Source organism: Sinohyriopsis cumingii, chromosome 2 (assembly GCF_028554795.1).
Source record: "Sinohyriopsis cumingii isolate HCF-2022 chromosome 2, ASM2855479v2, whole genome shotgun sequence".
Classification (NCBI taxonomy): domain Eukaryota; kingdom Metazoa; phylum Mollusca; class Bivalvia; order Unionida; family Unionidae; genus Sinohyriopsis; species Sinohyriopsis cumingii.
The window spans coordinates 43,539,543-43,611,631 of record NC_142962.1 but is presented as its reverse complement, the minus strand read 5'-3'; the positions used below and the strand labels follow the sequence as shown (position 1 = coordinate 43,611,631).

The following is a 72,089-nucleotide window of genomic DNA, read 5'->3' as shown; positions in this document are numbered from 1 at the left end:
ACAAAACCCAAACTATACTCTCCACATACGCTAAGAAACAATAAACAAACCCAAATCTACTATCCACACAAATTTACGTGAGTGCTTACAAACAAACACACACACACACACACACACACATACACACACACACACAAGAAAAAAAGAGTCAGTGTTTATATTCACACTACTCTACCTACACACACTGGCAAATCGATTGTTATATCTTTTCTAGAGATTGGGGTAGCCCTGAAATGGGCTGCTTTTTTAACTCCAGATGCACCTATCTAATGCTGGCACCTTCCTGGTCTGGCACCGCACACACATCTTCGACTCCAGTCTCCTTGCCAATTCACCCTTGTTGCTGTAAGCGCAGAGGCGGGTTGAGTGGCTTCACTATTCCAATCTTCTGTCTCTGGAATAGTGAATACTTCCCTTTCTCTTCTTCTATTTCTTATTCGAGGATGAATTGGCATCCTTACCTCCTGTTGTAAATGTGATGTAGCTACAGGTTGGGGAGAGGTTCTTGCCTTAGGTGTCACCTTGCACACAGGGTTCATCATAGGGTGACACCTGATCTCTCTCTTTCCTTCCTCCTCTTCTTTCATTTTTCTCTCTTCCTCCTCCTGTTCTATCCTGGCTTCTTCCACAAGGGCCTCCGCAGCCAGCTCGTTCAGGAGGCATCTGGCATATTCCAGGTGCATCTGGAGTTCAAAAAGTTTTTCAAGTCTGCTACTCATTTTTATTGTTGATCAATCAACAAGGGTAGCTAGACTGTACAGCGAGTTTCAATTTATAGTGAAAGCGTGGACGTGAAGGAAAACATCCCCCTAAAAACATAAAATTGATCTTACCTAGATCATGACCAAACAACGCGCGGACCTAAAAGAAACACTCACTCACTTTTTTATACTACCCATTCCTATTCTAAAAAATTTTTTCATTAATCACTTCAATATACTATTCACATACGCAAAGCAATCCAATCAAACCCCCCAAATCTACTCTCCCCACACCTCAAACAGCCAAAAAAATGATCTTAATCTACTATCCACACCAACGTACGTGAGATGTTACAAACACAAACACACAAACACATTCACTCGCACTATTAAAAAAAGAGTTAGTGTTTATATTCACACTACTCTACCTAAACACATTGGCAAATTGATGGTTATTTCTTTTCTAGAGTATTGGGTAGCCCTGAAAAGGGCTGGGTTTATTTTGTCTTTTTTTGTTTGCTATGGCAATCTTTTAGTTTCTAAGAATGCGATGTCCTCTGAGGATAGACTTTCTGGCAATAGGTCTGCTTCTTCGGAAAGAGAAGAAGAACTCTTTGGTGTCGATATGATATTGGACAAAGCCTCTGTCAGGTTCAGGTTGCTGCTGCTGCTGCTGCTGTTGCTGTTGTTGTTGCTGTTGCTGCTGCTGTCTCTGAAGTCTGTACTTCTCTGTCCATTCTTCTTTCTCCCTGTTCACTTCTTCTCTGAAGAGCTCTTCGATCAGGTCTTCAGTAACTTTTAACATTCTCACATTCTCTATCTCTTCTGGCTTCGGTATCAGACTGTGTCTGACCCTGTGCAAATTCACGTAGGCTTCGTTTAGCTTAGCTGGTTTGGAGCACATCTTCGTAGGAGGATGAGTCGACAATGGATGGTTAGACTGGAAACAACCCGGTTCTTAAAGTCAAAGCGCGGACGTGAAGGAAAAGATCCCTCTACGGTTTTCGAGCCGCAACGTTCAATGAGTGCCATGAGAGGGATAGTAAGAAGTCAAAGAGCATAAATCAACATTCTTATAGCCAAACAAACCACAAAGGCATTTTGTTCAAAACACAACATTTTTTATTCAAAATCACTTAACATGAACCAACAACTCTAACATTTTTTAACAATAATCCAACAATATAACATCAAACATTTCTTTCAAATGACAAACATTTTTTTTAATTTACACTCTACTTTAAACAGGGTTGGCAAAGTTGTGAATGAAATTGTGATTTCCACTGTTGCAAGTCACTGAGTCATGGATGGACACTACGTTTCCTAGCTGAAGACAACAAAATAAGCATACTAGTCACAAAATCAACGATTTACTTTCTCATCGTTTCTAGAAAAATCACGATCAAAATAAGTCACTTAATGTTCTTTTGCTGATAATAAGTGATCAATTTCGATCTCGACTTTCTTTTTGAATTTGTCAAAGAGGGCTTTGATGTAATGGATGTCTCGAGTCGTTAATGGAGGACAGAAATGTTCACGCAAGTCTTTATACCACCAACGTAACACGTCTTTTTTAAACAGACTCCAAGCTTCGTCCAGATATTCGTTGAATTTTTCTTCTTGACTGATGTTTTGACATCCATAGTAATCATGCTTCATCCATATCGTAATTGTGTCTGCCAGGTATGTAGCACAGTAGGAGACCAATTGCTGTTCTTGTTCTGGACATCTCGACTTGATCACGATGTCCTTTTCGTCTTTGTGTTGGGATTCTCCTTCCACGGTCTCCTCACATTCCATCTTCAAAGCTTCTCCACTAGGTAAAGAGGGAGAACAGTCTTCCATGGCTTCTAATAATCTAGAATGACTTCTCTCAAACTGTTGATTTCTATCGTATTATCGAATTCTGCATACAGGATGACGTTCACTGTCTTGTCCAGTGGTTCTGCAAACTGAAGTTCCACACGAATCTGGCCGGATTTTATAGGGTGGAAATGTCCCTCGTCGCTGCCCTGATCTGGAGTGAAATCGAAAGCCCACAAAGCATAGCCTCCTGCGTAATCTTCGTACGTAATGCCGTGACTGGTGTTGGTTCCTAACTGTCCGGTGGCTTCGTACAAGGACAAGTACGATCTCAAGTAATTCATTTTACTGGGAGAAAAGTTAGGTTCGAAAGGTCGGGTACAGAAGGTCTTGCCATCGCGACTGACTTCGATTTTCTTCACGTTGAAGTGTTGAAAGTTGAAAGGATTTTGATGGAAGGTTCCTTTGAAGGCTGAATTCAGGACCATACCAAGGATTAAACGCTTCGGTAACTGTCCTTGAAACAGATGATCTTCGATCATGGAATGATGGCTAGCGGGAATGGTGAACGTTTTCACTTCCACGCGTCGTATGGGATACTTGGCGGTCGTTCTGCTCAACGTTTGACTGATGTCATTGCCCACTTTGGGTAACACTTCCACGCGTCGTACGTAGAGTTTTACGTCCTCGATTTGGCTTTTAGGATTGCCAGCAGCAGTATCAGCCAACAAATGGAAAGCGGTACTGCTGCGATTCAGTCTCAAGCGAACATTTACCCCGTTCAGCAAATATTTCTCTTGCAACCACATGTCCAAATTCAAACGAGCCATCAGTTCTAAACTCTTCTTATTTAAGATTTTGCTTCGTCTTTCCTCAAAGCCGTCATTGTCTTTATCTATTTCGTCAAACTTGCCCGCTTCGTCAGGTTCCCATAGCACACAAGCATTGAGATGAGTATTCTTGGCATCTATTCCGTACGTCAAGAGATTTTCCAGGTAGGCACGGTAAGGGTAAGTATCCATGCTGCTGCTGACCAGTTTGTTATTCAAGTACAAGTCCACTGAGCTGAACAAGGAATGCATGAAATTGTTGGCGGGAGCTATATTCTCAGTGTCTTCTACTGCACCATCATCCTTATCTAGAACTTTGATTTTCAAGTACAAGTAACTGCTATTCAGATCGATGTAATCTTCGGGCTGTCCCTTGATTTCAAACTTGATGGGCGCGGAATCGGTCAGTGAGGAGACGGGATGAAATTCCACCCATTGGGATTCTTGCATGGTCATCATGGTGGGCGGCATGGCAAACAGATCCAGTTCCGACTTGGAACAGGCGCATGACTCTCGGTGCATCATTTTTTTTGTTGCTGTGTCTCAATAATCGAAAACGTCTAAGTCTCGAACGGTTCTTCTTTTCTTGGTCTTTCTCGCTTTAGACGTGTGAAGTCTGGTGAAAGGGTGTTTTCTTCGTCGTCTATTTCTGCCTTGTCCTTGCTGAATGCCTGACTCGGTAGCGTGCAGGGCATTTATAGGTGTGTCTCGTTGGCCCAAAAGGTCTTTACCCGTTTGCAGCAAGACATTTTTGCCTGCCCTCATGAAAGCTTCTTTAGGGTTTTGTTTGTCGATGATGACATTTTGGAGAAATTCTTTGCCTTGCGTCAGTGCCGCATCTTTCAAGGCGTGCAATCAACGTGTCACCATCGGTTTCAACACCGGAGCCACCGAACGAAAGGCCGATTTTAACATATCTCCTAAACCGTGTCCTCGCTGTCGAGCAACCCCTCGGTACACTGGATACATGACTTACGAGTCGTGAGAGAACCGTTTTCGAAAATGGAGTTTAACCGTGACTTTTCCTTTGGTGAATGGAATATTTTGTCCCAAATCTCCTTTTATAGCAATGTTGACCGTGTCCAAATACGACTTGCTGACAGGCAAATAGTGAGGATGAACAAATTCGCGGTGGACGTGATAAGTGTTTCCACCTTCCTCGTCAGTGGCCGTGGCAGAATTTACTTTGAAAGGAATGACACGCAGTAACGGCACGGAGGTGTGTCCCACCACGTTGTACTCCACCACATCGGAGTACACGAAGATCAAATTCAGTCCCTGGTTCAGTTCTACCGGGAAACGAAAATACCTCGCAAAATGCCCGTTGTTGTCAATGTCTGCTATGTGAATCTTTTTGGTCTGCTTATCCGTGACCATATTGAAGTCTCCACCCAAAATGTCATACAATTCAGGGCAAAATTTAATACGTATACTTTTTTCCTCACTATCAAATCTGATGAGTAGACGGTGAGACAGTTTGTGGTACTCCATGGTGACACGTTTATTTAGTTTGGTCAGAACTTTGTCAAATGCTGCATAGAATTTGTCAGCGATGGCCTCCACCAGATGTTGACCACTAAAATAATGGCCTGAGTTAATTTTAAAGTGATAAACGTAAAAAGGAGGAGAAGTGTCACTGTTGAGTATTGGGGTCTTGGGAAGTGATTTATGTTGAGAAGTGGTCGTCATGGTTTGCTGCACTGTTGGGTCCAGAATTTCGACGTCAAAAGTGTTTTGAGTTTCAGTGATGTTTTTGATTTGTGTTGGGTGAATCATTTCTACCAAAGCCACTTCCCAATGAGCTTCGTGATCTAAGGGGATGGCTTGAGGTAATTTGGCCGTGTAACAGCACAACGTGTTGTGGGGAAACACCTCCATGGAACTGTCACTGGGTAAGGTTAAGTAAAATTGGTTTTCGTGACTCATAATTCCAGAGTTCTGTGGTTGTCCGAGGGGTTACTGGACGTCAGAGGCGTGTCTCCGCTCAAAATGGGGTTCTGGTTGTGGTTGGAGTGGTGACTGCCACTGGTACTGGACACAAGGTTCCCGTGGTTCCCGTTCGAGGAGAATTTCAGGGAGGGATTGGGAAGCAGGTAACCGATGCAACTGCTCAATAAAATGGTCCACAATTGTTTGTCTCCTTGTTGCAAACTCAAATTGGCAATGACTGCCCCGATGACACAATACACCACGAAGATTTGGCAGAAAAAGACGATTTGCGTTTTAGGCACACGTTCTCCGCACCACACCCACAAGGGTTGTTTTTGTAAATCTTGCACAGAAGAACTAGGTGAAGGAGTGGTCGACGTAGCTGCGTCTGTGTGAAAGGGCATGATGGTCACTTCTTTTTATAGTCGATGACTTGCGAAGCGTCGATCCAAGAATCAAAACTGGGTGGATATCCTTTCCAACGTACTTTGACTTCTTTGACACGTCGTTTGCCCACTTTACGGGTTCTGCGTTCGAGAATGCTTTCGATGTCGTACACGTCGTCTTCTTTTTTGGTCACACGTTGTAACTCGGGCAAATAAAACGTTCCTTTGAGCACTTCTCCGTTCATGTCTTCCAATTTATAGACGGCAGGATGACGGCCATGCACTCGTCCAGTGACGCGAAACAATTCGGTTGTCCAGTTAGGTAAGTAACCTTTGTCGAAAGTGCGTTTGGTTTTGCCAATGCGCACCCAATCTCCTACGGTCAACTCTCCACTTTTCTTGGGGACAGCCCTCGTCGGCGACGTACCAAACAGGCGCTCAAACACCAGCACTTCGTTGTCGGGAGTTACTTCTTGCGGGGCACGTCCGATGCTTCGATGGTAAGATTGGTTGTACGCTTGCACCAGGTGCGGTAAGATGTCGATGTACTTCAGAGTGTGGTAATGCGTAAAATAATTCCACATGCGTTCTTTCAAAGTGCGTTGAAAACGTTCCACGATGCTGGCTTTGGTTTCGGGATTCTCGGTGGTAAAAAAATGAATGTCACGTTTCTTTAATTCTTTTTGGAAGTCTTGGTTCAGAAATTCGGTGCCTTTGTCCGTTTGCCATCGAAGAGGGTGACGGCTACTTTGTTTCAACACCCGTTGCAGGGCTCGCACTAACTCGCTGCTCAATATGGAAGTCAAGGGCACGACCCAGGCAAATTTGGAAAAGACGTCGATGACACAAAACAAATATTTGTAGCCACGATTTAGCTGGCCAAATGAGAGACATCGGCTAAATCGGCTTGCCATTGATGATCGATGCCTTCCACTCGGGTGCGACTTCTGGCAAACTTGCGTCGAATGGGTTTGTGTAAAGTGTAGGTAGCTTGTTCTTGTAACCATCGTTGCACTTATGGTAAACGGAGACTTTTCAGTCGAGTTTTGGCAGCACGATACAATTTTTGAACTCCTGCGTAACCTGCAGGATGGGAGGGATCGTAGTAAATGCTGGCTAAGACTTTTTCCATTTTTTGTGTTGGTTGGTGTGTTAATAAGACACCCACTCTTGGAGGATGCTACTCTTTTTCTCTTGGGGTATTTTCTTGGATTGCAATACTTTGCGTGTGCGACCGGCAATAGGTGTTGAAGAGGAGGATGTCTGAGCGGGGGATATCGGTTCTTATTTCACTTCTGTCTTCACTTCTGTCTTCACTTTCTTTTTCTCTTGTGATGAAGAAGGGGTGGCCATCATCTTTTTAATCCATCCAATTCTGGAGGTAGGTGGTGTTGTTAACTTGCGTACTTTTTCTGGTGGAGTTTGAAACCCTTCTTCTTCTTCTTCTTCTCCTTTTTCTGTCTTGGTCACTGGTAGTGGTGGTACTGGTACTGGTACTGGTGATGGTGCTGGACTTTTCATCAAGGTCTTAAAATCTTTCAGAGCGGGTAGCTGTTTCGTCTAAAGCTTTCTGGTGAAAGAGTTGCAGTTGTTGCAAGAGTTGAGCGTACTTTTGCGATATTTCTGTTTCGGACAAATCTTGGCGATCCATCAAGGACTGCAATTCGTGTTGTAACTGGGACATCTCGCTCAAATGGGGATTGGGAGGTAAATGCGGGGTGCGTTGTTCTTGCCAACGATGGTATTCCATCCATCGTTTGTAAGGCACTAATAAAGCTAGTTTTCGTCCTTCCATGGGGTTGTCAGCGGTCGATTCTTAAATCTTGGGACTTCCGAGGGCCTTTTTATCTTGCTCCCACCAGTCCTCCCAACATGGTTCCCAAGACTCCTTTCAGTAAGGGGCCTAACAAGAGAGGTAAAATGCCTCCACGGTGGACCAACATCTTTTTTTGACGAATCGGAATTTTCTTTTGAACCATTTGGCGAAGAACGTGACTATATTTGCCTAAGCATTGTTTCTGGTGTTTGGACAAAGGGATCGTGCCTTTCAAGACATTCAAACAACATTCGCAGACGGTATCGATGACCTCTTTGGAGGCCGATTGAATGATTTTTTTTCGTAGAGGTGGAGAAGCTTTGGACAGGACAGATAACATGTCCCCATGTTTGACTAAACGTGGTGGTAGTCCTTTCCTTTTCTTTCCTTGGGATTTTCTGGAGGGTGACATCTTTGAGTCTTCAGGAGCACAAAAAAAAACACTGATACCCTACTTGGTCACACACCTTTTTTATACTGGAACGCGACGCCACTGATTGTCTTTACGTCGTATCAATTTGAGAACAGGCATGACACGTCGTGCAGGGGTACGTAACGGACTAAATCGAGCCAGTTCTTGCTTGGACAAATCCAGTAAACTTTGTAACATGCCCGATCTTTCTTGAACTTTGATTTTGGGAGAAGGTACTTTGTGAGCAGCAGCCACTGCCACTAAATTGGAGGGTCCTGCCACTGGGGAAGTAATTTTTGGGGTCATCAACGGAGAAGTTCTTGGTGTGATCAACGTCTCCAAGTACTCTTCAGTTCTTGGTGTCATCAACGGAGAAGTGGATGAACGTGAGGCTGCCGGAGATGCGGTCACTGCCGTGGCAGGTCGTGGTTTGCGAGTGTAAAGTTGCGTCCTGGCCGAAGTGCCTCTCTTGCGACTAGGTTTCTTCTGTGGACTTTTCTTTTTCTGGGGACTTTTTCTCTGTTTCTTTTTCTGGGGGCTTCTTTTCTTTTTCTGGGGTGGTGTCTGGTAAGAGGAGGGTCCTGCCACTGGAGAAGTTCTTCTTGGGGACCTGGTCTTTTTCTTCTTCTTGCGGCTTCGTTGGACTTGGGGAGAAGTTTGGGGGCATTAGGATCCCATCTTAAGAGAGAGCGAATGATGACCCCTCCTAGAGTACCGCTCCCTCCACGTTTCAAAATGATTTGTTTTTTGGTTTGAGTGTCGATGCGGGGATCGGCCAGTTGGACCAAAGCGACTTTGTTTCGATCGAAAAAGCGTTTGGTTTGATGAGGAATCTGAATGATTCCTTGGAGTATTTGACGTGCCGTCACCGTGAACCATCGTAAGACTTCTTTGAGACTAGCTTCTAAGACACGAGCTCGTATTTGTGGATTTTTTTCTCGACTGATGCCATACAAGGCACGAATTAATTTGACGGGAAGATGCGACTGAAGGGACGTCATGTTAACGCTGTGTGAGACAGATGAAAAGGGTCTGAGGTTTTTATAGTTTTTTTTTGTGGAGTGAAATTAAGTCGAGGACGGAGACGTGTACAGGACAGGCCCTCCGTCTTGGCACCAGTGGTGAAACAAGTGGGTACGAAATCGCAAATCCTCGGGGGTCGTAGGTTTCAAATCGACGAGTAAATAGGCGTGTGGAGTTTGAGTGGCATCGTCGTACGCCTGAGTCAGCCAAGGCGTTCCTAACTGTTTGGCTAAGACTTGCACTTGCGATTTATCTCGAGGGCTTTTAAACAAGACCACGTAATGCGCATTGAGACTGATGGTGCGATGGGCTTCACTTTGTTGAAACAAATTTTGGGTGATGTAAACGACACTGGCATTACGGTGATGCCCTTTGCGCGTGAACCACAGTTTAATTTCTTCTTCGTCTTCTCCTAACCTGTCGTCAAAAATGACCAAATGGGTTAGACGGGAGTCAGAGACGATGCCGTCGTCTTCTTTAGGAATGCCTTCCACAAACACGATGGAATCGCCTTGACTTTTCTCGCAAAAGGCTGTACGCCGATTGCCACTCTTTGTAACACCACACGATCCGTTGAGGTGGCCGATCGATCAAATGATGTTTATGTTCGATCAAACGTTTGACGAATTCGGTTTTGCCTGAACCGCTAGGTCCAGCAATGAGCATGTTAAAGGGATGGCGAAGATACAAAGCCTCCCAACTGGCACGATCTAAGTGTTCGTCGATGACTTTGACAGTAGAGGAAGAGGGAGCAGAGACAGCAGAGGTAGCCATAGTGTGAGAAATGTCACTTGTGACACGAAAACAAACAAGACAAGAGTTTATATACTTTTTTTCAGAACACGTTTATTGAATGTTTCAAACATGAATACGAAAGACAAAAATACATAAAAGCCAAAGGCTTAAGTATAAGGATAAAAGGCACATGATAACCATTAACGTGGAATAAACACAAGTGTCTGTACAACATGTTTTGGGTAATGTTCTAACCAGTTCCATAGTAGGGGGTAAGGTCACACAAGTGTCCTCCCGAAAGGGTCTTTCAGGCCTGTCCACGACAGTCCCGTCCTGGGTGACGGGTTCTTCTGGCACCGTCACTAACACAGGTTGAAAAGTCGCAAGGCTCACAATCGCATTCCACTTCAGAAGCCCCACACTTGAACTGTGCCTGTCTAAACTTGTTTTGTGTTTCTCTGAAAGTATTCATCTTGTTCGCTCGGTCTTGTTAGTCACAATGAACTATCGATCTTGCCTAGGGTTCCTTTTTATATACAGACCAATACCGACGTGTCCATACGGTAAGGTGAAATGATTGGGAAGTCGCACTCGCTTCTGGTACGCGATTCGATAGACTTTTTCCAAGGGTCGACTGACGATGTGGTGAGTGGGTAAACGTACAATTTTGTTCGGTTGATAGGTGGTCACTTTAAAGTTTCCATCCTCTCCCGATTGCAAGGCTTCTTTCAATACCCCAAAGTTCACCACACGACTGGTACGATAATTCAGAGTCAATCCTTTCACTTTACACGTCGTGTGCAATTCTCCTTGTGGGTCCCGGTATTCGTAGCCGTAATGTTTGGGACCACCACTGACGAAACTTAGAATCTTGTCGTCGGGATGTTCGTCTGTCCAGGCTCCTAAACGGTCTCCTTCGATGTCAGGGTGCTGTTGACTCGGGTGATGGATGTAAATGCAACTGTCCGTGTCAAAGTACAGGACACGTTCCCCTAACAGTTCTAAAGCTTCGTATAATTTTAAGCGAGCATGAGCTGTCACGTAAGCCGCAATGATGACATTTCCAAAGGGGTCGTCTTGTACAAAGTCCAGATCTTCTTCGTAATTGACCAAGATCAAATCCTCGCGAACGACGTCCACGTGTTTCATGTATTTGGTTTTGTCGTGAATCATCTGAAAGTAGCGGGAAGGTTCTGTCAAATATTCCGTCTTGGGTAAACACGGTCGTTGTGCCATTTTACTCCACAAACAATTGAACATCACTTTGGCAAACGACAGCCTGCCTTCGTTTTTCTCGATGTGGTCTAAAGAGATGCCTTCTTGTTCATAGTATTTCTCTTTGAATGTCTTTTCGTCTTCGGAAGTGTGACACCAGGAAGGATAGCCGCTGGCTTCTTGTTTCAATTTCAAAAAGGCATCCACGTAGTCGGCGAAAATGCCTTTCTGACTGGGGTCACCCTTGTGGTATTGTTGTGTCTTGGGAAAGTGGCAAATTTCGTACACTTCTAACAGTTGGTATCCCATGTCCAGAGCTTTGAACAATTCTACGCTGACCCAGGTTCCCGTCAAGGCCCGTTCTTCCTGGGTGTGCTGACAAAGTTGGTCTTGGTTGCACGTTTCGGCACAAGTACGGCACAATGGAAACATCAGTTTGCCTTGACAATGGTGAGGTAAGACGGGATGGTATAGGTTCGTGGGAGGCAAAACTTTACACTTGATCAAGCTTTCGTATTGTCGAATGTTTTTCAGGTCGATGTGTTCCGTGAACAATTGTGGGTGCCCTGCAGGAAAGGGACAATATTTGCACGCGTAAGGATACAGCAAACACACGTCCAAGTATTTGATTTCTTCTCCTTTCTCTTTGTCGGCTTGGTACAGCAAATTGGTGGCATTGGTCCTTCCTCCGTACAAACTATCCCTCGGGTTTAGGGGGTCCATCAACTTGTAACTTTCCACGGCACGTTTAAACTCGGGATCGGTTTTCATACGGTGATCGTACTCGTGTTCCCACATTTCCACCACTTGGTATCCTTGCTGTTCTAACTTTAGGCGTCGCTGACAAGTGTCCTGATACAAGTCTTCCATGGTTCGTTGTAAAAACTGATTTTTAGTGCTACGATCAGGGTAACAGACGGGACATCCGTGAAATAAGCAACCGTTAAACTCGTACACGATCTTGGGGTTTTCTAAGTCCCAGCCATCTACCGAATACGTTCCGATGGTCTTTTCGCCTCCTCCGTTGCGGGCATGCTGAATCCATTTGTCTTCCTTGTCGCACAAGTAATGTAACCAACGTAGGACTTTGACCGAGTATTGACGTTTGACATAGTGGGTCGTTTGAGGACTGATGACAGCCACGGTGTTTTCAGGCATGAATCGTTGTCGATACACTAAGGAACACGCTTTGACAATGGTGAAAGCTTCTTTCAAAGGATCGACCCCTCCGTGTTCCATGAACAGTTCTCGAAATTTTCCACAGCAACGCCGTAAAATGTCCACGTCAGAACGACAATACTTTAGCATTTCTTCCTGAAAGTCGAAAGGGTCGGAGGCGTGAGTCTGGTACCAAGCGTAGAAAGCTTCTCGTTGTTCGGTACGCATGTTGTCGGGGTCGTAATAGTGAGCTTCAGGCAAATGGGGTAGAACGGCGTGTTGATTGGCTTCCGTATTGAAAAAGTGTGGAAAGTACCGTTTAGCCATTTCTGTCATTCCAAACGTTTTAGGCATTCGACTCAAAGGCATGGCCAAATAGCTCATCGAATCTTTAAACTGCACTTGTCTCACTTGCATGAAAATGATTTTGGCTCCGTTCAAAGTCACTTTAGGACGTTCGGTGCCTTGTTCCGTATAGTATCTGAGAAGAAACTGTCCATCGTATCCGGAGAAATTGTGAGCCATCACTGTGGCATGACGATGATAATCTCCGTAACGTTCGATGTCCTCTTGGCTCCACTTCTTGTCGATGGGATCTAAGACCCATTGGGCAAAATCGGCTAACGTGTTCGGTCCTCAAAAGATTTTTTCACGCCCTCCGGGAATCTTGCTGCAGTGAGGGCAATGACTGTAGATAGGTTCTTGAATGCACTTCTCGCACGCTCGATGAGCCACGCAGAAATTAGGAATGTGAATGCCAGTCTCTTGCATGCATTCGAAATCGAGAAAGATGAAATTGCCTTTCTTCTTGTGACCGTCCTCTTTCTCTGGTGGGGGTTGGTATTTTTGCACGTAGCATTGGTGTTCCAAGTCCACGATGTGGTGACAAATGTGACATTTTTTCTTTCCTGAACATACGTGTGCCTTGGCATTATTGGTACGTAGGCCTTGTCAACACGTAGGGCACAATCTCAGCAGTTGACAAGCACATTTCTGCTGTGAACCTTGCGTCTTCAGATGTTGTTGGTAACAGGTAGGGCTGACAAACGTGCGCAGACAAGCAGGACATTGTACTCTTTCTTGTCCTTCGCTCAGACAGGGTGTAGAGGCCAAACATCCTGGGCATTTCCATCCGCAATGTTTGTGTTGCTCTCGATTGTTATAGCCATAGTCACATTTCTCACAGTAATAACTGTATCCCAGGAATCCAGTGATAGTGGTAATGGTATCGAAATGGTCATCGTGATAATAGACATGAATGTACTTTCCGTCCTTAAAGTCTTTCCCTCGAAACAACAGAGGTCCGCGCATTTCTTGAGGGTGCACTTTCAAGGTGTAGAGTGGAGCTAGGACATCTTGCAATTTCTGCATCTCAGGAATGCCACAGGGTGTGTCTTTGGACAGTCCGGCTTGTTGTAACAGGAGTTCTGCTTCGTTTCGTTGTTTGGCTCGGTCGGATCGTTGAATAGTTTTCCAGGCTCTTTTCCATTCTACCGTGTCGTTCTTGTTGGCATAGGTTCGTCCCACAACGATGGCTCGGGCTAAACACATCTGGTCTTGAGAATTGTGAATTTGGACAAGACTCTTTTTGGTGTTGCGAAGGTCGTGCACCAATAACACCTTATTGCGTCCAGTCCCTTGAGGAGGAGAGACGTGGGCCATTTTCAGTGTGGCTTTACCATCGGTGATGTCAAACTGGTCATTAGATTGTTGTACGTGTTCAATCTTGTCCATGACTTTGGAAGGGGTTAGTTCTGCGGGTCTGCTAAACTCGATCCAAACAGGGGATTTCAAACTGTCGTGATCTATGGATAGTGTCAAGCGATCGTCTTCTTTGGGTTGACATTGTCGCTTGAGTGCGGTGAGCAAAGAATCCCACATCTCGGTGATAAACCCTTCTGCTTTCTCCAATGGTACGTCGGACTTGAAATCTTTAAACTTCACTGTGTAGGTGTAAGCCGTGGTTCTAAATTTTCTAGAGGAGCGCTTTTCCGTCTCTCGAATGGAATAGTACTTTTCAGGGTTGACTAAGGGTGGTGAACTTTGTTTAGAGGGTTCGGATTCTGGTTCACTCATGTCCTCTTCAAAATCGCTGGCATGAATTTGTGCCAAGACTTCAGCTCTGGTACGAGGCGATAGATCACGTTTCTGCCTCTTACTTTCTTCTTCTTCTTTCTTCTCGAATGAATAGGATCGTTTCATCTTGAGTGGAAAACGTCAAATGACTCAAGTTTAAACACCATAGACTAATTTATAGTCATGGCAAACCAGCGTATATAAAAAGGGTGTGTGTCTTGTCCTTTCACTATTCATTTCACTCTGAAACCGAGCACAACGATGGAAGAGACTACCCAGATGGAACGTTTCATCAGAGCTTTGCGAGGGGTCATTAGAAAATTCTCCTCAGACCAGCCGACGGACTACTCTCCTTCCTTTCGAGATAAAAGTCAAGATACTTGCTATATCTGTCAGAAGAAAGGGCATTGGTCTTCAGAGTGTCCAGACCGTCAAAAAAGAACAAAAACAGGGGCTAGAAAAGACAAAAGTCAAGATACCTGTTATTATTGTCAAGAAAAAGGACATTGGTCTCCGGATTGCCCAAAAAAGAAACAAGAGGAGTCAGAAGAAAAGAGGGATTCTTCAGAAGAAGAGAGAGATTCTTCAGAGGAAGAAAGCAGCCAGGTGAAGAAAAAGAAACAGGAGAAGAAAAGAAGAAGGGAAGAAAGTGAGGAGGAAGAGGAGGAAAAGACTGTGACGGTGAAGAAATTGAAAAAAAGAGAGAGTAAAAAAAGAAACAGAAGAAGTGAATGGAATTTATAAAGTGTTCTGTTGTGAATTGTGAATTGGATTGTAACTATGGAGAAAAGAATACATTAATTATATAAGGTAAGTGTCTTTGAGTTTTGATTTTAAAATAAGAAGCTACACTCACGCACTCATACACAGACATGTACTATAAGGGTAAAATGGTTTTTTTTCTGTTGTTGATTTTTGAGTTATTGGCAAATTGAAAGGCTATCTCTTTTCGAGAGAAGTGGGTGGCCCTGAAAAGGGCCTTTTTTGGTGTAGGGGTGAGTTTAAGCAATCAACTTTAACTGCCTTAAGCCTTTGCCACGGCCGAGGCCTACTTCTGATGATGATGATTGGGTTGAAATCACTAAGGGTGGTACGATAGGCTTAGTCACAGGGTTGGCGTGTTTAGCTCGGGAAGGTCGTATTCTCTTCGGTCGTGATAAAGAAGTCTGATACATTTGTTTCAGACTTCTTAACTCCGCTAAAATGTCCAACAGTACCGTAGCCGTTTGATTTTCACCCTCTTGTTTCTTTGCCGCTACTTCTTCTTCTTGTTGTTTTTTTCTTACCTCTTCTTGTTGCTGTTGCTGTTGCTGTAGGAGAAAAGCTTGTTCAGCTTGTTCGAATGCCTTTGTCGCTAAAATCAATATTTCCTTTTTTTCCTTTCTCCAATGTTAAATTCCATTGTCGCTAATCTTACCCAGGGTTTTTTGCCCATGTTAAATTTCCATTGTCGCTAATCTTACCCAGGGTGGTTAATGTTAAATTTCCATTGTCGCTAATCTTACCCGGGGGGGGGGGGTCTGTAATGCTAATTCCCATTGTCGCTAATCTCACCCCTTTCACTACTGTCATGATCTAGGTAAGATCAATTTTATGTCTTAGGGGGATGTTTTCAATCACGTCCGCGCTTTAAGTATAAAACTAACAGTGTTTACCATTGGAGCCCATTCTACGGAATAAGCAAACAAGAAGATGCCAGCAGCTTCAGCTTTGTATAACAACCTTATGGGAAGTTGGTATTGGATGGTGAATGGATTAAATGTAGCAGAAAGGCTTGAACAGGAATGGAGGCATGCAGTGACAAAAGACTTCGTCTCAAGACAAGTAACTAGCCTCCACTTAGCCATCGAAATTGTAAAAGAAATGATAGAGGATGAGGAGAAGAGAATCAGAGGTTTAATTAACCCACCGTATGTGAAAGTGGGTAAGTTGAAAGAAGCGATAGTTTATGTGACGAGTGTAAGGTGTTTTTTAGAATACATTGTAGAATGGACAGATTGGTCTTTTGTGAAGTGGGGCTTAGACAAGCTTAAGAAAGCGGAAGAAGTAATGAGGAATGTGCTGACCGAAGAGGTCAAGGAGATCAAAGAAAAGTGGTCAAAGGAAAGAAAAGAAGAAGAAAATAGAAAGAAAAAGGAAGAACTAGAGAAACTAAACGCTAACTGGATGAAAATCCACGAGAAGTTCCGAGCCATGGATCACCCGGACTGGATGCCAGAAACAGAAAAGAAGAAGAAGAAAGGAATGATGGAAAAAATAAGAGGATGGTGGAAGAAGTTAAGGAGTTAGAAGAAGAAGAAGAAAAAACCCAAATGCCCTTTTCAGGGCCACCCATATTTCTCGAAAAGAGAATGACTTTCCATTGCCTACCCTTTTTTTTAAATTTAAAAAAAAAAATAAAAAAGTCCCATGTTCAATTTCCCTTGTCCCTAGATAGACCCACACTTTATTCCCCCATGTTCAATTCCCCTTGAGGCTAGAGTGGCCCAAGACTTTTTCCCATGTTCAATTCCCCTTGAGGCTAGAGTAGCCCAAGACTTTTTTCCCATGTTAAATTCCCTTGAGGCTAAAGTGGCCCACGATTTTTCTCCATGTTAAATTTCCCTTGAGGCTAAAGTGGCCCAAGGGGGGTCTGTAATGCTAATTCCCATTGAGGCTAAGGTGGCCCTATTCAATACTTTTGAACCATCCATATTCATTCAGCTATCATTACGTCCAATCTGAGCCGCTCCGGTGGTCTAGTGATTAGAGCGTCCGCTTCGGATGCGGGAGTTCGTGGGTTCGATCCCCGGCCGAGTCATACCAGAGACTTACAAAAATGGTACTAACAGCTGTCTCGCTTGGCGTTCAGCATTAAGAGTTTAGTGTTAGGACTGGTCAGCCTGGTGTCATGATAATGTGACTGGGTGGGACTAGTCCTACATGTAAGACATGGCACATTTTGATTTTGTTTATAAATATAAACATAAATATCAGCGTCAGGTCTTACAGGTAGGAATAGGGTGGGACATAATGCGACATGTTTGCGGCATGATGCCCCAGTGGTAGACATCACTATAAACTGCCACATAGCAGACATCGTAGCGATATGACTGAAAATTGTTAAAGCTACGTTAAAAATCCAAATCACATCACATCACATCACGTCCAATCCGAAACTGACACGGAGACTCACGCGAGGCTTAGAACTGTGTAATTACTATCATACAGGAAGTGGCGCCATCTTTATTGTTAGCTGAGTCGTAAGGGTAAACATGATGAAGATGCGATCACTTGTGTTGACAGGGTTAAGTTTGGTATTGTCAGCCGTTGTGGTGGGAAATGCCTACATACAAAAGAAGCAGTTTTATCCATCGGTTGTATATATCACAAAGTCCAATTCTAGTATGGCGGTAAGTTTATTGCGCTCAAATAGAAACTGACTGCATTGCTGACAACCACTTCCGGTTGAGAAACTCATTCTTTAATACTGGATTACAGGGATATTTACTTCCACTTGCACTCGTTTCTGTTAGTAATACAGTGAAAACATCCCCTTTTCTTTTCAACACAAGGTGACTAACTCGCGCTGGTCCAATGTGACTTACTAAAGCAAAGGGGTTCGTTGTCCTGCCACTAGAACTACAATGTAAGACATAGCACATGTTATTTATGTTTTAGTGCTGTCTTACTACCCTAATAACGGGCTTGTATAGCGTGTTCCGATGTCGGTTTACATCGGAACGAGTAGTCAAAGTTTCAGGAATATCTCATGCACTTAGCAGCCGATATCAACTCTTCCACAAATTGATATGTAATTATTATACTGACTGCTGTTTTTATCCTGATTGAATCAAAATCTGACACTAGCGAATAGACATATTTTCATGTCCATTGACATACATTTGAATTTGTTGAAATGCGATGGTAGTTGAGGAATGACGAAGTAATTTCACGCAGGTTTATGTGGGGGATATGTTTCTTGAATGAAATTAAACATTTATAGTTCCAATAGGCATAATATATTTTCATTCATTTCATTCAAGAATAATATTTCAACTTACCCCGATTTTGGCATTCCAGGTTATTATGAGTATTAGACCCCAACACTTATTTATAGAAAGACTTTGTGACCATAATGCATAGGTGTCAACCTGTATGCCAGACCAATGAAAACCTTACAAAGACCAAAGAAACCTTACATGAAAAAATGTATTCATACATTATATAAGATCTAGTTTTAAAACAACAAATGCTATACACCACTTTAATGTCTTTACTGCATATTTTACAAAAAGCATGGGAAGATCCTGACTTGGTGGGTACATCAACAGTGCCAGGGAAGGCTTTAATCCAATCAGCCTGAAACTTGCCATGATATCGGTCAGTGTCTTCAAGCTTGCGTTTCTTTGAGTTAGGCTCAGCCATTTGATGGATGGAATATTTCATCTAGATGAAAGAAATAAAAAAATATTTTGTTTATAGATTTGACATGTGACAGAGGAAGATCTCACAATTACAAATGTGTTATGAATTTATATTTCTCCCCCATAAATCCCAAGAGAGTATACCAGAAACTGTCCAAAAATTGAAATCTAAAAATAAAAAAGTCATCAAAGTAGCAGTCTAGAAGTTTATACCTCGTAAGCTGTTGATTGTTTCTATTAAAATTGTGTACCTGGTATTTGAAAAGTTATGGATTTGCTGTATGCTGGACCGATTTTGGTCAAAAACTTGATATAAATTGGCAGTGTTACATATTTTCAAGCCATGAGAATGACATCACTCATTATCTGTACTACTTCGTCATGCTGGAAATGCATCTTCCCGTTGCATTAGTATCTGACAAACTTAGTTCAAAACTAGGACAGCAGGATAAAGTGCCAGTTTATCTCCACACAGAAAATTCAGACAAATGACAGAGTAAAACAAGCCATATATTATGGTTATGTGCCTTAAGAGACAGAAATATCAGAAGCAAATCAGGGGTCAACGTTGGGACGAAGTTTTGGAAGTTACTTACCTTGTCTCTTTTATAGTATGATAGACATGGTCCTATGTTAGAACAGTTCATGGGGTACTCTGAGGCAATTTTGTCACTCAGTATATTATTTTTTCCTTTAGATTATTGCTTTTTTTTAGCATAAAGCTCATGTCGAGCACCTGTGGTTACACCAACATGACTGCCACACTATGTAAAGTATGAAAATTGATGTAAACCTTATGCAATTGATATTAATAAGTATAAATAATAAAATAATAAAACATACTTTCTACACAGGTAGTTAGTCAATATTAGAAATCCGAGTGACCATCACATTTCAGAGTGATAAATGACAAGATCTTCACACACAGGAGTTGAACTATGAAATGAAACTCCTTTCATTATCAGACAAGGGAAAAACGTGGTTTTGAGTATGATTTGATTGGTTGTTTAGGGCCACCATGATCTCGTTAAATTCTCATTAAAGAAAGGCTATGTCCTGGTTCCCGGATGCACACAAAACAAAAAAACAAAATATATTTAAAAAATTTATATATAAAAACATACAAAATGGTTGTATGGCCATAAACTTACGAAAATGGAAATAACCGTACAAATTACGAGTAAACCGTACAAGTTGACATGTATGGTAATGGTGAAAAATAATGGTTAATTTGCCGGATTAGATTCATGTGATGGTTGTCTGAGAGTTGTGTGTTGGTACGTTATTGTCTTTTGAATGGATATGTTTGGCTTTTTCAGTGTTGTGATTCTGAAACTATAAAAGATCCATGACAAAGATAAAATCAAGCGGCTGACTGGGGTCATGCTTGCACTCCTTGTGTTAATTTATAGTACTGGTAAGGTAATTTCATGTTGTTAGGGATTTCTTCATACTTAACTGATAAAACATTAGACTTCTGTGGTTCTGCTATGTAAGACATGTCACTAGTCCTACATAGACCTGTTATTTATGATTTAGTGCTACATTTTACTGCCCAAATAATGGCCTTGTGTAACATGTTCTAAAGTTGCTTGACGTTGGAACGAGTAGTCAAAGTTTCAGGAATATCTCGCACACTTGGCAGCCCATATCAACACTCTTCCACAAATTTCTGTAATTGTGGAAGAATGTCAATATGGGCTGCCAAGTGTGTGATATGTTCTCAAAAATGTTACCACTTTGTCTCCTGTCAGTTGACTTGGGAACATGCTACACAATGCCATTCTTTAGGCAATAATGAAATTAAGAGGATTGGGTTAACGTAGTCCTACAGTGTAAGACCTCAATCCTGATAGTTATGCTTTTGGGGTCAAAGTCTTTCTTTCTAAATAATGGCACTTTGTAGCATGTTCCAATGTCGAGTCAAATTTTCAGGAATATCTCGCACACTTGGCAGCCCATATCAACACTTAAAAAAATTAAAAGTCAAATTTTTAGTCAGTCTTTACTTACTCTGATGTCTTATTTTGAATAAATTTAAATTCTCATGTGCAAATGGAATGTTGTTGTCAAGATACTTTGGTTTTCATTTCAGTTGGCTGGAATGCTATGGAAGCCAGGAATGCCAAAATTAGATTGCGATGAAGTATGTTTCGCTAATGAAACAAAAATATATTAGTATTCATGAAAGTGTTTAGATAACTTCATTTCATTATAGACATTTATCCTTTCTACCAGTTTTGGCATTCTCGGCTTCCTTCACATTCCAGCCAACTTTTTGTCTCTCTGGATCACCTTTTACTGACTTTTTTCTTTTAATTTTAAATAGTATCAAGTCTAACAGTTTGTTTGGTTGCAGGTTTTATACCTTCAGGCATTTGTGTTTGTGGTCCTGATGGGGAAGTTATGCAGGAAAATCTTTTTTGGGCAGCTGAGGGCTGCAGAGATGGAGGTAAGAACAAAAATATCTTCTAGTTATCACCCCATGCATGCATGACCTGTTTTACTATCCATCAGGCAGGGAGCTTGTCTACATTTATCTTCACAATTTCCGCTAATGAAATTTATTTGATATTTGAACGTTTGATATGCTCATTAGGGTCTAATTGGTCCAAAATGAAAATGGTGAAGCTGGGACTTCCATTGTGGTCTTGTGATAGCTACATCTGAATGGAAAGTCATGTTGCCCTGTGGCTTTCACTATAAAACTTCTTATGATGTATAGTCCTAAATGAAAATGGTTCTTATTTAATGTCCAGTATAGCCACCAGATTGACCAGTTTAAAAACCTTGTTATGGCTACTCCTGATTGAAAGTCACTTTAAGAATTCTTCTGATATCTAGTTAATCCTAAATGAATATGATCACCACAGCAGCTGTTTCGAAAATCTTGTCAAAACGTTACTCAATGGTCATATTAATATAGGTTGTTTACTAAACAACTTCTCATGAATTCTAGTTGGTTCTAATGGTGCCGTTCAAATATTTAATATGCCTCTGCAGTGGCAAACTTAAAAATTATGTTACTATTGTATTAGCATGGGATATTCACTGGAAGACCGCTTTGTTGGTCAAATGATTAGAGTGCCCGCCTTGGATGCGGGAGGTTGTGGGTTCGGTCCCCATCTGAGTCATACCAAAGACTTATAAAAATAGTGCTAACAGCTGCCTCGCTTGGTACTCAGCATTAAGAGGTTAGTGTTAGGACTGTTCGGCCTGGTGTCAGGACAATGTGACTGGGTAGGGCGTCATACGACATGTCTGCGGCATAATGCCCCATTGCTAGTCATTACTATAGACAGCCACACTGCATACATCGTAGTGATATGACTGAATTTGTTTTAAAGCTACATTTTTAAAAAAATCCAAATCACACACACACACACACATTCACTGAAAGACTTCTTATGATGGATATTTGGTCGTAAACGAAAATGGTGAGAATTCGACTTCTAATATGGCTATCACATGATCATCTTGCAAACCTTGCTGTCACTTCTTCTCCGAGACATTTATCTTTCACCAAAAGACTTCTTATGATGTCTAGTTGGTTTTAATTAGAAATGGTTCCAATCAGATATTAAATATGGCCACCACAGCATCCATTGAGAAAATCTTGCTCTTGTCACTTCAAAATAAAGCAGGCCACTCTGGTGGCTTAGCGGTTAGAGCATCCACCTCAGATGGGTTCAATCCCAGGCCGAGTCATACCAAAGACTTATAAAAAAATGGCACTAACAGCTGCCATGCCATGCTTGGCACACAGCATTAAGAGGTTAGTGTTAGGACTGGTCAGCCTAGTGTCAGGATAATGTGACTGGGTGGGACATGATGCTACATGTCTGCAGCATGATGCCCAAGTGCTAGACATCACTATAAACTGCCACACTGCAGACATCGTAGTGATATGAATGAGAAATTGTTAAAGCTAAGTTAAAAATTAAAATCACACACAATCAAAACAAACCCATATGAACATGGAATTTCCACTTGAAGACCTCTAATGTTGCCTTGTTTGTTTTAAATGAAAATAGTGCCAAGTTGGCATCCAGTATTTCCTTCACAGCAGCTAATTTAAAAATCTTAACACTGAAAAATATCATATAGATGGTTTCAGCACTGAACACTTAAAAGGAAGAAAAATGGTCTTGAATTCCTGTAAATTCATTTCAGCCATCAGGACATAGAGGATATCAACATCTTTGAGTTGATATAGGGAAATATTTAATGGGTGAAGTGGAAAGATTGTATTCTCATTTGTGATAATACAAAATGTTTCCACTTCATGAATGAAAAAATGCCTTATATCTGTCGAAAAATGTTTTTTTTTTTTGTTTTTATTTTGTATTTTTAAAGGCAAAATTCGTTAATTTGCCTGGATTTGTTTTTTGTTCAGTGTCATTAGGACAACAACTTCAGAAAAACTTAAATTGAATATAATGCATCAAATTGTGTATGTTGTAAAATTAATGAGTTTTAAGTGGAAAAAATGAAAGAGATTTTTAAATTTTTTAAAAAACATTTCTTGTGCAGTGATATGATACAGTGAACATGGCTGTTGTTGTGGGTGCTGTAGAAATAATATGAAAGCAGTAGGTCATCTAGGTTCAGTAACTGACAATTTGTATGATTTATGTGGAAAACTAATTATAAAAAATTATACTTGAAACCTGCTTTTTGTTGTTTGGAGTTCATTTTTAGGCATGCCTGATGGTGTTATCATTGATTACATAAATGTATATTAGATGGTATTATATAACTGTATAAAAGCTTTACTAGAGTCTGTAAAAAGACTTTATTGATACAAACATGTATCACCTGTTGTGAATGAGATGATTGTGATCACCACATTTCATTTAAAAATAAAACTTGTTACATCAAGTTGAAAGATATAGCAAGAAGAAGCCGTTGTGCTCATTGGGGTTTGGAACTACATTTTCTGAAACTGTTCAGGATAGATAAGGTCTAAGTGTACTCAACAAAACTTGTTAGTTGAACATATTTGCTTAGCTGCATCAATCAGATCAGCTTCTGAAATTAACAAGTTTTTCAAGTTGACAATGGCAGTACATGATTTTCTTTTTTCATTACTGAACATTGGTCTATCTTGTGGAAAAATATATGCTGCCATTTTGATATGGTCTTGTTAGGATTAGTAGGTCTTCTGTTCTTGAACAGAAATATCTACATGGGTTTGTCACCCACATGCGACTTTATATGCTCTCTAAAGTTTGTGCTGATTTGACTTACATAATGGCCACCACAGCAACCATCTGGAAAATCTTATTCGAAATGTTGAATAGAAAGTCACATATAGCATGTGGCTTTCACACGAAGACTTTTTGGGTATTTAATGTCTTAAAAATTGTTCCAATCTTGTATTCAGTATGGTTGCCACAGCAGTCTGCTTGAGAATCATGCTGCTACTCCATGAGGGAAAGTTATATTGACATTGGGTTTTTAGCAATAGATGAATACCTAGTTGATCTTGAAATAAAATGGTTCTGATCTAACCTCAAATATGGCTGCTGGTGGCCATCTTGAAAATCTTATTGTTGCTACTCTTTCAAAATGGAAACTCGTATTCACATGGTGTTTTCTCCAGAAGACTTCTTTAGGTCCTGAATGGATGGTAATATATCCATTGGTATTTCACAGAAATTTCATAATGGTGTTGAGTTTGTCCGAAATGAAAATGGTGCTGATCTTGCTCTGAGCAGTTCAAAAATCTTCCAGCTCAAGAATATCAGACATGGTTTGCAACACTCAGCAGTTAAAAAGAAAAAAATTATTATCTTGAATTCCAGTAGAGTGTCAGTCCCTTCGAGGGACTCTTCTTTGTAACTAAACTGTACATTTAAAAGTAAACTGTAACCATTGATATTCTAGATATTTTCTACTTGTTTACTGGTATTTTTCATGATTTCAGCATCTGATAGAACGATCATGGTATGCAGTAACCGAAACATGCCTGGCATTTACTGTTTTTAGAGATGACTTCAGTCCACGATTTGTAGCCCTCTTTACACTGCTGCTTTTCCTCAAGTGTTTTCACTGGCTAGCTGAGGATAGGGTGGACTATGTAAGTCTAGGTTGTTATATCTATAAGTGTCTGTCATGTATTGTATCTAGCTGATAAGTACCCATTATTCTATCTCATAACCTATGATGTTTTTCAAATCTATGAAGAAAATTTAGAAGTTTTTATACATGTACTATTTACCATATGCACTTATAAGTTATGAAACTGTATTCCATCACGTCTGTTCATTACTTCCATTCAGGACATGTATAGGTATTATGACACTAACACTAGATCTTGTAAGATAAGGACCTGTAAACAAAACATGACTTGTGCCTGATGAACATTGTAGGTGAAGGCATGTTATATACAATGAGACTTTACTGGAAAAGTGTTGGCTTTATACAAAAGTTTTTTTTATGACCTAGCAGAGTGTTTATTGTTCCCAGAGTCTATCACTTAAATGAATTCTTTTGCATTGTCAGAATATGGAAAGCCTTTGTATTGTAAAAGGTATCTGTGGTGGTGAATTTAGATTTGACCATAGGGTTTTTCTTTTTATAGCTGAGTTAGTTTAGTTAACTCCCTTTGATGACTTAACAAAGTTATCTCCCTAAGCCTACATATCTCACTCACCCTTTTCTTGTGAAGTAAAGGTTGTATGGGTCAAAATTTCATAATGGCTTTGAGTTTAAAATAAACATTTTAATGCTTTTCACTCCCCCCCCCAATTTGTACTGCAAAGGATGCACATGACACTGACATTGGTATTGTAAGATGAACTCTTATAACAATGGTACTAATGCTTCTTTGCATGAAAACCTAGAATGTTTAGTCAAGTTAAAGTTCTTATCAACTCAAGAACTTAAGATTATTTGGGACTGGTACAAGTTAGTTTTCATTTGACTTGTAATATGTCAAATTTTGGATAATTAAATTCTTACTTCTGAGGTGTACTTGTCTTTCAGCTTTCTTAAAAATATTCATCTAGTGAATTCATTAAACATTTACTTTCCAACAATATTTTCCAGGCCTTTCTTTTTTTGTTTATCTCTCTCTCTCCCTCCACTGAGTTTTGGAAACAGTATTAAGTATTTAAGTATTTCCTTTCTAGATTCATTAATTATTTGGATATTTAAGTTCCTTCTTTCTTTTCAAAGATTGATAACAATAATAATTGTTGTGTAGTCCAAATCAGTGTTTTTGTTTGCCATAGTTATTGCCACTGATTAATTTTGATACTGCATTCTTCATTTGTGCTCAACACTTCAGAGTGATTAGAAGCACTGTCGTAAATTTTGTATCAATAATTTCAAGATTGAGTATCATTTCAACATTCCCAGTCATATTTAATACGCTTACTAAGAGTTCTTTGTAATGTAAGTAACTTCTTCCAGGATCTCCAGTTATTGCCCTGGACTAACAGTTTTAAAATCTGTTGCTCCTGTTTTCTGTATGCTGGATGTGCAGCTTTTAGAGAAATGTGGCCCTGTACTTTCAGTTTCCAAAATACTACTCAGAAGCCCTATCATCTGGTTGTTCCAAATTTGTGCCATTTGTAAGTTGTTCACTGCATGCATAACATATAATAATGTGTTTATGTTGTCTTTGTACATAGAGATATTATTGCCCTTGAACTTGGGTTTCCAGAGACATTGTTATTCATGATAATTAATTTCACATTTGCCATTACAGATGGAGCGAAGCCCTATCATCTCCTGGTTGTTCCATATTCGTGCCATTTGTAAGTTGTTCACTGCATGCATAACATATAATAATGTGTTTATGTTGTCTTTTGTACATTGAGATATTTGGTCTGTATCATTCTGATTTCATGACAATAATATAGACTTAAATCTGCAGAGTTACTAAATCTTAGTTTCCAACATCCAGTTTCGGCTTTCATCTAGATTGCAGAAGTAACTGGAATACTTCTCTTTAGTATGAGATGAACATGACAAAATCCTTGAATCACTTGTTTACATGCCATTGCTGCTGTGAATTTAAACCTAAATCCACGAAGTCATTAGTTATTGTTGGTCATCAACAGATCTTGAAAGTTCCAATGTGAGTCACTAATTATTTTTGTTTGTCAACCAATCTGAAAATCACAAGTGCTTTTTTAACTCTACTGATAATAGACTGGATGATCTTATGGGATTTTGTCATTTGTCTGTTGGCACACATCTATTGTTGCTACTCCTCCTAAGCTACTTGGAAGATAACCATGAAACTTGAGACACACAGAGACACACATTCATCCCATGCTTTAGTTGGCCCTAAATGAAAATGTGCCATTGAGACTTCCAGTATAGCCACCACAGTTGGACATTTTGGAAATCTTGTTATATTTACTCATGTCTAATGAATTTGTCATATCAGCATGCTTTTCTTGCATAAAGTCTCCATACAGCATCTAGTTGGTCCTAAATAAATATGAGGGCCCTGGTTAGCCAAATGGTCTGAAGCACTCACCTTTGCCAATGACTGCAATCTCGTCCCTGCATGGGTTCAAGTCTCTGGCTCTGTCAATGTGGCACATGAGAAAGTTGCAGGTAACTTCCAGTGATTCATGGTTCTTACCAAGGGATTCTGGGTTCTTCCTCTACTAGTTATACTGGCTGCCATGTATAGCCTATCTTGCTGTGAGAAATGTCATTAAGCCCCCAAAAAACAACTAAATGAAAATAGTTTGAAACTGATGTCCAAAATGGCCACAACAGTGACCGTTTTGAAAAACTTTGTATTCTTACTCTTACTAAATGGATGGTCATATCAGCATGGGCTTTTTACCAGAAAAAACGATGTATAGTTTGTCCTAAGAGTAAATGTTGCTGATCTGATGTCCAATATGGCCACCACAGTTTTTACCAAAGGACTTGTTATGATGTTTTGTTGTCCTAAATGAAAATGGTGCCAATCTGCCATCAAAATGACCAGCTATTTGCAACTCTTGTTAATGTTGAAGAATATCAGAGATGGTTTTAACACTCGGCAGTGAAGAAGAAGAAATGGTCTTCAACTCCTGGATATTATTTTCAGCCATTTGAGAATCAGTCCCTTTAAGGGACTCTTCTTCATTCATAGTATGCTTAGTTGTTGTTTTTTTCATTGTCTAAATTCATAGTATGCTTGTGTTTTTTTGTTATTGTCTAAATTCCAGATATTACCCATGACTTAATAGTATAACTGATTTCTAGATTGCCAGATATGTTCTCGTATTATCATTAGTGTTATTGTGGCTGATTTGTGGGAGTCATGACTTTTGAGAAATTTCTACAGCTTGGTTGTAAAATAACAATCCATAAGCTGAGAACATGATCAGCTTTTTAACTTTGCATGCCTGCTGTAACCTTGTACAAAAGGCTAAAATTTTAAAAAATTCACAACTGTTTGATCTAACAAGTTACATGCCTTTTCTCACAGTAAATGTTAGCTAACACAACAGTAGAAGGGAAGAAGAAAAACCTCACTTAATTAGCAGGAAGTTTTACTGATTAAAATATGCAGAAAAGAACACGTATGACCATTTAAGAATCTCAGGAAAATTTAAGAAATTCTTCCCAAATTGGAGGCAGTCCAAAATTCTACTGAGAACATCAGAACACGGCCCATAGTTGACAGCATTTTTTAAACATTTTGTCCTAGTATAATGCAAGCTGTGAGAAATAATAAAAATAATTCCACTACTTATCTTGTTGGTATTTTGTTTGTTTCAGCTCTGATTACCGTATTGTTCCTGTTGGATCTGTTATTTATCAATCATGCCTACTACAGCACATTGCTTAAGGGTGCTTCAGTCCAGCTGGTGTTTGGGTTTGAGGTAGACTATGTGTTTTCTCTTCTTTTTCTCCATATAATAGAAAGATATGAGAGTTTGTTCTTATACCATATATACTCGCTTAGAACATAAACAACAAAGATCCTGATCTGCCATAGCGTATGCGCCTGCAGATAAGGGTCCATGCTGTTTGCTCTACTGTTGATTCCTAACAAACATAATGTGACAGCAAATCTGGGTCTGTACAGTTTGCAGTTGGACTCTGTTCTTAAGCAAGTATATATGGTACAGTGTTGTCATTTATTACATTAGCTGTGTGTAACAATCTTCATTTAGGCACAGACCAGAGTTTACAAAAAACCTCCTGGGAATCTGGTTGTATAATGCCAAATTTTCTTGTAAAAATAAAGATTGACCATTTATTAAAGTAATTATCTAGTTTTGCTGCTCTAATTCTCAAAAAAGCACATGATCAATTAGGAACCATAAATAATACTGCATTCGTCAAATTGTTATCTTCTAGTGTATCATCTTCTTCTGTCGCTTGATTTATCCTACCCTCCCTTGCACTCTTGCTCAGAATTTATATTCTAATTTGCCTATATCCCTTGCTTCCACCATCCAACATACACCTCCCCTACTAACATACATGTATTTACAGGATACAGTCAGTTTATGGGCATCATTTAATTTACTCTCTACGTTTCCAACTTGTAGATAAATGAAGAAAAATTATGTAAAAAAATGCATGACTTTCAAAAAATACTAATGTGTTAGAATCATAGGTATTTTAAGTCCTTTTGTAGATATTAAATACTCATTCAGTGTTGAATCTTGTAGGATATTATGGGAAAATATTAATGATTAAGAACTTGTAAAGTTCTGTTGTGGGATTTGTGATTTTTAATTGCAATTCCTTTTCCCAGTCCCTTTGAATTCTAGCAGAAAACTTGATCAAGTCTATAAATTGGAGAGAAAATTTGAACTAAACATACAAAGATCAGTAACAATGTATAGTGAAAAATTGTGTGAACATTTTGATTAAAATCAACATATAAGTAGATCTGATGGGCATGATGCCATGTTCTATTTAAATTTTTATTTCTTTGATACACCACTTAAATTAGAGTTTTGATATTTCTCTGAATGAAAATTGACATTAAAACATATTGTTACTAACAATAACAACTGTTACACTTGAGTTGCTGTAACTTGTACTGGATTTCAGCTATGGTTTGGTCAGTATTCTACAGTAGCGTTGGGTTATAGTCCTTAGATGTCAAACCCATACACTTTATTTTCTGCAGTTACTCCCTTAAATTTTATTAGATTTCAGGCCATTAAAGCAGTGTTTAAAAAATGTTGCATCTTTTTGGACTCCTTAACATTTTCATAAAAACTTCTTTTAGCACAATTTAGCTAAAACCATTTAAGGTTGATAAGTGAAATTTTGTCAGTATGCCAAAGATTTTCATGACATTGTAGCAATGCTTAAAATTGTTATTACTTTTAAATTATTTTGCCTTGGACTAAGCAGTCTTTTACAAACACGCATGTAGCTGTTGTTTTTGTTTCAGTATGCAATCCTCCTCACTGTGGTCTTCATGACATTGACAAAGTACCTCCTCCACTGTATTGACATCCAGAGCAATAACAACTGGGAGAACAAGGCTGTCTATCTCCTCTACTCAGAGCTAGTCACTGGTGAGTTCATGGATGGGATGCAGTGATCTGTATTGCTAAGTATGGTTTCAAGATTTAGGATAATGATTAAGTTTTGTGTATTGATCTATCCATTGCTCAAAGAAATTTTCTTTAGACACAGGCCCAGGGCTGGTGACTTAAATAAACTCACAAGCCCAGACTGAAATTCCACAAGCCTGGACTACAATTTCCACATGCCCCAAATTTCCCCTGTTTTAATGTTGTCATTCATTGTTGCAAAAGCTACAATTCCGATATGAATTCAGTAGTGTTCAAAGAGGTTTGAAAGTAATGCATGGTTCATTATTGTTCATCACTAGGGACTAGATAGCCTTGGTGTTCAAACTTCTCTGCTGGATTCTTTGAGTGAATCCTGGTCAGAACTGAGTTGACATATGTCAGTGTGTTGTTTGCAGTATGTGTAAAGAATTAATAGCCCCCCTCTTTTTTCGCTGGCGTGCTTCACAAGTAAAACTCCTTCGATTAAGAATTTTGAAATTTATTATTGTCTTTGCTGATAGGTACTTGCTTCCAAAATTGGATTAAAAAATGACTTAAACTTGAACACTATTCCGACAACTGAAATGATCATACTTTGCATTCTACATATGCAGTAAAATCTGACTTCAGAGAAATGTTGTCCGCTGTTCACAAACTTGTTGAAATATAATTCATATGGCTTAAACATTATCATTCAAGGCAATGGCATGTAATAACTTTTGTTCTTGTACACGTATCTAGCATCTCTTTGATTTACCAGATCCCACCTATGTAAATAGCATTTACACATTTCGTCAGCTCGATCAAAGTTTCCTTAGGCAAATTAGAATCTTTTTGACAAGCCCAACGGGCACCTCATTTAGAATACAGGATGGACCCAATCTAAAATTAGAGAGGCCCCATGGGTCAGGCTATCAGATTCATTCAGTGTAACCTCCTATCTATATTGACAAAAATCATCTGTACTAATGTTTTTCAGCTGATACATTGGTCACTCAGTGCCAATAACTTAATTTCAGCTAATCCAATATGGCATACTTGTAAAACTGTTGTGACCACTTTGTTGTTAGAAACTCCTGGCAACAAATACAAAAATGTGATGAATAATCATTTTTACTATAGCAAGGACATGAATACTACATGTAAATCTGGATATAGCTTAGAGAAGGATAATAATTAGGTCCCAACTCAATGTCCATTTTAGATGAGGATGCCATGAAGGATTGTAATGTTTGTTTTTAGGTCAAAAGTAGCAACTTGTACTTATCAGTATTTGTGTTGCACAGCAGTGAACATTTTTTCATGTACATGCTCTATTTGACATCAAAGATCATATTTTGTTCATGTGCCTGCTTTATTCAGCACCAGTTATCATATTTAATGTCAGTAGTAACTGACTTGTCACTGTTATTAAACTTTACCTTTGTGCAGTGGAAATACCACGTTCATGCTAGATGCAGTTTTAGAGATTTCTTTGAATATGTGCATTAACACAGTTTGACCTAAGCTGTCAGCCTATATTTTATAGCGCATCCTCATTCTTTTTCAGACAACCATAAGTCAGCACATAGAAAGAAACACTGTAGAGAAGAGATATCTGCACATGATAGTTTTAAAATTTACCAAGGCTTGATATTCATAATTCTTTGTAGTGAATTTTTCCTTGGTCCATATGTATCAAAAATGTATTGTTTGATCAGATAGCTTGGGAAATTTTTTAATTTTCCATGCTTTACAGGGAACCACCTATCCTTCCTCATACATATGGGTATGGGACATTGTGGTAGGAATGTGTAGTTATTATGGGGTCACAAAACATATTAGTGTTTACAGTTAAAGAAGGTCCTGATATTATTGTGATTTTTGTTACTATTGCAGTCATGTGATTCTAACTTGAAATAGTTGGATCATGTATATTTTAACATCACAATAACCCAAAAATGATGTTCTTACATTTGTAAATCATAAAAGGAATAAAACAAATAACTATGACAGTTCATGTTATTCCATACAGATCAGTCGTAAAGAGTAACACCAGGCTGATGCATTCCTTTTTTATATAACAATTCATGTTATTTTTTATCATGCTAAAGTTTCTTGTTTTCAGTACATTGTTTACACATGTCTCAAGTGGTTGGTAAGTGGGGGCATAGCAAAGCCCATGGTACATTATTGTGCACAAATCATACACTTGTTCTAGGGTTTAATACCATGTATAAGCACAAGATAGGCTATACATGATGGCCAGTATAAATGGTGGAGGAAGAACTCGGGGGAAAACCCCAGTAAGAACCACTGACCCACGAGAAGCTACTGGCAAGCTTTCTCACATACCCACATTGGCCACAAATTATGCACCACTACACGATGTCCCATTTGTCGTTTAAGGTCAGATGACATTCGTGACCTTGTAAAAGGTCTATGCATTTATAAGAAGAGGTAGAAAGCACATTCTTTTTCTCCTTCATGATCAGTTAGATCTGAAATTGTGAAAAATTATGCTGAAATCAGGCTTGATTTTTCTACGTTTTAAAGCAAAATTCCGCTTTTTTCTGAGTACATTTTGTATATCATTGAAAAACTGTCTGGTCCCGCAACAACCCTTGTAAAGTATTTGTTCCATATATCAGTTAGCACAAGAGTCTTGTAAAGACTTTTTGGATTGGTCAAAAGTTTAAATTCGTCCAATGAATCTTTGTGTAATGGAAACTGATGGCAACGGAAAGAAGAAGCATGCTTGCAAAACATTGCATCCGGAGTTGTTGAGAGAGACCATGACACGAAAAGTTTAGGTAAAGGTTTAAAAATGTATGGAAATGTGAATGGCTGGAGCGAAAATTTGACAGAAATTTAGTTGGTCAGTTTGTAGGAAAACTGAATGCTAGAGGACTGGAATTTTGTGACCTCTGCAAGAAAGATCTGAATAATGGTAGTCATGGTTGGAAAAGCACATACAAAAGAAGCTGCATATGGCAAGCCACTGCATCCAATCAAAGTTAAGATGTTCAAATTTGAGCACTGTTCCTATGTGCTCAAGTCAAGGGGAGCACACAACTTGAATGGAATGATAAATAAACAATTTTCCACTGCCTTTCTGTGTTTGCACAAATACCTTTCACTCAAATACTCAAATACACATGTAATGGTTTCCCTCTGGTACATAGTCATACTTTCGATATTAAACTTACAAAATATCCTTTTTAGGTCAGTTACCATTTTCAGCTGATGTATAATGCACATAGCTATTGGTTAGCTAGCATAACATCCTAAGGGAGGCAACACATGAAATCCAAAAGATGTTGCTAGGACAAAGCACCAGTATAGTTGTTCGATCCACCAAGGTGTAGATAGTGTTATTGGAACTTTGGCTAGCAAAGATGGAAGATGATGATGCTTTGTTAATTATCTTAGATTCCCAGTAATTTACTGAATTTATGTGGATAAAATATACCCTTCCCTCCCAGGATCACCAGAATCCCTCTCACCAAGTACCAGAAGTGGTCTTGGCGGAGTAGACTTGGTTATTCAACATGGCTGTCAACTTCTGTATATAACATGTACCCTAAACCCAAGTATTCAAGTGACACTACGATTCTTTGTTGTTTAGGAAAAATGGTCAAGGGTATACAAACACACCAGCAATGTAGCCAGCACCTGCCCACCCCACCCCCGAGTCTGCCTCAACAAATGAGACTGGAGATTCAATGACCATTCAGAAAAGTATACTTTTGACTCATCCTTTTCTGAGCTATTGAGTGAAGGGGAAGAGACGCCATTCCCAGGGACAACTGATCTCTCCTGCAGTGCATTTTGTTTGTATTTTCGATTCACAGAATTTCCTCATCTCTCAGGGACACCCATCTTTATCCAGCAGTCAAATGTATTAAAATTAAAGGAAGAGGTGTATATCCTTTTTCAGAATGGTGCGCTAGAGAGGGTTCAGAACATCAAGTCACCAGCTTTTTATTCCAGGATGTTTCCCCAAAAGGTCAAAAAAATGAGGCTTATTAAAGATTTTCACTCCACCCCCCAATGTATTTCTATTAGATCTCCAGTTCTTGATTTGACCAGAAGTATTTAATTTCTGAGCCATGCCATTCTGTCTGGCCTCATTGCTTCAGGTCTTAGCAGAGTAATAGCTGAGTACTGCTAATCCAGTATTTCAATATCTGACTGCTACATAGCAACAACAAACAGTCCCTGTTAAGTCACATGTCACACTGTTAGTCCATAGTGACTTAGTTGCGACTGATTCCAAACCTAGAGAAATAAGTTCCATCGCAGGATTTTAAGTACATATTTATGAATTTCTTTACCTCTCAGCTGGTTTGATGTTCTCCCAGAGAGGATAACACAGAATTGTGGAACTTTTAAGGACATTACAAACCAAGACTTATGGTTGGCATGTCTGTACCTCTTGCATTTTGGAATCTCGAATTATGTGGTACATGTAGCAGTTGAATCCAAAGGCAGATAACCCACAAGGATGCACTCTTTCATAAATTTCTCTAGGATCAGTGTTTCAGTACCTCATCGAGTGGTGGTACCCCACTCCAATCAGTACAGTGACATGTCAGATTTAGTGGGGTGGGGAAGGGCTCATTTAGAGCCAGAAGGAGTGCTTCTCTTGGCCGTTGGTCAGTTTCCTCCAGATCAAAAATTTAGAAATGCAGGCCTTATTGTTCATCAGAAAAGGGTGCATATCAAAGGGCATTGCGTCATGTTCTCTTCAGACAACACATCAGTGGTTGTGATCTCAGACGACAAGGAGTTACTCATGCTTCTTCTCGGCATGGAAGCCTAGTATCTATGATGGAAAGAGTTACACTCAGTGTTCATCATTTCCATTGAAGAAAAATACAAATGCTGATGGTCTGTCTAGAACAGGTAAGGTAGTACCAACAGAATGGTCTCTGCATCAAGCAATTGCAGAGTCTCTGTTCGTTCAAGTGGACTTGGAGCAAAACCCATCAAGCTCTCATTTTATGTCTCTTTGGTCCCAGACCAAGCAACTAGGTAATGGATGTCTTCAGCCTGAACTGGGATCAATTGCTCAGTTACACATTCCCAAACCTGTTTACCACTTTGGATTCTCTGTATTTTGCATGTGTGAAGCCCCAAACATATTCAACTACAGATTGTTGAGGCAGAACTATGGAAAAGGCCTAATCGGCAAAAAATTGTCTTAATGTTTCATTCCACTTCTAAAATTTCTTTTTTCTTTTTGTTAAAAAAATTATTTGATCAGTGTCAGAAGTGCTTATTCAATGATTCCCATGCAGACTGGTAAACTGTATGCAGGCATTGAAGGGAACAATTGACAGTTGTTTTTTTTAAATGATGGACCAGTGTCATGTAAAAAGAAAATTGAAAAAAGTTTAAAAGTCCAGTACTAGCCAGAGGTTTTTAAAGATTTATACTGATATTTGGCCATTTATGAAACAGTCTAACAAGGAAGTTATTGTGGTGTGTGTGAATTGGATTTTTCATGTCACATATGATGGTAGAAGTTATATATAAAGACATGTTGAGTTGAAATCCCACAAGGAATGAGTCAAATTAAAAGACAAATAAGTCTCTGTCCTCATTTTTTAAATCACAGTGACCAACAGTGAGGAAATAAACATTATCCATGCTGAAGTGATGGTAAGTCACTTTTTGGCTAAGTTAAACTTTGCCATTGACAACAGCTGATTCATTTAACCAGAATTTAAAGAAAATGTTTCTGGACAGCACATTTGCAGCAGGGAAGGTAAACAATTTAAGAATATAGTTAGAAAAGGTAGCATGATACTGGTTTTCAGAAAAGGTCTTTTTTCCTTGGTAAATAAAACCTATAATTGTATATTTAGTCATTGTCATTAATGACAATAAATATTTTTGGATGACATTTTTTTCATTGTTGAACTGTTAGCTTTATGGGTATACTTTTGAAAAGTACAGACAGACTGATTTTTGATTACTGTTGAAGCCCAAAAACGGTGAATGGGTCTATATTGCTACCCTTATAGTTCATTCCACAAGTACTGCATAACATCAGGACATCAACATGAATGATCCTTATTGCACCTATATGGCCTTAAAAGTCATGGTTCAGTTGCCTATTTATTGACAAACCATGAGTGGGATAATCTCTCACACACAACATAGAGGTACTCTGCATACAACCAGTCTTCAGATAATAAAAACAAGGGTATTACCTCAGTGGGATAATCTCTCTCAACACAGAGGTACTCTGTGTAAAACCTGTCAAGCTATAAAAAAAACGAGTATTACCATAGTGGGATAATCTTTCACAACACAGAGGTACTCTGCATAAAACCAGTCTTCAGATTCATCTTCACACTTGGATCTTCTCAGACTATACTAGCAAAGTTACCAATTGCATCATACAGGCCTGGCGACATTCTAAATCTTAAGTGACTGTTGTACTACGAAACACATTAATCCTTGCTGTCCTTTTGTTGCAGCAGCTGATTTCCTTCTCTTCCTCTTTGATGAAAATTCTTATTCCACCTCAACAATCAAAGGTTCAAACAAACTTAAATTTACAAGTCATGGTTTAGATCCACTTGTATCAGATCTTAGTAAGTACTTAAAGCCAGACATCCTGAAAAAGAATGAAGTATGTAGACTGGGTCAATACACATGTTCTTTGTAGTTCGTGCATCTAGCACTATCAACTGCTCCAGTGGCCTAGTGGTTAGAGCATCTGCCTCGGATGCAGGAGGTGGTGGGTTCAATCCCTGGCCAAGTCATACACATACACACACACACACACACACACATCTAGCAATATCAAGATATTTCCATTGATGGAAGATAAAGCTAAATAATAGTGACAAGTATGTAATACCTAACCAAAACTAGCTCTACTCCCCCAAAACATACTTTGTTCATATAGTTCATATGATGCTTTATTTGACACCAAATGTTATTTTTATTAATGTGCCTTCTTTGCTGATCATCAAATATCATATTTTGTTTTGTGTACATACAGAATTCACAATAATGGTCATATTTTACTCATGTACATGAAGAATTTAACACCAAAGATTGTATTTTTTGCTTCGTGTATGTGCTTAATTCAAGACAAAAAATTACATTTGTGTTCATTTACATGAGATATTCAACACCTAATGTCATATAAAATTAAGAATGTGTATATGATTTGGATTTTTAATGCAGCTTTGACAAGTTTGCAGACATGTAGCTTTATATCCCACCCAGTCATATAATCCTGACACGAGGCCAACAAGTCCTAACTTTAACCTCTTGATGCTGAGAGCCTAGCGAGGCAGCTGTTAGTACCATTTTTATAAGTCTTTGGTATGACTCAGCTGGGGTTCGAACCCACAACCTTCCACATCTGAGGCAGATGCACTAAATTTAGAAAATATTAACTTTACCATTAGGATTGGACAAATTAAGTTTGCAGTGTTCTGTGCAGTTTCATTTTGCCAGATATAGGCACTGAATGTGAAGAGAAGTGTGTTCAGGTGCCTCCTGATAGTCAGAATTTTTTGTTACAGTGGAAACAAAATGTAGATGTAGTCCATAAATTGAGAGTGCTGGTCCATAGCAGACCAGCATCAGTAGTATATAAATTAAGAGTACTGGACCATGGGGTACTAGTAAAAGTTGTTGTTGCTATAGGGTTTGATGGCATTTTTCAGCACAAGATATGCTATACATGGCAGCCAGTATAACTGGTGGAGGAAGAACCCTGGAAAACCCTGGGAAGAACCACTGACCCACAAGAAGCTACTGGCAAGCTTTCTCACGTACCGACGTTAGCCGAGCCTGAGACTCACACCCACGCAGGCAGTGGTGAGATGGCAGTGATCCGGAACGGTGAGCGCTCTAAACCACTTGGCCACTTGGGGCCCCACTAGTAAAAGTAGCTTTTAAATTGAGAGTACTGGACCTTAGTATACCAGCGTCAGTAGTATATAAATTGAGAATACTGGACCATGCAGTACTATCTTGAGCAGTATATAAATTGAGACGTTATGGAGATGTGTGGGGCTGGGTGGGAATATGTCATATCTAGATAACTTGTGTAAAGATGATGCAATTATTTATAATCTTCCAATTACAGAAGTGTTTTTTTTAATTGCATTTTAAGTGATTGTTTTCTGTTTCATCTTTGTAGGCATAATTATAGTTTGTTTTGTTTGGGTACTTTCCCTACAGTGCAGTATTCTACATTTTGAAATGCACATGATATTGAACTCATTCCATTTAGCATTTTCTTTTCTTTTATATTGATTTCCATACATTTAATGTGATCTAATAACTTTACTTGCAGGTTTCATCAAGGTTTTGTTGTACACAGCATTCATGATCATCATGATAAAAGTCCACACCTTTCCACTGTTTGCCATCAGACCCATGTACCTTGCTGTCAGGTCAGTGTTTCTAGTAAATGTATATCTGTAAGCAACAACAATGATTTTTTCCCCAAAAGATTCTTGTCTAAATTGAGAAGGTCACATTGTTATGTTTTAGGCTTTTTAAGACAGTAACAAGAAAAGAGCAAAGACAACAAGCTTTGTAAAATTTAACGAATAATTTATTTCCTTAGAAAAACAAGGTGAAAATGAGGAGAAAAAACTTTATATCCCACCCAGTCATATAATCCTGACACGAGGCCAACAAGTCCTAACTTTAACCTCTTGATGCTGAGCACCTAGCGAGGCAGCTGTTAGTACCATTTTTATAAGTCTTTGGTATGACTCAGCTGGGGTTCGAACCCACAACCTTCCACATCTGAGGCGGATGCGCTAAATTTAGAAAATATTAACTTTACCATTAGGATTGGACAAATTAAGTTTGCAGTGTTCTGTGCAGTTTCATTTTGCCTGATGTTGTTTGGCGACATCTGTTGGTCAACCAGTTTCATTAGAAAGTTGGAACACATGATTTGATGATGTCACTGTTGTAAACATAATAAGCCAGTATTATGACTCTATGGTCTTAAATAAGTAATAGAAAAGAGTGAGAACAAACAAATTTTGTAAAGTTAAGCAAATAATTTATTTCCCAAGAGTACAAAGTGTAAAATGTTAGAAGAACTTACAGTACTGCAAATTAAATCCCATATTATCCTAGAATTTCAAACACAAGTCCTAATAGTTCTAGTTTTGAACAAACTTTAGTGGTATTCTAAAAATAATCCAAAGCTGAAAGTGATGATGTGCCAGTGGTGGCCTGTGTAATTAATGATGTGCCAACAGTCATTTGTTGAATCACAATAAAACAATCCAAGAATATATCCTTATTTGAAATTTCACTATTTCAAAGAAAGTTATTTTTGAGTACTTTGTATTTCCAGAGAAGAATCACTTGAATTAAATAATTTGAATAAATAAATTCCAGCCCAAATGAAATGCTGGACATAATAATACTACTGATTCTGCTTAGATCTTGAAGCACAAAAAATCATTTTTTCAGTAAAAATGTTATATAGTCCTCTGACCTCAGGTTACAATCAGCATTTTATAAATATAACACTATTACCTAATGGAAAATTTTATTATGAAAGGAACATCACAGGGACTGACTGGCGATCCAACCAGGAAACCCTCCTCACGATATATAAAAACCTAATTAGATCAAAACTGGATTACGGTTGCCAAGCATATAACTTGGCTAAGCAACCTGTACTACAAAAAATTGACACTTTTCAGAGAAAAGCCTTACTATTATGCACAGGAACACTCCCCTCAACATCATTAGAAGAACTACAAACACTAACAGGAGAACTACCCTTAAATTACCTAGGCAAGAACTGCTCCTCCGATACTCCATTCGATTAGATACCCACCCAGACAACCATCCCACCAAAATAGCTATAAATAAGTGTAAAGTTGTCTTCAAACCCAAAATCATACCCATCACACCAAGTGGCAAAGTAATCCTTGAACTAAGAGAAAAGATACCTCTACTAAAAAAACAGGTAACAAACAATACAGACCAGAACAAATCACCATGGTTACAAAAACCACCAAGGATTAACATTGAAGCTACCAAATTCGGCAATAAAGAAGGACAAGAAAACTTACTAAAACCTGTACTGGTAAACGAAATCAACCAAAAATACCCGACTATGTTAAAATATATACCGATGGATCAAAAACAAACAACCCGCCAGAACAAATGCAGCAATAGTCATCCCTGAATTCAATATACAAACTGGTTCCAGATTACCTGACAATTGTTCCATTTATACCACTGAATTCTGGGCTATACTTGAATCACTACAGTGGATCAAAGACAACCAGATACCTAAAGCAGTCATTATAAGCGATTCCCTAAGTGTTATCAAATCGATCCAAAATCGCAATACACACTCTAGGTAACAATTTCTCAGAGCATGCCAATTAATCGACGATATCACCAGAGCACATCAATTAGTCAAGCTCATGTGGATACCATCGCACATTGGAATCTCTGGCAACAAAACAGCAGACAAAGTTGCAAAAACCAAACTAGATCAAGCTTAACTATAGCTCTACAGAAGCAATAAGCTTCGCACAAACATATATAGACCAAACATGGCAAGATTTTTGGAACTCCTCCACAAAAGGTACAAAGCACCATGAAACCCAAAAAAACACAGATAGGAACATACAGCTACCTAAGGGTACCTATTTAGAACAGAAAACCATAAACAGGATAATTACTGGAAAAACTAAACTAGCAAGCAGTTTTGGAAGGTTTATAGGACCCAAACCAGCAACCATTAACTGCTTTAACTGCCACACCACCGAGGGTCTACACCACGTATTCAATATATGCCCAAAATATCAACCCGCTCGGAAAATATTTATCAAAAACCAAAAAGAGATTGGATCACCACACACATACCCAGAGTTACTTATGGACTTTAATAAAAATAAACAATCAGCATATAAAAATATAAATCAATTCATAGACTCAGCAGGACTTAGTAACAAAATATAATTACTATCCCCACAAAACCAAAAGACCCAGTAACTAGCTAAATAAATTTAGAAGCCACCACATAAAAACCCATAACATATCATTCAATTTTATAAAAGTATTAATAAATAATTCACTTACGAAGCACCTATAAAAAACTAAGGAAACCGCAAAATCGGATGTCCTAGATGTCCATAACGAACCGAGTGATCAGCTAGGATTCCGATCCTAGATGTCCTTAACGAACCGTGTAATCGGCTAGGACTCCGGTCTCTTGCTAAATAAAGTATAAATAACATTCAGTCTCTAAAAACATTAATTAATAAATAACTTAAAGAGGTAATATCTAAAAACTTATAAATAACATAACGTAGGAAACACACCCTAAACACATCAACTAGTAATACCATAATAACCTTGAAAATCTCTCTTCATACATGATTTCTGCTAAGAACCTCTATAAACAGCATAGAACATCCCCCCTCCTTTTAGAACATTTTGATAAAGAAAAAAAAAATCAAAAAAAAAAAAATTGCAAGAAACACCAGGCAAATGCAACAAGAAACCAGCGATGTAAAGCAAGCAGGACCGTTCCCGAGTTCTCCTTCCCACTAATGACAGCCAACCATTCAACTATAGGGACCTTTATGGACCCACAGATTGAGGCCAAACTATCAGGGTTCCTTGAATCCATAAGAGCCTGGAGGAGGTGGCACCATCCCCTTCCCCAGGAACAACTAACAGACTGCGGTGCAGTCAGAAAAAAGTGGCACATGCACAGTTGTGCACACGCCACTATAATTAAACTCGACAACAAAAATGGAAGGTTCCAAATGTTTACAAGATAAAAGCTTGGTTATTATTTTAAGGTGGGTTACTAAAACTTTACTAAAGAACATGGGAAACATAATGTCCCTGACTCAAACCACAAAAAATATGTTCTATTAATATTGATCCTAATATTAAGCCCATACACATGGAGACAATATTAGCTATGTATTAGTTCTTTACAGAATATTTATTTTTAAAAAACAGCTATTACGGTCATGTAGAAAATGAACTTGATTCTGGACAAGGTCTATTCCCATATACAGTTATCCATAGCATATAATGACATAAAAATAATGATAGAAACTAACAAACATTGCAAATTAAATATTCATAACACCAGTGTCATGCACTGTCAGATGTAGTAGGTGATCGTTATGTGATATGCTAGTTTCATTTTGAGTTTGATATGATGCAGTACTTGGTCTACAGTTTACAAGTAGTTTTTCTTTAAAGACATAATTAACATACATTATTTTTTAAAGGAATATGGAAATATGCAACAGCTGGGTATGTCTTCAGCCCAAGTTCACCCTTCAAAGTATTTGATCACCAATATTCATCCGAGTCTTATTTTTATCAAATGCATGCTTTTTATTTCTGATCCAGTTAAAAAGGGCCATCCTGTCTCCCTTCATTCCTTTTGTAATCAATTTGTCTGCCACATACGAATGTTAGATTAGTCACTAGCAGAGTTTGTTGAATGTATCACATCACTACTTTTGGAGAGCTCTCAAAAAATATGGAATTACAAGTGACACCTCTTAATTCTGAACTGAATATTTGAACATCATTTAAACCAATCATTTTGATTATTTCAAAGAACAGTTAATGTCAAACAGTTTTGTTTAACAGATCATTTCCTTCCTTCCAAACTTTAGTAGGTGGAAAAAAGGTGAAATTTATTAAAAATGGCGACATCAGGCCTTTAAAAGATGATTGTAGTTAATGAGGCTTCACATAAATGTTTGAACTTGTGTAATTACTATATATACTTTCTTATAAGTTAAGTTCAGCTGCAAACTGCACAAACTCAGTTCTGCTGTAGCATAATACACTGGCAGATCTGGGTCTGTGCTGCTTGTTATGAGTGATCAGTTAAAGAAACAACATAGACCCTGGTTTGCTGGCATTGCAGATCATGAGCTGTGTTGTTTGTAGTTGGATTCAACCAGTACATCAGTATATATGGTGCTGTAGACAGAGTCCGGACATTCTTCAAACTGTATCATCTGTACTGACAGTTGAGAGGGTCCTTTTTGCATTACTTATTTAGGGAGATATTTACTCCATGTTATTTACTTCTTTCAGTTATGTTTGGAATATTGTGGGCTACAATATTTTCTTTTTATTGATTCCAGAGGATTCAAGAAGGCACTACATGATGTAATAATGTCGAGGAGAGCCATCTATAACATGAACCAGTAGTGAGTTCATCTTACATTCCACATACATTCACGTCTGTCATAAATAATACAATACCATTATGGTTTTACTACCCTTGTTCTTGCCATATACCAGATTATTTCAGCAGGAAAAAAGTCTTCTTCATGCAAAGTAATAGAATTTAAAGCTATTGGCTGTATTGGTATAGAAATATAATGGAAAGCTTCAGCCTGTATTGATAAAGTAATAGAATTGAAAACTACTGGCTGTATTGGTAAAGAAATAGAATAGAAAGCTGCTGCCTGTATTGGTAAAGAAATAGAATAGAAAGCTGCTGCCTGTATTGGTAAAGAAATAGAATGGAAAGCTGCTGCCTGTATTGGTAAAGAAATAGAATGGAAAGCTGCTGCCTGTATTGATAAAGTAATAGAATTGAAAACTATTGGCTGTATTGGGAATGGAAAGCTACTGCTTGCATTGGAACATATCCTTATATTTTTTTGTTTTATTTGTACAGTGACTCTTTGATGGCAGATATTATTTCCAATACATCTTTTTATCATGCAAGATGCTTATATTACAATAGTCCAGGCAGCCTGAATTAGCTATATTTGTAAACATTCATATTCTTGTTGTTTGGTTTGACTTTTTTTGACTATTTGTTGACACAACAATAAATTGAAGGTTATATTGTGTTGAGGCAAGTTGAGTCAAGTGCCTTGCCCAAAGATGGATGGAATCAAACCCACATTCTTGTATTCACAAGTCCAATACAACACATTAACCACAGAGCCACAGCGGCTGCTAGCATTTTCTAAGCCCGCATCTTTAGTCTTGTCTGATTAATTTTGCAATCAGGGTTTTAAACAAAGCAATTGTATAATGAAAATCTGTCCAATTTAAGGATGATTTAGCTCACTCTTTGTTTACAAACCTGAGAGTGTTGTTGTTGTGGGGCTTAACACCATTTTTCAGCACACGATAGGCTATGTATGGCGACCAGTATTAATGGTGGAGGAAGAACCCGGGAAAACCTCGGAAAGAACCACCGACCCACGAGAAGCTACTGACATGCTTTCTCACATACCCACATTGGTTGAATCCTAGACTCGAACCCACACAGACAGAGTTGAGATGGCAGTGATCCGTAATGGAGAGAGAACTTTAGACCACTTGGCCACTCGGGCCCCAACCTGAGAGTGAGTTTGACCCATTATTCTTAATGTTATCAGTAAAGAATTTAATCATAGACTACATTGAAAATACCACCTATTACATGAACTTAGTTTTGTGTCTGTTCTGTTCCATTATTATATCATTTCTGTTCCAATTATAGTTAACCTTTTGTTGTTTGTTTTCCTGCCAGCTATCCGGATGCTACAGAGGAGGACTTGCAGTCGACAGACCGTGTATGTATAATCTGTCGTGAAGACATGGTCCGTGACAGCAAAAAACTGCCATGTAACCATATTTTCCACACCAGCTGTCTGCGATCCTGGTTTCAGCGCCAGCAGACCTGCCCTACCTGCCGTATGGATATTCTGCATGTACCTCGACCACAACCTGCAGCCCAGCAGCCTCCTCAACAAGTGCAACAACAACAGCAGCCACCAATTATTCAAAATAGTAAGGTCTTGATTGATGAAATCTGTTTCTATCATTTCTATGTATAAAGTGGGAGGATACAAAAAATATGGCCTCAAGGTAGTTATTCACTGCCTATACCTCATATGTTGGCATGATCATTCTTTCTTGATTGATTGAAAATACTGATAAGATGTTAGTCCTACAGTACAAGACGATGACCCTGATTTTTATGTTTTTAGGTTGCTGTCTTACTCCCTAAAATGACTGCTCTGGTGGCCTAAGTGGTTATAGGGTCCACATTGGATGTGGGAGGTCATGGGTTCGAACCCTGGCTGAGTCATACCAAAGTCTTATAAAAATGGTACTAACATCTATCTCACTTGGTACTCAGCATTAAGAGGTTAGTGTTAGAACTGGTTGACCTGGTGTCAGGATAATGTGACTGGGTGGAACATCATGCGGCATGATGCCCCAGTGCTAGACATCACTATAAACTGCCACACTCCAGGCATTGTAGCGATATGGCTGATTTTTTTTTTAAAAGCTACATTAAAAATTCCAGATCACACATACTACCTAAATAATGGTATTGTTTAGTGTGTTCTGAGGATGACTAACATCAGAATGAAAAGTCATATTTTCAGAAATATCTTGCTCACTTGGCACCCCGTATCAGTCGCTTTCTACAAATTAAAGTCATATTGCATTAGTTGGACTTCACTTACTCTGATGTCTTTTTTTCTCATAAATTCAAATTCTGACTGAAGCAGATGGATGTGATTTCAAGTTCCATTGACCTACATTTCACTTGGCCGGAATGTGATGGAAGCTGGGAATGCTGAAATTGATTGAAAGGATGATAAGTATCTCAAATGAAATGAAGCTATCTAAACACATTCTTCCATATTAATATATTGTCATTCATTTTCTTTAAGAAACATACTTCAACTTGATCAGATTTTTGATTTCCCTATCTTCCATCACATCAGATTATTATTTCAAAGACATACGGTATGTGATTGCCCTTCCTAATAACTTCAGTCTCATCTCTGTCTGCATGCGTTCAAGTCTCGGCCAATTTGGGTATGTGAGAACGCTGCCAGTAGCTTATAATGGGTCGGTGGTTCTTCCTGTGTTGTTCTTCTATCAATTATACTGGCTGCCATATATAGACTATCTTATGCTTAGAAATGGCATTAAACCCAAATCAGCAATAATTTCAATAGCTTCAATTTCCACAGCACAACTTTACTTTGAAACGTGAGATTTCAACCATATTTATTAGTATTATACTGATGAGACCTTGAATTAATCAGATTTGCAGCATTCTCTCTCATCCTTTCAAGGAATTATGGCCCCTGAATGAATTGGATTTCCAGCATTCGGTCATCCTTTCAAATAATTATGGCCCCTGAATGCTCATCTCCTATTTCCCAACATGTATTCCTCTGCTTAAGGCCCAGCTTTTCAAATTGTAGTGAGTGAGACCTTTTACCACTTACACATTTCTAATTTAGTGAAATGGAACTTTTGCCATTTACCCATTGCTGTCTGTAGTCAGATGGGCATTTTGCTATTCTCCCATTGCTAAGTATAGTGAGATGGACTTTTTGTCATTCTCCCATTGCAAATTATAGTGAGTAGGACTTTTTGCCATTCTCCCATTGCTAAGTACAGTGAGTAGGACCTTTTGTCATTCTCCCATTGCAAATTATAGTGAATAGGCCCTTTTGCCTTTTTCCCATTGCTAAGTACAGTGAGTAGGACCTTTTGTCATTCTCCCATTGCAAATTATAGTGAGTAGGACCTTTTGCCATCCATCCATTGCTAAGTACAGTTAGTAGGACCTTTTGTCATTCTCCCATTGCTAAGTATAGTGAATAGGACCTTTTGCCATCCATCCATTGCTAAGTACAGTTAGTAGGACCTTTTGACATTCTCCCATTGCTAAGTATAGTGAATAGGACCTTTTGCCATCCATCCATTGCTAAGTATAGTAAGACCTTTTGCTATTCTCCCATTGGTAAGTATAGTGCGTAGGACCTTTTGTCATTCTCCCACTGCTTCAATGATACCTCTAACATAGACTCTTATAAGTATAGTCGTACCATAGTGCCCAATCCATATAAAACATTGGATATGCAGTGTTGCACTATTGTGAGGGCTCACATGTTTTTAGCAATTTTTTTAAATCTCTGTCCCACACATCTTGACCTTGTGCACCCTGCCATCCCATCCCATCCACAGCATGCTTTTTGTCAAGAAAACAAATCGAATGTTGGTACTTCCAGAACAACAGATTGTAAGATTCTGATATGGTAAATAAAATCTTAGAGTTATACTTTTTCATCTCTTCACATTTTACTTTAAATTTTTAAGGCTTTGGTGGGTGTGCATATGTGTGTCTGGAAAAGGTCTGGAATATTTTTTTAATTATTTTCTGGTAGGAATCATGTGAAAATGTTATCACTAATTCTCCTAAATGGATCTTGTTTACTCATTATTTGACTTGTCTAATTGTTTCAGTGTTCCCAGGATTTCCAGGAATGCAGATGTGGCCACCAGCACCTCCAGTCCCTCCTCCCATGGCACAACAACAACAAGGTTTGTATGATGCATTCTGCCTTTCTCTCATGATGATATCTCTGTCCAATATGAATGCGCTTGTTGGAATTTACTGTCATTTCACCAGTTTGATTTCTTTTGTTTCGTACATTGATGAAATCAGATTGGTATGGAAAATGGAGAATCTTACTGGCAGCATTAGAATTTGGGGTCTCCTCCTCTCTTAAATTTTGATCATTTTATTGCCAAATGATTTATTATACAGACCCAATGGAAAATTGTGCCGTATGATTTATTATACAGACCAATGGAAAATTGTGCCAAATGATAAAGACCATGTAACAGAAAATTGCACCAAAACTTTTTTATTTGCATTCTGTTTTTATTTCATTGACATTCCAGTTACATCTGCATTTTATCTGTTGTGTAATATATCATCTATGATCACAGAAGTACATTCACATTTTGCATTTATCACATTCATCCCTTGTTTCCTTTCATACATTCAGAATGAAATAGAAATTCATTTACAGAAGATTTTTTTTCCATTTTTGACTGTTTAAGGGATAAATCTATTGCTTTCATACTTTTTCTCCTTGAATACATTACCCAGTAGTGTTACATTATTAATATTAGCTGTTACCTCTTGAGTCCAGCTCTACTTAAAGGTGAAAATTGTCTTATCCTGTTTATTTCTTGCCATATCACTACCAGATGTCACCAGTTTTGAGCTTCTCTGTTGGACAGGGCACACATATTCATCTTTTGACAATCTAACCATTTCTATGTTCCTGTTGGCCATCTAGTGTTCCTTTTTGATTTTTTGTGTGCAGATTTAACTATCTGTTGCAGGTTGTAAGCATTATATTACAATTTCTGCCAGTTTTTAGTGATTTTGTTGTCACCTTTTGGGACTTAGACTTTTAAGACCCCTGTCCCACCATACTATCATTGACCTTATACAAAGTCATTACAAGTTGGGATCCTTTTGACTTTGTTCGCTTACTTTGTCCATTAGGGTGTTCTTATTAGCAAAATTCTAAAGTGATGCTTGATATTTATTCTTAGTTTATTCGTATTTCATGCTGTTTTGATAGAACTATGGTTTGATTATTAACTTGGGCCCCGAGTGGCCGAGTGGTCTAAAGCGCTCTCCGTTACGGATCACTGCCATCTTACCTCTGTCCGCGCCAGTTCAAGTCTCAGATTCAGCCAATGTGGATATATGAGAAAGCTTGCCAGTAGCTTCTCGTGGGTCGGTGGTTCTTTCCGGGGTTTTCCCGGGTTCTTCCTCCATCATTAATACTGGCTGCCATGTATAGCCTATCATGTGCTGAAAAATGGCGTTTAACCCTACAACATCATCAACAATAATTATTAACTAAGCATTGTGCATAAGCTCATAACAGAGCCATAGGTTGTCAGTCAGTTGGGAGGGGTTGTGGGCTTTTGCCCACCCTCCCACAGTCCTGATACTGAAAATAATCAAGAGGTTAACAGGGTCAGAATTACAACATGGTTCTGATAGCCCCTTTACTCAATCTAGCAATAGCTTTGCATGGGGATATTCTGGCCAACAGAATCTAATCAAGCAGCTACACATCACAAGTGTTCCATCCCTGCTTAGACTGTTTTTTTTCCCCTGCATTTTTAGCTCTTATCTGGACAGTGTTGTGAGACAAACAATTTAAACCTTTGACTTCGTGGAGAGTGGAAAGTGGCATATTTTCTGGGACTGGTGCCAGACCAAGAACATCATCCCAGTGATTACTTCATTCTCTCAACTGGAAGGTTTTTTTCTCTGGCCGTCATCAATTTTAAAAATCTACAGGTTTTTGATATCAGACACATTCTGGTATCATCTCAGATTTGACATTGGGCCTGATAAAGACCTTTCAGATCTTTTAGTTAATTTTGATATCAATCAACTGAAATCCCTCACAGTGTTCTAAAATGGAACCTGTTCTAGATTTTAACATGGCTCAGTTCAAGTAAATTTGAGATCTAGCCCACTCTTCACTAAAGTTTTTATTATGCAAGATATGTTTCATAATAGCTTTAGCCTTCACATGAAGGGTAAGCAAGCTACATGCCCTTTCCGTCGACCCAAACTATCTTCAGTTCAGATTGGATGGTTCACTAGTCATCTTGACACAACCAGGCCTTGTAGCCAAAAACAGATTTCAGTCCATCAGTAACCAAAGAGTCGTCATAACTCATTGTCTTACATAGACAGGTTGAAAGCAGCAGCCATGCAAAATATTTTTTGAACTCTCAAGCACTACTTGAAACATACAGAGACAAAAGTTTTGGCATACTCAAATGCCTCTTCCTGGTGAAAGCTGGGAAACAGGATGATCACTCCTCAAGCCCTTGCTTCATGGCTGAAGTGGGTTATATGCTCAGCATACTTGACCAGAGCTGCCACATGATGATTACAGCTCATGATATTTTAGCCATCTCTGCAAGCCTTGCTTTCGAACATAACATTTCAATCCAGGATATAGTGGAAGCTTGTTGGCTGACATGCAGAGGCAAACCATGGATATGGTTGGCCCAGTGGCAGCAGTACAGATGGCCTCAAGACCCAGCTAAATCAATCAACACAGACTTAGTTTTGCTGGATTCACCAGTGAAAGTGTGTGGGCAAGATTTCTTCTTAACCATGTATAAGAGTCACAGGTCAAGGGACCCCAGGCTGTATTGCTTATATAATTAAGAGAATGGGTTATCATTCATATGGGGAATCCAGATATTCTTCCCCGAGGTAGAAGTTGGATGCTCAGGTTCCCCTCTCCTATTAATTATTCTCCTAATGCAGTGTGATTGGGAAAAGTATTCAAAGGAGAAAGAGTGTGTGTTTGTTTTGGATTTTTAACATAGCTTTAACAATTTTGCAGTCATATCGCTACGATGTCTGCAGTGTGGCAGTTTAAAGTGATGTCTAGCACTGGGGCATCATGCTGCATACATGTAACATGATGTCCCACCCAGTCACATTATCCTGACACCTGGTCCACCAGTACTAACACTAACCTCTTAATGCTGAGTGCCTGACGAGGCAGCTGTTAGTACCATTTTTGTAAGTCTTTGGTATGACTCAGTCGGGTTCGAACCCATGACCTCCCACATCTGAGGTGAATGTTCTAACCACTAGGCCACTGGAGCATTCAAATAAGAAAGCAAATTTTAAAGTAAATTATGTTTCTCTTTTTAAATTACTTCCCCAAGCACATTACTTAAAAACAATCCCAACCTCCCCACCATGCGCACATCCTCATTAGCATCTCACTCAGCTAAAAACTAACAACACCTGGTGGTGCCAAGTGGAGGTAATTGGCAAGAGTTACTGCCCTTTGTTTATTTGAAATAGACTGGGTAAGGTGATTGTCTTCTAGTAGGGCTGCATTCACGAGGTAGTAGGCTAATATTCTTAACATAATGATTGGGTATTCTTGGAGGAACATAATTTACTGAAAAATTTGCTATCTTGTTAAAACTGCGCTTAAATGAAATAGCAAGTACATTAAATGCAAGAGATGTCATCAGTTTTATAAGAAATCCAATTACAACTGCAATTAGTGCATTTATCTTTACATTAGTAAGTACTGATGATGATTTCATCACATTAATGGCAGTTGTATGTTATGTCTGCCCTGTCAAGAACAATATGGTGGCTTGTAAGGGGTGAAAAATATTCTATCATTATAAAGGATCTGATCCTGAAGTATAATTCAAAAGGGCTTTTGACAATGGAGGTTTAGCAAAAGCTTGAAAATAATTGATTTTCAAATCATCAATTTTTTTTTCGTTCATTCATTTTGGTTTATCATTCATTGTTCTACATTTTGAACTTGAACTCAATTTGCTTCAACAAAAACAAAATTCATCATTTTGTTTGCATCAATTATGGATTTGATTTTGTTTGAGTTTATTCTGCATTTCATTTTAGTTTCACTGATAAAATAATCTGTTTCAGGATCTGTATTAGTGTTTCACCTACAACGCATGTTGAGACGTGTGCACTTTTCTCATTGTTAATACTAATTCATTTTATCCTGAATATGACTACGATCATTGTGTCTCATTCTGTGTTGCATATGACTATGGTCAAAATGTCTCGTTCTGTGTTGAATATGACTACGGTCATAGTGTCTCATTCTGTGTTGAATGAATATGACTACGGTCATAGTGTCTCATTCTGTGTTGAATATGGCTATGGTCATAGTATATCATTTTGTGTTGAATATGACTAGTCATAGTGTCTCATTCTGTGTTGAATATGACTATAGTCATAGGATCTCTTTCTGTGTTGATTATGCCTAGTCATAGTATCTCATTTTGTGTTAAATATGCCTACCGTCATAGTATCACATTCTGTGTCTGCAGTCATAGTATCTCATTCTGTGTTGAATATGCCTCTGGTCATAGTATATCTCATTTTGTGTTGAATATGACTACGGACATAGTGTCTCATTCTGTTCTGAATATGACCAGGGTCATAATCGATGACATATTTGCATTGTTTCTGTAGATACATGTTATACATTACAAATTGTTGTCTTTTGTTAACAAATAAGGAGATGGTCAAAGCTATTGAGCACAGTAAAATTTTACAATAAAACATGGATGGAAAGGGGCTTGTCTAATTGAAAATCAGTCCATAAAATCATGGACAAGAACTCTGATGTTGAAAGTGGGTGTAATGATACTAACATTGAAAAATACAATAATAATGATGATGATTTAAATGATGGATTTGAATTGCATGAAATTTTCCAAACTGATGATGCATGGTTTAAGGCATTCTTCGACAGTGATTCTGAGAATGAAATGTAATTCATTGGCTTTCAAGGGGAAAGAGATTATTTTTTTTATCTTGATTGCAGTCAGAATTTAAATTGACAGAAGGGGCAACAATTAAGACAAGGAAAGTTTTATATACAAAAAGGTTGGCATGAACAGTTAAGCACACGATGAACATAGAAAGAATCCCCTTTTGTTTAAGTTTTGCCATGGGAATAATTGGACATCCATCAAGACTTAACTATTGGTGATAAATTAAGTTAGGTTTGTCACAGCTTTCAATAAAATCATGTTCCATGACAGATTTGATCTTATTTCAAATGTTTGTATCTACATAACAAAGATTAAGAAGCTGCGGAGGGTCCATGGGTTAAACTTAAGAATTAGATGGTTCCTTGATAATTTAGAATTAAGAAAATTAGATGGTTCCTTGATAATTTAAAATTAAGAAAATTAGTTTCTTGATAATTTAAACTTAAGAAATTAGAAAATTAGATGGTTCCTTGATAATTTAAACTTAAGAAAATTAGATGGTTCCTTGATAATTTAAACTTAAGAAAATTAGATGGTTCCTTGATAATTTAAACTTAAGAAAATTAGATGGTTCCTTGATAATTTAGACAGAGATTTTTATCCGTAAAGCATAAGCAACAAGACTTCCCACCTAAATGAGGACTGTTAAATGCGTGACAGGCATATAATATGCTATTCACTCTACTTTTATGGGTTCATAGGGCTTCATCAAATCCTGTGGGATGCAGTAGATTTTGTTACTAATAAAAAGCACTTTCTGTATTTAGCTCTGTTAGCTTTGAAAAGTCACTCAGGTTATGTGAGGGAACAATATTAGAAATGGAGTCCAAAGAGAAAATGGTAATACTCTGAGAAGTTACCCTCCTTGACAGCTTCTGTATAGTACTTAGAACAGTGCCTCTTCAATAAAGAAATGCCCATAAAAGGTAATTGCTTCAACATTGTCAAAAAATATTGCTTTGTCATTAATTCTTTTGTGAAGAAAAGACTTGAATCACTTATTTTCGATAACATGTATTTATGGGGATGTTGGTATTTACACATGTTCATGGAAAAGGAACACGATTATCAATATTTCACAATTTATGTTTTTGCATCGCATATAGTTTAATGTATCAGATTATAAAAAGTCTTGAGTATTTGTAATACTTTGCTGACATTTGTTTGTTTTACTTCTTACCATAGGGGGAACACAGCCAGGTACTTCACTATCAGACAGCACACAAGGAGCAGCTGCAAGAACTACTGCTGCCACTACCACCACAAGTACCAGTCCCACCACAGCACCCATGGCTGGTACAGCACCATCTATTGGAGTGCCTTATTTAGGACCAGGAGTTACTATTCCACCAATGCCTCAAATGTTTATGCCAACATATCCAGTTAATATGATGAGTAGTGAGTATGCAGCTAATATGATGAGTATGCAGTTAATGAGTAGCAAGTATGTAGTTAATGATTAGTGAATATGCAGTTAATATGATGAGCAGTGAGTAAACAGCTAATATGATGAATATGCAGTTAATGAGTAGTGAGTATATAGTTAATGTGTAGCGAGAATGCAGTTAATATGATGAGCAGTGAGTAAACAGCTAATATGATGAATATGCAGTTAATGAGTAATGAGTATATAGTTAATGTGTAGCGAGAATGCAGTTAATGAGTAGTATGTAGTTAATATGATGAGTAGAGAGTATGTAGTTAATATGATGAGTAGAGAGTATGTAGTTAATATGATGAATAGTATGTAGTGAATATGATGAGTAGTATGTCGCTAATGAGTAGTGAGCATGTAGTTAATGAGTAGTGAGTATGTAGTTAATATGAGTAGTGAGTATGTAGTTAATATGATGGGTAGTATTTAGTGAATATGATGAGTAGTATGTTGTTAATGAGAGGAGAGTATGCAGTGAATATGATGAGTAGTATGGTAATGAGTAGTAGGTATGTAGTTAATATGATGAGTAGTATGTTAATGAGTAGTGGGTATGTAGTTAATATGATGAATAGTGAGTATGTAGTTAATATGAGTAGTTATGCAGTTGACAAACACTTTGTTGACTCATATAGTGTAAGAATTTGTATTCTAATATATATATATATATATATATATATATATAATTTTTAAAAAAAGTACTTATTTATTGATTGTATTCAGAGGATTTATTCTTATATCATGTAATTTTCCATGGAAGGAAATAAAGATGATGATGATGAGTAGTGAGTATGTAGTTAATATGAGTAGTGTGTAAGCAGTTAACATAAGTATTGAGTATGCAGTTAATATGATGAGTAGTGAGTATGTAGTTAATATGAGTAGTGTGTAAGCAGTTAACATAAGTATTGAGTATGCAGTTAATATGATGAGTAGTGAGTATGTAGTTAATATGAGTAGTGTGTAAGCAGTTAACATAAGTATTGAGTATGCAGTTAATATGATGAGTAGTGAGTATGTAGTTAATATGATCAGTAGAGAGTATGTAATTAATAATCATCAGTACAGAGTATCCAATATACTTATGGGAATAATATATTGTAACATTTTAACCAGGTTGGTTTTTTGATTTATAACAGAACACTTTTGATGGTGATACAAATACAATGTTTAATGATGAATGACTTAAATGAGAAAAGAATTATCATTAAGATGTGAGGGTATAAGATCCAGATGATGGACAAATTAACATAATCCGCATGAACCTAATAATGCAAAAATGAAAATACAAATAAATGACCTTATACAGTACAAGGACGAATGTGAATGATTCACAGTAATTTCACACAACAAAAAAGAATGTTTTTACCCAAATAGTGAAAAATGAGGTATTTTACTCAAATAGTAAAATGATGAGAACAAAGGGACTGATGTACAAAATATCTTTACAATCCCAAGACACTGGATATTACAAACCCCCAAATTAGCCCACTGCTAAAAGATTACATGTGTGGAGTTACAGACTCTGTCACCAGCACACTTGGCTACCAGTCAGTCACATTGGTCAGTTAAGCAGTCAGTATTCCAGGTAGTCACTGACCACCATTCAATTCCTTAGTCAATAAAGCAATCAGTTCCCACCAACTGGTCAGCAACACCTGATCACCTGCTATTCGACCAGCAACGCTGTTCACTCAGCTCTACGGCTGCTATCGTTCAGCTTTACAACTGCTATGGTCAACTTCTGTGGTTAGCTCTACAGCTGGTACCACGTTGACTCCGACCAGCTCTACAGCTGCAACTCCGATCAGCTGAAAATACATTTAACACTGTGTTCTGTGCATGACATGGGCATATACGATAAAACGTAATGATGTTATATATGGTAAGCTGTACAGATTACATTATCGGCACAATAATTACAAAATAATACACAGGTTCAGAAGTGAACCCACCCATGCTGATAAGAATCCTATGGTACTAAATGTTTCTTAAAAATGCTACTTTATATTGCTAATATAAATCTCTTGCTAAGTCACAAACAAGAATATAAACTTTTTGCATTATACTATGTAGGCCGAAGCTACATAGAAAATATACATATATTTCTCATGATAAAGTCATGGTTTCTGGGTGCTAATAAATATTAACATATATTTCCCATGATTAAATCTTGCTTACTGGGTGCAAATAGATATTAGCATACATTTCTCATCATTAAGTCTTGGTTGCTGTATGCTAACAGATATTAGCATACATTTCTCATGATTAAGTCTTGGTTAATGTGTGCTAACAGATATTAGCATACATTTCTCATGATTAAGTCTCAGTTAATGTGTGCTAACATATATTAGCAAACATTTCTCTTAAGTCTTGGTTGCTGTGTGCTAACATTAGCATACATTTCTCATTATTAAATCTCGGTTGCTCTGCTAACAGATAGTAGCATACATTTCTCATGATTAAGTCTCAGTTAATGTGTGCTAACAGATATTAGCATATATTTCTCATGATTAAGTCTTGGTTACTGGGTGCAAACAGATGTTAACATACATTTCTCTTGTTTTCTGTGTGCTAACATATTAGCATACTTTTCTCATGATTAAGTCTTGTTTGCAGTGTGCTAACATATTAGTATATTTTTCTCATGATTAAGTCTTGTTTGCAGTGTGCTAACATATTAGCATACATTTGTCATGATTAAGTCTTGGTTACTGTGTTCTAACAGATATTAGCATACATTTCTTATGATTAAGTCTTGGTTATTGGGTGCTTGAACTTTACTACTGCACGAATTAAAACAGGTTGATAACAATGCCAAAATGTTTTTCATTGGGAAAATAAAAGTTAAAATTGATTAGTATGTGTCATTAAGGAATTTGGCATGAGACATGATGATCCATAGATCTAGCTCCAGTTCTTCAAGGAGAACATTTTCGTCTACAACAGGAAATTATTCCTTTTACTCATTGTGTCATCAAGGTTTGTACTAATATATTGATAGTGATGGTTATTTGTATTCCATGAAGAATTTAAACATGTCAGTCTTCAGTGTTAGTGTATTTGCTTTATTTCTTTGCAAACTATATTTGTTTCAAAATTGTCTTTTTTGCTTATCTGAATAGACTTCCCACATCCCCCCACTAACATGGCAGGAATGTCGGACGATGAGCTACAAGAGATGGAGGGGATTGAGAGACAGAACGTGGAGGCAAGGATTCAGTGGCTGAGAGACATACAAGCACTACTAGATGGCGCCATGCTTCTTATTAGCCAGTATAATACTGTAGCTGCTAATATGAGGTTAGGCATTTTTGGTATAGGAATTTATCACATTTTGCAGATTTTGAGGTCATTATCAATAGTAGATTTACAAATTTTCTGACTAATGAATCTTTGTACATAACTAGAGTTGCCTTTCCTGACCTTGTTGGTTATTACACTGACCGAAGAATCGGTGTAAAGCTCTGCTGTTTTAATTTCATATGACCTTGTTGCAAGCATTTACATAATTATTGTTTTGAGATTATTTCCTTGCATATTCTTAAGAAGAAATAAATGTGGCCTCTGGTCTGCCATTAACTCATTCGGCCCCGATCCTGTATGTAGGCATGATCCAGTTTCTGCATTCATTGGCCGATCCCACCTGTAGTCGTGGATTGTTTACTGCATTCAGTGGCCGATCCCGTCTCCAGGCATGATGAATGTGTGTTAGATACAACGTCTCTGATTGGTTAGAAATGTGTTTTTTCCTCCAAGAACTAAACAGTTATTAAACCAGTCAGAAATGAGTTTACTTTCATTTGTGGAAATCTGAATTGTTCAGAAGCCAAGGGTTACTGTTTGAGAGCAGTTCACATGTTCTGTTCATGAAAAATTGTAAATGGAGGCAAACATAAGAGTGATTTTTTATGAGAGCAAATCGTAAATGGAGGCAAACATAAGAGTGATTTTTTATGAGAGCAAATATGAGGAGTTTCTTGGGTTTGATATCGAAAATATTGAGCAAGCTGAGGAAAGATATGTTCGGCAGTTGGATATTTAGCGAGATTTAGATTTGGACATAGAAATTTCTGAGATTGAATTGTCAGAAGATGAGGATGCTGACAGTGATGATGACAGTTCTTGTGGATAAACGTTGCACATAATTTTGTAAATAGTGTATAAATAAGTTGTGAAAAACTTGTACAAATAGGAAAAAAAATGCATCACTGTGTAGACCAATTCATTTGGAATAAATGGTGAAAATTTCATGGATTTTAATTGGATATAAGAAGAGAAATTAAGGTAGGAAAGAATGTATGTGCACGATCTTTTCAAATTTTTTCAAACAGGTAAAAACTGGGGCACAAGCAGCTAGACACAGCTTAGTGCTTCTGGGGCATAGCAGCAGAGATACTGATAACAGTGCTGGGGCTGAATGAGTTAAACAAATGTTACACTGACTGTAGGAGTACTTGTTTTTGCAGTAAGAATTATGTAAACAAATGTTACACTGACTGTAGGAGTACTTGATTTTGCAGGAAGAATTATGCAAACAAATGTTAACTGACTGTAGGAATACTTGTTTTTGCAGGAAGAATTATGCAAACAAATGTTTATATAATGGCTAAGTATTTCTTTTTTGTCAGTTGAAATTTAAAATGAAAAAAATTGATAACCTTCTTTTAATGAGAGATTTAAAGTTTTTACCCTGATAATATATCATTGGAGAGAGTGATTGAAGGGTTAATAATGTTATAGAGAAATTGCATGTCATTAAGATACATAAAAACTTTTTCAGTATGCCTGGCATTAGAACTGAGACACTGTCTACAATGGAGAGAGCTCAGCCAAGTACAGAGGTTCCAGTGCCACTTACCTCTCCACCTCAGGGAGGTGCTTGGTCCAAGGGAGGGGCAAGGTCCAAAGTTAGCAATCTTCAGGATAAAAATATACAAAAAGCACAGAGTGCATCTTCACTATTTAGTGATAGAAATGAAAGCAAAACAGGTAATTTATGCTTCCTTTTGACAGTATAAGAGTAGTTGGATTCCATTTCTCTTGAGACCTTATTGTACTTTTAATGTTATATTTATGTATGTTCAGTGCATAAAAAGTATGTTAAATACATACAAACAATACTAAGGAGGTTGAGGGTTGCTATATTAACAAACAGTTATAGAAATATAAAGCTACCCACATTAAAATGAAATGTGTGTGTGTGTATATATATATATATATATATATATATATATATATATATATATATATATATATATATAAGAGAATTTAGTTTGATTGTTTATTTTTATGTAGACACATTAACTGATGTAAAATATATGTTGTAAAATATTGAGTATATTAAGTTTCCTCACATTATCATTCCATTCCTACACAAGTTTTGTATGGATCACAAATAGCTGATATTTGATGACGGCTATTGATTACGTTCGACAACAACCACTTTCATTGGCAAGGAAGAATTATAAATGTTATGTGGATTTTGTGATTTATGCTGATATCTATACACTTACAGGGTTTGCATATTTTGTAATAGTCCACTTGTTCAGGGCAAGCTGACTGGGAAAATGAACTTGCCCCTGGGAAATCTGAGATTACTGCAAATAAAATAGTCCAGTATAAATAACAAATAAAACAAATATGAGATATTTTAAGTAAGTTCATTTCTTACCTGGGCAAGATAAGAGACTCATTTGGTACATCAATAACAATGAAAGCTATAATGTTTGTAATGATTTATTTGGACTTGCCACTGGAGGTGTTGTGAACATTTATTTTATCCATTGATTTAATAATTCTCATCTAGTCACCTTGAAATCAGTGACTTGCATCAAATATTTGACAAGCTGACACTTTAGGATCAGAGCACCTATTTTTATTTATTTATTTGTTTGCCAAGCAGTAAATATGTATTGGTCTACTGTAATTATCACAGATTTTAAACACTGCTTGTGGCTGCTGCATTCATGCTTGGAATGAAATCGTCCTGCTGGTTAATCATTAGAGATGAATGTACTTCCAAACACACCTATCAAAGAAATCTCACAGGTTGTATTATTATTAAGAATTAAATACCTACTCATTGTAAAGACCACGACATGGATCAAAACAATATTTTTATAAGCTGTTTGCTTACAGTCGGAAAGTACACAAACTGCCCAAGGCTTGGTTAGGAAATTATAGATGGTGAATCCCAGATACGCATAGATATTATGTAACTGATAAGTTTAAATATAAATATTTATTCCTTATTTGTCACAATTGACTTTAAATAGTAAATATTCACATTGTCATGTGTGCACAAGAAAATGGAAGCCTGACAACTTTGACTACAAGATTAAAATTATGTATGATAGATGAAAGAAAATTTGGCTGATTATGTAATAGCAGAATGTGTTCCATAGAAACATTGAATAAATGTGCTGATATATACTGTGGTGACATCACAGGTTTTAATACTTACAGAACATAAAACATTGTGAATGGAACACTACCCCTTGCGCCCTCTGTCTATTGAATTGTTTTACTTGATGAAGGTAAGTACTCTGGCAACAGGGCTTACCAGAGCCTAATTTGAACCTGCTGCATGAGTCAAACAAGTGGATTTGTAAATCCCTTATATATATATATTATTTGCTTTCCAGATCTGACAGAGTTAGAAGGAGCAACTGGTTATACATCACCTAATGAAGAAATGATACCAGCATGGAATGACCCTAATGACGAAGAGCACTCTGATGAAATGGATGAAGTCAGGAGAAGGCGACTTCAGCATTTTTCTTCATCTTCATCGCTGTCATCTCTTTCTAAACAAGATGATGAAAATATCAATACACGGTCTGGATTTCAGAATTAAGTGGCAGGATGTGATCATATTGTTCCTTCCCGATTCTCATTGTTTGGTGATGTTTATTCAAGTACTCATTATTCATTCAGGAGAAAGTAATTCAGAGCTGGAGCAAATGGTTCTCAATATTGACTAATTAAAGGGTGATTGGGTTGACCAGGGCTAATGTTACATAAAGTATAAATAGTTCTCTTTCTTATTTATTGACTTAACTTTGCATAATGGACAATTTATCAGTATCTACCTTAGATGGGCCTTGTCTTGTATGGACTATGTATAATGAGGCATTGAATAATAGGTAACTAGATGTATATTTATTACCAGTTTCTTTACTTTATAATGAAAAATGTAAGTAAGAAGACTAAGTTTCCTTTCAGTTCTTACTGCTTATGAAGAACAACACAGCATATAAATGCAATTATGTTAAATTAATGGAAACCCTAAGACAAGGACTAGGGTAAGGTATCTAACATCATATAATTGTTTTTCCTTCGAGAACAATCACCCTTTATATACTTTATTGTCATGCTTGGTAACATGCAAGATGCATCATGCATTTTTGAGGGCACATTAGTTTTTTTATATTTAAAACACTTTATTCAGTCATAACTTTCTAAAAGTCATTTTAAGGCTCCAGGACAGATTTTAATAAGCACAAATTTCTTGTCCCTAAAGTTTTTGAATTGTCTCCCTTAGTTTGATTACTCTCTTGTTAGCTAAATGGCACTTAAACTAAGTCTGGAGATGTATGTCACACAACTTTATAAGGTCATAAGTTATTTTCAGTTAAAAATTTTCTTATTTATTTAGAGCATTGCATTCAGGTTATTTTACAAAGTACTTCATTAATAAATTGTTCTTTTTTTAAACAGAATAGAAGTCGAAGCTATTTTTTTTATATCAAGGCTTGGCTCACCCTCATTTAGTTACATCTATCAATTGCTGATGACATTGTGCAAGAATTTAAGCTAGTTAAGTGAAGATCTTACCCCCAAATGCTTGCTGATTTTTCTTCAGACCTATTTATTGTTATTGGAATTTTTGGGGGGACAAGTTGTCATCTTAAGGAAAACCTTGTATGCTACAGAGATCAACTTTTTTGTAAACTTTAATTGTTACAGATCTGTTTGCAGTTCTGAGTTTATTAGGTTGTGGGCAAGATAAAACTTTACAATTTGATTTTTGCATTGTTTCTTTGGTTGGTTTTAATGGCACTTTAAAAACGTATTGGCTATATCATGCAGAGCAAATGGGAGTTAAGTGCCTTTCCCAAGGTGTCAATGAAAGAGCCAACCCAGGGTGGCCTGGGCAGTCATTCAACCAGTTACCCATTAAAAAAAATCTAAAAATCTAATGCTCTGCAGATTGAACTCCTAATGCTTCCTTTACACATTGAGTGGGCAAGTCATTTCAGTCTCATTGAGTACTCGTGTCTGATTTGACTGTGTATGTAATTTCAGTCTTATTGAATACTCGTGTGTTTTGACTTTGCAAGTAATTTCAGTCACATATAGTACTCGCATCTAATGATTTGACTGGGAAAGTAATTTTAGTTACATTGAGTACTCTTTTGCCTGATTTGACTGGGCAATTAATTTCAGTCCTATCAAGCACTCACATCTGACTGGTTTGACTGGGCAAGTAATTTCAGTCACAAGGGTACTCATGTCATACTGATATGACTGGGAGTAATTACCAGTCACACATAGTACTTGTGTGTCTGATTTGGCTGAGTACTCCTGTCTGATTCTACTCACCGTTCTGGTGGCCCAGTGGTTAGAGCTTTCACCTCAGGTGTGGGAGGTCACAGATTTGAACCACGATCGAGTCTTAATAAAGACTTTAAAAAAATTATACTAATATCTGCCTCGCTAGGCACTCAGCATTAAGAGGTTAGTGTTAGGACAGGTAAGCCTGGTGCCAGGATAATGTGACTGTGGGGGACATGATGCTATATGTCTGCGGCATAATGCCCCAGTGCTAGACATCACTATAACTGCCACACAGCAGGCATCTTAGTAATATGACTGAACAATTGTTAAAGCTAAATTAAGAATCAAATCACACACATAATCTGATTTAATTGGACAAGTTATTTCAGTCGCATTGAGTGATCATGTCTGACTGATTTGACTGGGCAAGTCATTTCAGTCCCACTGAGTAATTGTCTGACTAATTTGACTGTGCAAGTCATTTCAGTCACATCGAGTACTTTTGTGTCTGACTGATTTTTGTGTTGTCTTAAATTTACTTGGGGCCCCAAGTGGCCGAGTGGTCTAAAGCGCTCACCGTTCCGGATCACTGCCATCTCACCTCTGCCTGCGTGGGTTTGAGTCCAAGGCTCGGCTAGCGTGGGTACATGGGAAAGTTTGCCAGTAGCTTCTCGTGAGTCAGTGGTTCATCCCTGGGTTTTCCAGGGTTCTTCCACCACCAGTTATACTGGCTGCCATGTATAGCCTATCTTGTGCTGAAAAATGGCGTTAAACCCGAGAACAACAACAACAACAACAACATAAATTTACTTAATTGCCATTCATATAAAATTGCAGCATTGGTTTGCTTCTGTTTGATTGTGTTTAAACGATTAAGTTTCCAATAATAATAATGATACTACTATGTAAAGAGTGGCTAAGAGTACAGCTGTTTATTCAGGGGTTACCCAGGACTTGCACAAAAAAAAGTTTGAGCAAAGTGAATTCACCCTCATTTCTGAATGTGGAGCAGTGAGATAGAGGTCAGATTTGTTAAAAAATGAAATAAGATCATACATAACTGATATTTTCTTGGCTATTGAAGTTTGATTGTATTAAAAAAACAAATACTTGTCATACTTTGAAAGCATTAGTAACTGTCTTAAATCGGAAAAATGGCAGCATGACTTTCTTGATGGCATTAAGTGGCAGCCTCAGAAATAGGAAACTGTTCCAATAAATGAGTTACTTGTACACCTTGAAGGCAGATCATCTCATTCCATTATGCCTTCAGGTGAAATAGTGGATAAGTCTTTCATTATCTCTTCATATTTTGTAGTCCCAAAACTTCTTTAACAATACAGTATTTGTTTTGGGGGTTGAAAAGGCTTGGAATTGGACAAATTTCCTCCAGCTGAACATTGGTATGGTTGATTGTAAAGCCATAGTATGAGCATACTTGAATACATGGAAAGCTACCAATGCAAGATTCACTATTATGTTAGGAATATCCCTCAGAAAATGGAAGTGGGAGGTAGGCAACACTTTGTGGCAAGGTAAAGCCAGCTTCACTTTCTTTGAGTCATGAAAGCAAAATTTCATGGAACTATTTGACACTTTGAGAGCTTGATCACTGACTCTCTGTGTATGTGTGTGTGTGCATGTGTGCAATTATGAGTGTGTTTGTGCATGTGTGTATGTGATAAGTAGTCACAGATATTGATAACAGTACCAATACAAAATAAGCTTCCTAATGTTTGAAACCAATCAAGCATGTTATCTGAAACAACTTAAATACACAAAACAAATTTCTAAACATAAACAATATGTCTGTTGTTTTGGTGTTGTCAGATTAGTAAACTTGTGTAATGATAATAAATGATGGGGTTGTTTGTGTAATTACATGTCAGTAAAATAGAGAACCAAATTGTTTAGACTAACACATTGCTTAGGTGACATTTTTCATTTAGGTCAAATTCAGCACAAGTTGTCAGTTGTCTAATATTTCAATGCATTTATTCTATATCAGTCTATATATATATATATATATATATATATATATATATGGATCTTTTTCTTAGTCTTAACACTCATTGTCCTTTTATAGTGTAATAACTTAAGAAAGAAATAGAAAACATTGTCCAAAGGCTGGACACTGGTATCTTACTTACATTAGAAAAGACCCATATCATATGGGTTATATTTTATTTGAAAGGGAGAATTCTGTTATTGTTTTCATTTTAATGGACAAGTCAGCATGGATCTGTGTTCTTCGTCCAAAAAGTAACTTCACCTAAAGTGACAATTGGTCATATTGACCAATAATTATGAATGGTACTCGGAGCAGCTTTCATTCTAGATACATGAAGGTTAAAACTGTAAATTGACTTTTGATTTTTTTGCAGTTTAAATTGATAATTTGAAAAGCTGAATGGAAGTGGAATAAAATGCAAAGAATATTACATTTTCTTATTTGAGTTCTGTATTTTACCATTCAAAATCTCCCATACACACATAAACTTCTTGTGAGATAGGTCAAAGACCTTTGACATATTTCAACTGAGTAGAAGTTATTGTATTTACAAGTAAATGTAGATTTCTTGTTTTTCTATTAGATATCTTGCAAAGCATATATTTGGAATGCACCAATCTAGCAAGCAAAGGAGTTTTACATAATAAAGATATTGCAAAATTAAAGGGCATTGTTCCCACCCATTGCTATATTGTATATATAGAAGTGAGGAAAGATCAGTTTAAATGCTTCTCTGTTGTTTCTTTTGGTATGCATACAGCATTTGGTGCTGACAAATTTTCAGCTAAGCTGTGTTAAATATTACATACCTGTGACTAAATAGCAATTTATTTAGTTCACCACACAAAGTACAGGTAAGCAACCCCTGGCATCAGCATTGGCACAGATGAAATCATATACATATGTACACCCTCACTGAATGTCAGCCATTCATTCTTCCTAGGTCATAGGCAGTAGTTTGGAGTGGGTTTCATAGTACCTACCCCTAGAAGAGGGGGCTAAAGTGCTAACTTTGTACATGCATATTATTAGTTGCTAATTCTTGGTTAAGTTTTGGGTGCTCAGTTCAGGTTTTTTTTGATTCCCACACAAAAAATAAATAGTGTTATAGCTGAAATCCAGAAAACTGGTGAGGGGATGCATCTTAATTAATACAATGTCTGATCACCAATGGAGATCACTGACCTATATTTCATGCTTCACTGGCTTTGATTAAATTGTGTGGTTTAAGTTTATTTTTCAAGTTTTGCTCATGATAGAACCATCAAACTTTATGATTGTATGTATCTCTTTGTACCACATCTTGTCACAAGGAAAGGTACCAATACCTGTATTTAACATTTTGCTGGCTTTGTGCCACAACTTACCACAAGGAACAGTCACAATGTCTGTATTTAGTATTTTATTGACAGGTTAATGTTTGTGTGTCTTGCTTAGGATGAATAAGGCTATCTATTCATGTAGTAAGTAACTATTACCTACGTTTCATGCTTTACTGACATGCATAAAATTTTAAGTTTTTCCTCAAGTTTTGTTCATGCTAGTATTATGAAATTTGATAATAATATGCATTTTATTAGTACCATACCCATACCACAAAAGCATGTCACCATGACCTATATTTTACATTTTACTGGCTTATGGTTTGCATTTAGCTTATGACCAACTAGGAATTTGTACCATGTCTGAATACTCTTATACCTAGAATAATTAATCTTGGTGAGGGAATGCCTCTTGATGATAACTTAACCCTCATCAGAAAGTAGGTCACTGTGACCTATAATTCATATGTAGTGCCTTTGGTTAATGATTGACAGGCTTGGGTTTTTTTGTTTAGCTCATAACAAAATAGGTTTTTAGCACTACATATACTTACTGTAATACCAAGATTCATGAAATTTGGTGTGGCATTGTATCTTAATGGGTACTAGACTCTCGTCTCAAATATAGAAATGAAATCTGGTGATTACATTGTTATTAGAACTACCCCCATACCAAAAGAGGTCACTGACTATTTTTTCACATTTTACTGTTTCCATTTTGTTCATGATCACATCAGTAGTTGGCATGTTATGTGTGTACTATATTGCATAGAATCCTAAAACTTGTGGGACTCATCATGTTGAGCATTACCTCATTTCATTAGCAGTCAATATGGACAAAATACATTTTATGCATCACTGACCTGGTGTACATTTTGTGTTTAATATTCATTTCTCAGGTACTAATCATGTTGGTATTGTGAAATTATTGATTATATGTATCTTGGCTGGTACAACACCCATACAACAGAAGCCAATGTCATTGGGGTGGGGACTTAATAATATTAGAGTAGACCTTAATACACTTTGCTCTAGGTGGGCAGGGCCGGCGCTACCATATAGGCAAACTAAGCAGCCGCCTAGGGCTCTGATTTCAAGGGGGCGCATTTTTTAAACAAATGTATTGTTTATAAATTTTGAAATTGATATTTTGGGGGATGGGGTGGGGGGCGCCAGAATCTAACCTTGCCTAGGGCGCCAGATAGTCTGGCCGGGTCTGGCATCGGCCCTGTAGGTGGGTATAGGTTTTCCTTGGGAAATGTTGAAAACATACACAAACACATAAGCACAAACACAACAGAAACATAAACACACTTTTGGGGGGCAAGAGAGCAAGAGTATCTGTTCAAGGCATGTGAGAAGCCAGGAAAGGACTGTTGGGTTTTGTTAACCATAGCTTGTTAACATATGTTGAATCTAATGGATCTTCTCTTGTGCAAACTTCAACTCACAGCAGGGCTGTACAGAAAGACTCTTCAGGTAGACTTGCCTCTCCGCATAATTTCTCCTCTTCCAAATAGCTGGCATCATGGTGATAGCCCTTGATATTTTCACATATATCAGATAGTTCAGGTTGAATGGCATCCCCAATATGAGTGGATGCTTCAATGCATACTATCATGGCATATGACTTAGACTTTCCAGTGGTCAACATTATTTGCATCTTGATCGTGGTTGAGAACAGATGAAACCATGAGTCAGGTTGCTGGTATTTATAGTCTTAAGATCAGATCTAAATGGATTGAAATATTTCACCAATCCAAAGTTCTATTACAAAATTTCGGGCACAGCGAGCAGTCAGTCTTCCTATCAAAAGAGTACACTGCATGATTTAATATAGTAGACTTTCTTTTTTCTTCACAAGAATTTATTACCAGTACCAGTAAGTTCACCTTCTCCCTTCTTGCCATGGGTAGAAAAGTTTAGATGAGACAGAAGAAAGAATTGGTGAAATGTTACAATAGCAGAAAGAAGCAGAACAAGCCCATGTGATTCAACAGGAGCAAGAAGAAGAAAGAAGAAAACGAGAAGAAGAGAAGAGAAAGTGCAAAGGACAGAAGAATGATGTTGAAGACAAATGTGTGTGCTACAAGACATTTGACAGAGTTAAGATATCTGAGTCAAAGTATCAAACGTCTTTAACTTGACCACAGATAAAGAGACCTTCTTGGGCCAAACACTCTAAACCAGCCATCACTACCTCTACATGGACTACCACTGAGATGCCATCAGCAACAGTGACCACTACCAAAGCATCTACATCAGCAGGGAAAGAAGTTGGACTTGGATATGGTAAGAGCTTAAGAGAGTTAAAGCTCATCACGTCCTCTGTGTGAGTTTGTTAAAGAACAAACACCTAAAGGTTCTTTTCAGGGTCACCCACATCTCTAGAAAAGAGATACTATTCAAAGATAGCCAAATCAAGTAAAACAAATCCCTTTACCCATGATGAATTGGTCTTGCATGTGTGATCTTGACTTGATCTTGACTTTTATGTCGAGAGTAGTAGTTGTCCATCGTCTTCAATGAAGTATACTTTCGTATGATGCTTCTCAAAACTCTGACCAGAAGGGTAAGCTGTGTTGACCCTTCCTTCCTGACTGTAAGAGTTGAATGAGTACTCTAAGACACTAACTCTTTGTATAGAGAACCTATTGCATGTAAAATCTGGTTGATTGAAATTTTGCAATCACGTTGAAACGATCGCACGATTTAATTGAGAAAGGAGTAGAAAGTTAGAGGCAGCGAGACGTGAGCAAGCCTGAATCAATGCCTTCCACGTCCACCCCAAGGACAAGAGAGTCTACCTCTCGTCTCGCGAAATGCCACCAGTAATTCCTGAAAATTATTAACACATTCGAGAGACGCAAAAACGTACTTCATGAAATTTATAACCATGGCCTACTCGTACACAGTGAAATTTAAGGAAATCAAGCCCGAAATGCCGTTCTTGAAAGCAGAAGGTTTCATCACTGATTTTTTTGGATTCCTTGTTAGCGACACTGAAGCACCAATACCAAGCCAAAATAAGACGATCTTTTGAGATTCCATTCTTTGCGACAGTTTGAAGTCGCCCGTTTTGGTCGAGTTCAGCAATCCACTAGAATTGAAACAATCTCCGATGAAAAAGCTGCACTTTTCATGACTCACTTTTCCCTTCTGAAAGGATGTGTACAACGCAGAAAAGTGTTATCTGTGGACGACATTCGCAACACCAAACACATCATCGTTCAAACGAAAACGGCCAAAACCAGATATTTTTTGCCAGAACCATCGTCGTTGGTCGAACTTATGCCGATAAGAATGACAGAAGAATGAAAAAGAGCATGGAAAAGCATTCCACAATCGGAACGAGCCAAACAGCGAAAAGAGCAGAACTCCAGTTAGAGTAGGCAGGCGTATCCAAAGTCACTGCCTGTGGCACTCCTGAAATGCACCAACATTAAGACGTCTTTGCTTCACGCTATACGTTGAAAGTGTATCCACAAGTTTTTCGTGGACCTCGGGTATTTCAAGCAAGTGCCCCATTTTCCAGACGTAAAATACATTCACGTGTATCATCATCGAGTGCATTTTGATGCCATCACCAGTATCAATGGATTTCTCGGACACGCTTATTACTGTGAGAAATGAGACCACGGATTTAATTGTTGGGAGCAACATATTCATTGCAGAGAGAGAGAGATGTCGGTCCTGTTTATCCCCCAAACCCTGCATTCCCGAAGGAAATGAACGAATTAATTACCTTTCTTGCCAGTGAACCTTTGTCAGTCCTACGTGCTGCGAACAACATCGCGCGATGCAAGATCAACAACAGAAAAGTGCTTGCCAATTACTGAGATTGTGCTCTACCTGTGGTCATCTCATTCGCACTAACAACCCCAGGACTCACGTTTGTCAAGGGAAAAAACGATGCCCTATTTGTGGCCAAATCTTCAATATTGAACATGAATGCTACATTTAGAAATGCAAATGCGAAAACAACAGGATTTGACAACCAAGATAAAGACCACGGATTTTCTTGTTTATTTACTGCGAGAAATGCATGCCAACTACAAAGTCAAAGGATTGACGATGAACTTTTGAACTAGTCAAGTGATGAACTTTGACGTGCTGAAAGAAGCTATACTGTCTGGAGAGAATCAACAATTTAGCTTGAACACCTTGGATCCGCACAAAATTTTACTGTTACAAAACCACCAAATTATAAGATGCCCTTTTGAAAAATAAAAAAAATAAAACAATTATTAAATCGTGCACCAGAAATTAGTGCAACTTACTGACCACAAGACTTTACTTTCGGGCACGCCTAGCTCCGGTGTGAAAAAGGAAAGTCGTCCAATACCGACATTTCATTGTGACTACAAAAGCAGAGCTAGAAAGATGAAATTTTACACACAAGCGAACCAGAGGTTCAAGTCGAGTGAAAAACTCGAGTGCGATGTTGTGCCTTGCGATCACATCAATGCCGCACCCTGCAACTTCACCGATGCAGCAAGTTATGGCCGCTTCTTTACTACTATCATCATAGAAAGGGATAATGTGCGTGTACCTCCCTACAGATGCGAAAGTGATGCCAACCATTTACCATACACCTTGTCTTTACTGGTTTTCATAGTGAGCCTGATACCGTGCGTGTACCACCCTACGTATCTCATCCATGCCTGTTACAAGAACTCGGAATATCACCGCCACCTTAGCTACAAGTACCCGTGAAAGAAGAATACACGTTGCCTCTGGCTTTGCCTGCCTATTGCGACTTTGAATGTCGATTCCAAACATACATGGGGAAGTGTTCTAAATATCTGAATGGACCTACATACCCGAGCTCTTATCAAACTTGAAATCAAAGAATAGGCCGAAGATTGCATTAATCTGAGTAGCAGTTACTTTTACTTCAGAGACAAAGCTTCTTTTCAGAAGGCAACCTGAAGAAAGTAGATCTCGTCATGCATTTCTTGTTCAGAAAAGTGGATTTATACCTGAAAAACAAACTGGTCAGATGCAACACGGATACTTACCTTCACAGCGCGCAGCTAGAAAATATCTTGACGTACGGAAAAGAAGCCAAGAACACACATTTAAATGCTTCCGTAATATGGAAACCTGATATACCAGGCAAGTTCAACGACCCAGAATCGATTACAGATAAGGAACCAAACCACAATGTGGGATTTAACTTAAGTAAACAACCATTCAAGGGAATAGTTTAGAATTGATGGGTTGTTTGCATTTGGACATGTATTTGCAAGACAAGTACTTGTTGAATGGAGTGGATGTCGCCTAAGACTTGATCGAGGTAGTACCGTTTTCCATTCGACGGTTAATGTCAACAAGTACAGACACGAAGAAGACTGACTCAATGTGAGCCGTCTCATTTGATGGCGCCTGCTGATATCCAAGACAAAACCATCATCCAAGAAGCCCGACTGTATATGCACCGTGTCGAAGCGTTACCTAAAGTGGGAAACGAAATCAGTCACACCTTGAGCATAAGCCAAGTATCCGATACGATGATCGGAAGTGAAAACCTTCAACATTGCCGCTAATCTCCGAATCAAGATCGAAGATCATCTTTTATAAGGACAGTGACTCAAAGCAATTGGAGCAACCAGCACATACCCAGACTTCTTGAAGCTAGGATTTATTAACACCGTTGGAATTTTTAAGAACATAGTATATTTCTTATTAGCGATTGGAACAATGGGTAAGATATCACCCTTCAGAATACACATTTACAAACACCAACATTTGGCCCTCATGTTTTATAGCCTTTGTGCACATTTTAGTCTTACACAAACCATGACCAAGGCCTGAGGCAAGTGGAACAATCCCAATGAATGTACCCGCGATGTGGCCTTGTGGGTGGGGCAAGCGAGCTGTATTGGCTGATGGAGGGAAAGCTGAAGCTTCAGGTCATTCGGCCTGGCATCGCCTGTGCGCGAGGTCGATCTTGCAACAGTTGTGAAGGTATACTCTGCCCTTCATATGTCTTGCCGCGAAACAAATGGATTCAGGGTAACGGGCAATGTAATTTAACAACAGGTCAACAGGGAGGGACGGAACCACTGGGAATCTGTCGCTATGACATGGCCAGGCGCGTTTCAAACCCGGCCTTGGTCGAGAAGGAACTCGCTGCTTCCAATTCACTGGTCATGGATCACTATTCAGCAAACCAGTTATTCAAACTACCAGTAGGTGGAAATTAGCACAAATATTGAATTATTTTACAAGAGACTCGATCTATTAACCCTTAAATTCTAGTTCTCTACATCTTTTTATTTCCTTAAGAATATGGTATGGTCCCATAAACAAAATTAGTTTTGTTTACTTGGATCATTGCCAATCACTCAATGGTTACCTTCAAACCACCAGGCACAGTTATGTGTTTAGGGACTTAATAAGCAAGCACATTTATAAAAGCGCTCAATAGTATGACTATAAGGTGATACAAAGCCCAGGACCACCAGGCCCAGCTGCACAATGCGGCAACACACATTAGCTGACAAAGTGAATCGGCTCCCAAATGGATGTAGTATAAGGTGGTAAAGCCCAATACCATCAGTCCCACCCCACCCCCACAAGGTGGGATAATAATCCTGATTCACTG

The 72,089-nt window shown here is 38.1% G+C and overlaps 1 protein-coding gene across 1 annotated transcript; it reads left to right on the top strand.

The window, feature by feature from the left end:
• The first annotated feature begins 17,286 nt into the window (after nt 1-17,286).
• Nucleotides 17,287-64,587, top strand: LOC149804727 (E3 ubiquitin-protein ligase synoviolin-like). Its single transcript, XM_089943488.1, has 14 exons — nt 17,287-17,476; nt 20,850-20,942; nt 24,420-24,572; nt 26,208-26,256; nt 28,232-28,335; nt 29,871-29,997; nt 38,309-38,408; nt 43,134-43,199; nt 44,525-44,784; nt 47,272-47,349; nt 53,335-53,547; nt 56,710-56,887; nt 58,368-58,576; nt 60,232-64,587. Exons 1-14 carry the CDS (start codon nt 17,339-17,341, stop codon nt 60,441-60,443), a joined length of 1,980 nt encoding a protein of 659 aa, XP_089799614.1. The 5' UTR covers nt 17,287-17,338; the 3' UTR covers nt 60,444-64,587.
• The last annotated feature ends 7,502 nt before the right edge of the window (nt 64,588-72,089 follow it).

Bases quoted from the DNA above. Each gene is read 5' to 3' on its own strand.
- LOC149804727 (XM_089943488.1), top strand. From the start codon at position 17,339: ATGATGAAGATGCGATCACTTGTGTTGACAGGGTTAAGTTTGGTATTG. The intron at 44,785-47,271 runs GTAAGGTCTTGA...TAATTGTTTCAG, and splicing joins GCCACCAATTATTCAAAATA to TGTTCCCAGGATTTCCAGGA. The intron at 47,350-53,334 runs GTTTGTATGATG...TTCTTACCATAG, and splicing joins CATGGCACAACAACAACAAG to GGGGAACACAGCCAGGTACT.